The sequence below is a fragment of the Colossoma macropomum genome, unplaced genomic scaffold (genome assembly GCF_904425465.1).
Source record: "Colossoma macropomum unplaced genomic scaffold, Colossoma_macropomum, whole genome shotgun sequence".
Lineage (NCBI taxonomy): Eukaryota > Metazoa > Chordata > Actinopteri > Characiformes > Serrasalmidae > Colossoma > Colossoma macropomum.
The window spans coordinates 34,413,062-34,485,150 of record NW_023494792.1 but is presented as its reverse complement, the minus strand read 5'-3'; the positions used below and the strand labels follow the sequence as shown (position 1 = coordinate 34,485,150).

The following is a 72,089-nucleotide window of genomic DNA, read 5'->3' as shown; positions in this document are numbered from 1 at the left end:
GTGTGAGCATGAAAGCACAAACAGGTCTGGTCCAGTTTAGCTTTGTTTATATCATGTCTAATGAGGGCAGTCTGGGATTTTGAGTGCTTTCCTTAGCTGAGACTCATTACGTGTGTTGTAGCCCCTTTTTCTTATCTAGTGTGCATGTCTCCATGACAAAATAACAGAAAATTCTGTCAAAGACGGACATTCACTGCTTAACTGATTACGTATTTAACATCGGTGAATTCTATCCTACTGTATTTTGTTGCCATTTACAAAAGCAAAAATGCATTAACGTGTTATGTCTAACTGTGGCAACACCAAGCACAGCCTTGAGTATTTTAGGCCTGTTGCTTCAATGTCTTCAAAGCTTCTGAGATCAAGCTTCTACTTTACACTGCAGGCTTATTATTTCGTTATTAATCCTAAGTCTTATTTCTCGGTAAGTACTATGAATTAGTACTATACATTGTTTGGTATCTACTACAAAACTGTTATGTAGTTCCAGTATTGAGGCATTGGAGAGTGGGCCCTTAGAGTGTAAAGGGTTAATGTTTCTCTTTCACTGCTCTTAAACAAGAAGCAGTAAAAGAGGTCAGGGCACAGCAAGAAATCTATAATCAATAACAAGGGACACACAAACAAGCCCTAAAGCAGATCTTACTGTACTACTGTGAACACAGGAACAAGGAGACATTCCGTCAGAATTGCTAACATACGCAAGACTTTGCGAATGGACAATGACAAAAATGGACATATAGACACTGATGGCATGATGGCAAAACGGGATGGAGGCAGTCATGGGCTGGAGGTTAGGGAACCAGCCCTGTGACTGGAAGTTTGCCGGTACATGACTGAAGTGCCCTTGAGCAAGGCCCTTGTGGGGCTAAAAAGGGTCACTAAACTAAATAACTTTATTTAGCTTAAAGCTACGCTATGTAAGTTCTGGGGATTTGGAGACCTCTCTGGTGGAAATGTGTAATTGCATGATGAATCTGATGATCTGAGTACTCAAAAAGAACTCGGTCAAAACTTGGTGAAGGATGTGTCTTCCGACAATGTGAGTGAATGATCAACTAATGTCATCATAGCATCATATGTCATCATAACGTTACGTACATGCGTGACATTAATGCATACATGTGTATTACGTGGACTGAAAAACTGTAAAATCTGACCCGACACCTGTTTTTTAAACAGTTATTTCAGTTTTTAGAGGGTAACTTTTAAAAGCATATCTCAGGTTTATAGCACCCTGTCACCTCATCTCTCTGTCATGTCTTTTCTCAGGTAAGTAAACATATATCAAATTGTAACGGAATTTCTTTCATTATTTTGTTATTGTCAGTTATTTAAACAACTGTTGTGTTGTGTTGGGCTACTAACAACTCAAACGGCTAGGAAAACACCTACTCACACAGGGGAGTAAAGGGTTAGCTTTAAAAATGTACGGTTGGGTCTTTTTAATCAACCTTCTTCAACCTGGTCCGTAAGTTTAGACTGTTCCTTAAACGGATTAATAAAAAAGCTAGGAAGCTTCCGTGGCTTATTTAGTTTAAAGCTAGAACTGTTTATTTTTTCCTCTTATGTAACCCCATCCCCTATCCTTTCTTTTTTGCATTCTTTCATTTGTTGTAGAGGATTTGCTTTTGCTCCTGCAGTGGGATTAGCGTTTTAACAACCTTTCATCTTCATGTTGGAGTGACTGGCAGTAGGATGTAAGTGCTGAGTTGCTGCTTTATTAAGGCTTTTCCAAACTACTCTTACTCAAACAGCACTCGAACAGCACAGTGGGCAGTGATTGCACTGTTAACAAGACACAGGTGTAGGTGATAATGAGGGGGAGGTCAAGTTGGAGCAGGAGAAGACCAAGCAGGAGCTGTGGAGTGAACACATACCTATGAAATGTCTTTCTTGTCGATGTATTTTTGTTCGGAAAATCACATTTCACAAGAAATTTCTCAAATCACAAGAAGTTTCTTCTTAAGAACAGTTGGTGAATGAGGCCCAGTGTGAATCGGAAATAGGAGCGCATTTTTCTTCCTTACCATGACGTATTTCTGAGTGAAACAGGCTACTCGGGCAGGAAATAACTGTGGGCAGGATATTACTTTATTCTTCAGGATTTGACTGGATCGTGAAAAGCGGGCATTTGGTATTGAACACGGGGTCTAACAGCCAGCAGGATCTGTCTGTTTAACAGAAGGGCCAAAGGAAAATAGTGAATAAAATCAACCACATTTTGTCAAAAAATAAGAAGCACTACAATATTTCGATGTGTACGTCCTCATCCTGTAGTTTCTGAAACATGACTCATTAACTGTTGAAATCTTGATTTCAATGTGATGTAAACAAAGCAGAGAACTGGTTAGCAGGCTAGCCTGTTAGCATCTGCATTGCTCTCGCTTTTCTAACACTTTCACTAAAAAAGCACTTCAGTAAAAAGAAGTCAGGTTAAATAATCCGTGTAATTACCTTACATTTGAGCAACAGGTGGACTGTGTGTGTCTGCATACGTTGCTCCTTCATCAGCTGCCCCCCTCCCAGCCTCTCAGCCTCTCAGCCTCACAGAAAATTTAGAAAACAGTGAATACTGCCAGATATCTGAATTACCTTACTCCTGTTAACACGAACATGCGTTTTCAGTGTAAATGAGCTGAAATGACTCATAAGTGATTATTTTACTGGTCGAAACACTGAAAGTAAAAGAGTAAAGTGAGAAGAAGAAAGGAGGTCATCTTCTGACATACACATATGTGCAGCCAGGAGTGGAGATGATGATGAGTGTTTTCACTCGATGATTGGTCAGGGTGATGGGGGAGGAGGGGGAAAACATGCTAAGTTATTGTTGGTTAGTATCATTTTTCCTAACCATTGGCACATGACACAATCAACTGTCAGATGGCATTTAGAGGTGGGCAGAAATCACTATAATAGAAGTATTTGTCACATTCACTGTGTTGTACTGCAGGGCTCTGCACTGGGCCCCCTTTCAATTCACAGTATATATACTACCTTTATGTTTAATTATCACAGTGTTGTTCCTTATTTGTATACTATATATTTTGTATGCATAAAGAAATACCTTTTAAAGACCTGCAAGTTATTAAAAATGCACCAAAATCTTAACGCACACTAGAAGAAAAAGCATGTCTCTTATTATATGTTTTACATTTCTGGTTTAGAAACACGTAGAAACTGTATTTTAAATTCATGGCATGCCAAACAGCAGTGGAGAGTAAATGGATACAAGTACTCCACTTGTTCAACACACTTCAGTATACTTCTTATTCAATAAACATTTAAGTATTTGTACTTGATTTTTTGAGATTATTAATTTTTAACTTTTGTTTAACACCTTGTTACCAGTAGTTTCTTTGATGTTAACCTGGAAACACACCAGTTTGCATCAGTTTCCCTTTTGTGCTTAAATATAATTTTTTATCCTTCGTCTTTTTTCAGGCCCGGTCCATTCTGGTTCATTCATTTTTAAAAATGCTTCCACTAACAGCTTTCCAAATTCATGATTTATGGTAATAAAATAGATTTTCAGAAGGCCTATCTTAAGATGTGCAGTCCACATCCACTTTTATTTCTTTTTCATCCATCACTCTCAGAACTGGGTTACATCCACACCCTAAATACATCTGCAAGGTTAATATGGCCCGTTTTCATTTGGCAGCTGGAACTGACTCATGTTAAAGGTGTAGATTATCAAAAAAAAATAACAATAACAAAAAAGCTGATGTCGCCAACAAAGAATAGAAATTTTAAGACGGCATAATTTTTGTGTCCATAGCCTTCCTATATCCTACAGAATAATATAGAAAAGAATGTCTGAAAGAATGTTTGAAATTTGTCTTTGGTCTTTGGTCTGTCATATCTTGTATCTTTTTAATTCACTATGCTGTTTTTTCCTTCTGCTTTTTAATTTTGCAGAACTTACATCCCTACACTCCACACTCATTACTACCCAGGTCAGCAGAGGGATGGACGGATGCTGCGTCTGTTTCCATAGTAACATCACTTCTGAAGAGGAGCTGGATGCTGTGTGTTTCCCAGGTGATGATGGTTGAGACACTCACACACACACACACACACACAAACTTCACACTGGACATGAGCAGAACAACAAATCCTGAATAAAACAATAATACGACACAACCTACTGTGCAGTGGTGGAGCTATGCTCTTAGACAAGGGCGGTGGGGGGGGGCACCTCTGTAGTGGTCACTATCAGTATATCACTCCATAGTCACACTTTTTCTTCAAAATATTAGAAACTTAATCAGACAGAAATGCACATTTTGGACTTTTAACTGACTTGGGCTTTGGACTAAAATCCTTTTGCACTTTAAAAATTTTGCAATTGCCACACAGTCACACCTTACACTCCAGTGCTCTGACTACAAATCTCGGTCCTTTAAAAGAGTTTGCTCCATCTGTCACTCTAAGAATAAGAAGACCTACAAAGCACAGAACATATATATGGAAATAGCCTTGTATCTCCAAAATAATAAGTTTACAGGAGGAAGGAAAAACATTAATTTTAATTTTAATTTAACAACTTCAACTTCTAATTTAAGTCAGTGGAACCAGACTTCTTTCCAAGTAATTTTAGATCGTTTCTTTGGTCCATTCATCATAAAATTTACACACAATGTAAAGAACAACAGGCATTTTCAAATTATATCAAAAACTGAAAAATGGAGATATGAGTTTTTCTTCTGAAAGCAACTTTATAATTATTTATTTATCAATCAATATGTATTTATTAAAATCATACATAATACTATTATAAATTATATCAGCTGCATCAGGCAGATTCAAAGTGGCTTCCCCAGATTTTCTTTTAGACATGACAGACTTAAAGAGATACTGTCATGTACTAGTTTATTCTTTGATGGTTTGGCTGAATGAATACTTGATGGTTATTATTTACTGAGAGATGTGCATCCATATTGCCCAGTATGCCCAGTAGATCAATACAGACAGACAGTCAGACAGACTAAAGAGAGATGCACTGCCCAGCTAGGTTAGACAGACAGACTAGAGAGAGATACACTGCCCAGCTAGGTTAGACAGACAGACAGACAGACTAGAGAGAGATGCACTGTCCAGCTAGATTAGACAGACAGACAGACTAGAGAGAGATGCACTGTCCAGCTAGGTTAGACAGACAGACAGACTAGAGAGAGATGCACTGTCCAGCTAAGTTAGACAGACAGACAGACTAGAGAGAGATGCACTGTCCAGCTAGATTAGACAGACAGAGAGACTAGAGAGAGATGCACTGTCCAGCTAGGTTAGACAGACAGAGAGACTAGAGAGAGATGCACTGTCCAGCTAGGTTTTTCCCCTCAGCATTTCAACAGTGTAATTGTGGAGTTTTTGGGGAGAAAAAAAGTCACTCTGAGACTTCTGGAAGTTCTAGATATGTCACTGACTGTGAATATGAACTGCAGCCTAAACAGTGGTTTGCTAGAAATGTAAAACAATGACAGCTCTATGATAGAACTTACAACGGAAAGAGTCACTGAGTATGTTTACATGTGCTTAATAATCTGATCATAATCAGATTTCTGCAGTTATCTGACTATTCGAATGGTCATGTAAACAGCATACTCTAATTTCCTAGATCGAGTACAGTCTAGAAATCCGATTAAGAACTCTGATAAAGAGAGCTGGATTTTAGCTCAGTATTCAGATTTCTCAGTGCATGTAAACTCTTACTCTGATTTCTTTCAGATTTCTTAGTACCGGAAATAAGCAGCGTTGTCATGAGATGGCAGAAAGCACTTTTGGAGCGACGCTGAAACCAGGTACATAATTGACAAAACGAAGGATTTAAATATTCTTCATCTTCTAGATGATGTGTGTTCATATTTTCAGGTAAAGTGGCACGATGTTTTAAAAAAAACAAAGCCATGGCATGAAGTTTGAGTTTTACATTACATTTACGTCACGTCTTCTTCTGTGAGTTTATTGGCTGGTTGCAAAGCAGAAATCGGAATACTGTCTGACTGATAGTTTTCCTATTGTCTGATTACTCAAGTGCATTGATCGTATTACTGATAAGATCTGATTTTCTGCAGTTATCTGATTATTAAATGCATGTAAATGCACTCACTGTGAAACTGCTAAAGGTAAACTGTATGCTAACATCTGTCACAAGCTTCATGCAAAACATAGAATGACGTTTAGAAGCTTCAGATATCTGTGTTCAATCTAGAACTGCCTTTTTAAATTTTCTATCCCATCTTAAATGGTGCAGCAATAGCATTCCGGTGAAGGAATGTGCCAGAATGTAACTGCTGCACTGTATAAGATGGAACAGAATAAGAAGCTAACTGTAGCTTATCAGACAGTGTTCATGCAAATTGCCATTAGCTTAGTGCTAACAAACTATTAGAATCCTAAAAGGAACCTAGCAGAAATTAGTATTATTGCTAACATAGGTTGTTCCTCATGTTTTGACCGAGGCATGAATTTAAAGGCCCAGCTATAACAGTCCCGGTTTGTCACTAGTTACATTAACACCTACCAGAATCCAGTAAAGACTTCTGTTTTCATATATTTTATAAGTATTATTCATTTACTTTTGGTCATGTTTGTAGGTGCCCCTCAAGTGACTCTTACAAAAACATATGCCATTATCACCAAGGCTATTGCCTAATAGCTGCTTAGTGACACTGGCTAGTTCATTTCCTTTATAGTCCAATGTGTGGAAGGTAATGAGGCGTTTCCTGAAAACAGTCCATCATTTGTTGCATTTTGGAATGAGTACATTCCCTTCAGAGAGTCCGGCAAAGGGAGGGACTGCTCTGCTAGTCTGTGCTTTAAAACCGTAGGTATATAATGCTAATAATTGAGCTCTGGGATTACGAGAGTTAGTTTTAGTGCCGTCGCAAGTCCTATGTGAATAACCGTTTCAGTTCACCATTAGCGCCATAGCTGGTTATTACAATTTCCCACTCATCTATTCACACCCTTGGACATACACACACATACACAAACCCTCAACCACCACTTTTGCTCAGCTTCCGCCCAACAGGCCACCACTTGGGGTCCGTGAGTGGCGCGAAAGCTCATCCCCCACAGCGGAATTGCACTCTGGGGACCGCTGGCATTTGCCCATGACGCACATGCACAGCTGTAATCCAGAGACGGCGACACGTTGTCATTCATGGCTGAAGGATCACATGGGAGGCACTTTTCAACGGTGCAATTAGTTTCTCTCAATCAGAGCCAGCGAGACAAAAAAGCCCGACCACGGAGGCTTAAGTGCTCCTATTCAGACCACCATCGCCAAAATGAAACATAACTCTCTCTCTCTCTCTCTCTCTCCCTCTCTCTCTCTCCGAGTTCACAAAGTGACGGAGTGACTGTACAGCTCTATTTTCTGTGGCCTCGCTGACACTTGAGCTATGCTGCGTTAGTGCCTGTGCGCTGCGCTGACTAACAGTGTGACACATGAAAGAAGCGGAAACCAGGCCTCAGGTACTTCACTAATGCGCGTGTGGGCTGCTTGGTCTATAGGTTGGACGGGCAGATAAAGAGATAATTGGTGGGTTAGTGAAGTGGAGATTACTCTTGATAGCTTTTGAGTGGGGAAAATGTGAGAAATATCCACGTGTCTGCATCCTGCTGTCAAAATAGACAGGCTGCTTTCGTTTTTTGGACTTTCACATTCAGGGTAGGGCCACATGCATCATTTTTAAAGTCTTTTGGGACAGAAGACAAGATTCACTATTAATTTAAAGAAGACAACAGGAGGGATTAGCAGGCCTGGATCACCCAGTGGGTTTTATGGGTGTGTGCCCAGGGGGCCGAGCCACTAGGGGGCCCCCCCATGAGCAATGATCAGAAAATATAAACAGCTGTTTTGACTCGCAGTGGGAACGTTACTGGAAATTAGCTCATTTGTTGTTGTGTTACGGCCGATGAAAATCCAGATGCTCTCCACATCTTTCAAAAACGTCTTCATTTTCTTCTCCAATCACTGCTCAGCGACTGCTCTATGTTCCTCCGTTTCCTTGGTCAAGCTTTCAGGTTTATAGGATTGAGCTAGTGTTCCTGTGAATGTCCTTTAAATTTGAAGCTCAAGATATTCAGATAGCCTGGTGGAATTGTAAAAAAACTACTTCAAATACTTCAATAGAGTAAAGGATGCCCATTTCCAAAGCCAAATATAAAATGTGCAAACTGTCATCAGAGGTAAGATATAATTGAAAAAATACACGGCTGTGTTAGTATGCTGTAGCTAGGATGCTAGACTTTTTGGGTTTTAAGTTCCATATTTATGTATATCTCAGCTGTCCAGTTTTAATTTGTCATCTTCATTGTTAAATATGTGTTGCTTGTCAAGGGCGCCCATATGCTTTATAGAGTAATGTTGCTTTGGTTGTTGGGTTTGTGTTATTATGCGCATAATCTTGCTGTTGTCTTGCTTGGAAAAAAACACTGCGCTTATAGCAGTGATGTGCCCAACACTGCTGTTGGTATACTGCCATCATGGTGCTGCACAGCCCACATGTAACTTCTTTTACATCATCATAAAAATTCATTAAATTCATCCTAAAAATTCACTGACCGCCTAAAAAAGGTAGCCAGATAAGGGTCCATCAAACATTTGTCCCCAGGGGTCGATAACCTTAATGATCCCGGCCTGGTGATCAGTGGATGTATAGTTCAGTATTGCACACCAAATGATGTGAGTATCGTGGTGTCCACTTTGGTTCACAGTAGCAACCTTTTTATAGTCTTCTACTTTGTCTTTGCTAATGCTTGCAGCTGAAGCTAACAGCAATTTAGTGAATTCTTTGCTGTTCCAGGTGAAAAAAAGTCACCAAGAATTATTATATGATCAATAACAGAGTGCACTAAAATGTGCACAATAATAGTATGTTTACATGTTGACTGCTATTGTTATTGCTTAGTAAATAAGGTGACATTAGCTATTTATGTAGAAGGTTTTTGCTCACATTTTCACACTCGACAGAGATTATTTGATTCTACATGTGATTCTGTGTAATTGCAGTTATTGTGTGAGTCCAAGTACTGAGTGCACAGTCTGGAGGCCCACTGTGCTGCACTTTTGAATGTTTTTCCTGCTACCAACAAACCTGATTCAACTAATTAGCTTATTAACAGTCCATTATTAAGTTTAAGTGGGTGTGTTAAAGCCAGAGGTGGTAATTTCTTTGTTACTGTACTTAAGTATTTTTTAGGTGCCTGTACTTCACTTCTTAGTTTTTATTTCTGTCACTTACTTTTCACTTTTACTCACTAAATTTCAGAAGAAAAATCTGTACTTTTTACACGCCACAGTTTCAAAATAGGCTCATTACTTTAGTTTTAACAATCTATTTATTTATTTATTTTGTCTCTCTACTTGGGCGGCATGGTGGCACAGTGGGTCATTTCTGTGTGGAGTTTGCATGTTCTCCCCGTGTCTGCGTGGGTTTCCTCCGGGTTCTCTGGTTTCCTCCCACAGTCCAAAGACATGCAGTCAGGCCAATTGGACATGCTGAATTGCCCCTAGGTGTGAATGTGTGTGTCTGTCTGTCTGCCCTGTGATGGACTGGCGACCTGTCAATGACAGCTGGGATAGGCTCCAGCACCCCACTGTGACCCAGAAGGATAAGCGCTTTAGATGATGTGTGTGTCTCTCTACTTACTTATGTACTTTTTAAACAGGCAATTGTATTCAGGCACCTAGTGAAGCACATATCAGCATCCTACTGGCTGTGAAACAGGGGAGGGGGAGGTGGGGAGCGGAATGAACCTGTCATTAGCTGCTTTCATGGACTTACAGCCCCCAGCAGTGAGCACACAGGAAAATGAAGAAAAAAAACAGACAAGACAATGGAATCCACAGAAAGTGGTGGTGTTGAGGTAGTGATTGATACAGACAATGAGTCTGAAAAAAAACCTGCATCCATGGCTTCAATCCAGGAGTGGGTTATCATGAGTGTCAGGAGAATTCCTGGCGACCCGATAGAGTTTCAGGCCGGTTACTGCAAGTTAATGAATAAACTCACAGCACAAGACTGCTAAAACTGTAAATATTACATGTAAGTATATATCTTTAGTAATGTAGGCAGCCCCTGTCTCAAGTGATACAGCCCTGAAACTGTAACTGAGACTCATACAGTGGCTAGAAATTAGATGAAGCTGAAGTTTTAATGTTCTGTTCCACCTTAAATTATGTAGCGGTCACGTTCAGATGCCTGTACGGACGTTACTTTAGTCCATCGAGTCATTACAGGTAAGACATAAATAGACCACTAAACATGTTTCATGTCTGCCGTGGCAATATGCTTCAGCCTATAATGATTAGGTATAAGTGTTCAAGATTGCTGTGTTGTTTTTCCTTGTCTTTGCACATCAGCTGTTGGATTTAACTTCCATGTCGTCTTCATTTGGGTCTGCCTGCTGTGGCAGTAACCTGTGTTTTTGTCTTCAATAATTAATAGTTTTAAGTTTATACATCTTTAACTTTGTAGGTTTAACTTTGTACATGTCAGCTGTCTTAGTTTAACCTAGTTTTGCTGTCTTGTCTGGGCAGAAGTTGTGCCTGTGGAGACTTTACTAAAGAACCCTTGAAGAACCATCTTTTATAAATGTGTAGAGATGAAACATTTGACCATATAAAGAACCATATATCCATTCAAATGGTTCTTCGAGTGTTAATGGTTCTATATAGAACCATTGCCTTTACTAAAGGGCCTTTGAAGAACCATTTTTAAGAGTGTAGCTGTCTAGCTTCATAGATTTAGTTGAACTGTGGCTTCTAAAGTTTGAATCTGTCAGTGAAGCTTCTTAATGTTAAGTGTGCATTGCCTTTTCACTTTATGATGGGGGTAAAAATTATATTGACTTACATGTGTATATAAATTGGCGTGTTGCTATCTGTGTGTGTGTGTTCCCACTGTAGGGATATGTGCTTCACTCCAAACTCTTCCTCTTCTACTTTATTAAGGCACCACTGCATAATGGTACACATTGGAATTTGTAGCATATGTCATCTGTAACCTAAATTTGCAATGCATTAAGGGTCTTCAATAAGGAGCTATACAGGGAGTGAAGTTGAGATTGTGACCAGCATTATAAAACAGCTGGCATGCTATATACTGTGCACTGTTTCTGTAATAGGGAGTGATTGTGATTGCAGCACAGAAGTTAACAGGGTCAAAATCCTTTTCACAGTCATGCGAGTGTACATAGTAACATCCATCACAGCCATTTAATAGAATGCTTCAGTATTATCAGAGAAGATCCAGTGTTTGGCCACATCTAGAGCCTTTTGATAAAGAAGTGCATTCAGAAAACCACTGAACTTGAAAAAGTCCATTTGCATGTGGGGAGAACAGGATACAGTTGCAGCATGTGCTCACGTACTGTAGCCATATCACCCGACCAGCACTGAATGTGCTGAAGAAAAAAGGGTCTCAGCGTCTAAGTTGTCACAGTTAACTATGAAAAGCTGGATGATTAACCTCTCTGTTAAATCATTTCAGGCAATTCCCATGCTGATGCAAGTAAGCCTTCCAGGTATTTAACCCCTTAAAATCCCAGGTTTATTACATACTAAGGCTTATTATTCAGTAATTACAGGGACTTCAATGAAAACAGGTTGAGGTGTTTTTAGATTATAGATCTGTGTAACAAAACATTGGACCCTCCGGTTGGACCCTGGCCATGTAAGGGGTTAATCAAGTCAAGTCAAGTCAGGCTTTATTGTCATTCCAGCTATATACAAATACACAGTGAACTGAAACAACATTCCTCCAGGACCAACACAGGAACACAAGTGAAAAGCAATACAATATACAGAGTGCAGACAGTACAGTGCAATAAATAAATAAACACGAAACAGAACACAGGCAGTACTCAGTACTGAGAGTATGTGGAGCTGTGCAAAGGAGGGGGTAACATACTATGACATATTAGCAGCTTAGCAGATAGCCTAGCATATATGAGCACAGCAGTCACTGAGGTAGCAACTAGAGCAGCAATATACAGTATACAGTATATGGTATTTGGTTGATACCGTAATTCTAGCAGCTAACATTGTTAAAGTAAAGTAAAATGTGCAAAAATGCAAAGTCAGATATTGTTGTGGAAATAAAATGTGCAGAAATGCAAGTAAATGCATATCAGATGAAGTGTTTCAGTGAAATGCAGTAACTATATCTATACAGTGTTCCAGACATAATTTGGAACAGTGAGAAGTGGGGAGTGAGTTAGTTCCATACTGTTATGTTAATGTGTGTGTGTGGGTCCGTGTGGGTGTTATGTATATGTGTGTGTGGGTCTGTGTGGGTGTTATATATATATGTGTGTGGGTCCCTGTGGGTGGCCTTCAGTCCATGGGTGTTGAGGAATCTGACAGCTTGTGGAAAGAAACTGTTGCACAGTCTGGCTGTGAGGGCCCGAATGCTGCGATACTTTCTTCCAGAAGAAGAAGAAGAGAGAACAGTTTGTGTGAGGGGTGTGTGGGGTCAGTTACAATGATAGTGGCTTTTCGGATGCAGCGTGTGCTGTAAATGTCCGTGATGGAGGGGAGAGAGACCCCGATGATCTTTTCAGCTGTCCACACGATGACTTCTGTCCTGCAGATGATGCAGGTCAATGGAGCAAGAGAACATGCGTAGTTTTGTCACTCTTTCAGATTCCAGGCTCAGCACATTTGCATTTGTAATTGGCTTGAATGTGCAGCAAGCAAGTTACTGTACTGACACTGTGACTAAGAAAGTATTACAACATATTCATCAATCCCATAATAGCAGAGAGGAAGACTGGGCAACATCACTCTTCAAAAATCTGAGCATGCTTACTAGGAAGTACTTATGCATGCCAACAATATCAGTGCCATGTGAGAGGATCTTCTCTAAAGCTACGGAGGTGGGGTCAAAGAGAAGATGTAGACCGCTGCCAAACACTGTGGGCCGACTGCTATCTTTAAATCAAAAGGAATAAAGATGTCAAGAATAAACGAATGAATAAAAATGTCCAGTTACGTGCACACAAACACCCACGTACACAGAAACTTAGTCTTACTAGATTACAGTGTCAAAGTAGTCCACACACTCTTAAAAAAGATGGTTCTTCAAAGATTCTTTAGTAAAGACAACGGTTCTGTATAGAACCATGAACACTCAAGAAGCCCTTTGCATGCTTACATGGTTCTTTGCATGGTGAAGTGGTTCTTCAGACTGATGGAGAATGTGCTGTATATAGTTCTATAGCACCAAAAACAATTCTTCTATTGTTTCAAGCTTGACATCACGACAATAGCAGAACCCTTTTCAAAAAGGTTCCATATAGAACTTTTGTCTTTACTTCTTAAAAGAACCATGTCTTTTAAGAGCGTAGTTCACCCACCACAGGCTCTCATTTATTATTAATATTATTTGAAAAGAAAATACTTGTGTACCCTACATTAATTTTCCACTGTCCCAGGAGAAGATGCATATTTACATAAATAGAAAAATCACTTAAAATCCCAGGCTTATTACATCTTTAGGCTCATTATTCATTAACGGATTACAGCAGACTGCAACACTGCAACATGGATAACAATGCAAACTGACTGAGTTGTTCTTAAGTTACAGAGGTGGGTAATAAAGGTGGGGAGTCGGGCCATCAGCTGCTGCTATAATTTTCTGGCTTGTTAATTTGAAATAACAAGTTAAGTATCTTGTGATTTCAAGTTAACAACTTTGTTATCTTAAGATGACAAGATACGTAACTCGTTATCTCAAAATAACAAAGTTGTTATCTGGAGATCACAGGATAATTCATCATCACTTTATTTTTTATTTAATAATATATAATTAAATTGTTATCTTGAGATCACAGGATAATTAACTTGTTATCTCAAGATAACAACTTTGTTCACAAATCTCTCAATAAACTAACTATAATCATGCAATATAATTAAACATGACATGTGGCCTGTGCAAAATTATGGCACATTTTATATTCTAGGTTTTATTCTTTTTCCAATACATTTCCAACTTATATATACAATTTTTCTACAAAGTTTAGTGCACAGTCTCTGTTCATTTGCTGCCATGTGCAGGATGCTTCAAAACATATTGGAAAAAAATCAAACATAAAATATGGCAACATGTTAAATTCAGCAAATAAACAGTAATTATATATTAAAATGTGCAACATAGGGAGGGAGGATGTGTTAACTTCAACCAAATATGGAGGCCAGATTCAGAAAACGCCAGGTTTACTGTGACGTTAAGAGCACATAGTGGTAGCACATTTGCTCATTCATAAATTAGGATTACCGCCGGGTTTTACTGCTTGTGTGATGTGAGGCGTGGCTGTGCTTTTACTTCATTTACCTGCACCGGTAGCAATTCTTAACATGACACAATCCCACAAAAAATAACATCTGGACCTTTCTGGCTGTAATTTTCCTGGTAAGATGTTGGCATGGATTAAATTATGCTCTCTACAGTGTTTCCAGACATGTTTGCTCACACATCCAACACATCGCATTCACACACTCAGCTGATTAACTCATATGTTTGAAAGAAACATTTTGATCTGTTTGAGCTGAGCCTCACGGCAAACCTTCTAACTGCTGCTGTAGGAAGATTTCAGACGGCCACCAACTTTTGCTTTAAGAAATGTGGATTTAGGTGTTACAGAGGAAAACATTATTAACAGCTTCCTCTTCCAACAGGCATTGTACCTTAAACAGCTTCCTGCATCAAATTCCATGTTTGGCACATCCCCCAACTGTGTGTGAAAAGTAGGTTTAGCTTGTAATTTGACATGTTGAGATTCCAATTATATGTTGAAGTTAATTTACAATTGAATTAATTTATTTTTTCTTTGTCTCTTTGTTTTCATTTCTTTCATCATATCCATTTTGGCAGCCAATGGAGCTTCACTTTAATGTGCATGACCTCATTTACACATCCACACACAGGATTCATGGGAAATGCAGTCTATGTCAGCATGTGCTACAGGTTCCTGTCCTGCAGCAGATTGAGCAGCTCCACTTCTCTAATGTTTAACACTGTCAATGATGTTTAAAAGCAAGCTTAACTAAGCAGTCTATGATGATGTAAGGCACTGCCAGCTTGTATTCTTTACAGTATAAAAAGATAAGGCCTGGACGTTAATCGATTCTATAAACACAGCAAAGTGTTGGAAAATAGCCCTTTAAAGTGGAAATCCATAAAACACCTTGTAAAGCTAGTTGCCACTGCTCTTTATGAACGTGAACTCATAGATTTATTGTCTCTTTGGATGGAATTTAAAGCCTAAGTCTACTCGTTTTCATAATTTTCTTCTATTATCTATAGTTTCTGTGATGGTTTTTTAAAATGAACTGCCAGAGAAAGACTGACGTTGGTGTTTTCTGTTGAGAGATTTTTGAAATTTCTTTTTCTGCTGTTTTCTTCAGTTTGATTTGAGTTGGGGTTGGGGATGGAGTAAATTTGGCAGCTTGAAAAAATGCCATTTCACAGCTTTGTGCCTTGATCTGCAATACAGGAGCACTGCTACAGCATGTTATTCCAAAAACAAAATAGGCCTGTGTCTTAATCACATCCTGCAAGCTCTCAGGGTGCAATCTCAGCCTGCTTTTCTTTCCCGGATTAGAGCTAGGCTACTTGACCTGGTTACCTTAGCAACCTGCTGAAATGTAGTGCCGTTAGAGTCCCGTTGTTATTGGTGAGGAGGTGTTAATTGAGACGGAAGCTTAGTGGAAAGATCAGGGAGAGGGCCAGGCAGAAAGAGATGATTAGTATCAGAGAGAGAGAGAGAGAAAGAGAGAGAGAGAGAGCACTCTTCCAAAAGGGTTTAAATGACCGCCTTGAGTGCTTGCTTAAAAAAAGTCCTAATGAAGCTTCTTAGTGAATCTGCAGTGTTCAGTTGGCTCTTTGCATGATGATAATGCAAATGTATTTTTTTATTCTACAGCTCTCTGTTGCAGTAAGAAATAGAGGATGATTTAAATGTATTTTTGTCATGTACCATGGCCCCAAAGAGTACCTGGACACACTTGCCTTTATTTTAGACCATTACAAGACGTCCAAAGGCGTCTGGTGAGTTTCAGATCGTTCTCATTTGAGCAGTTTCTTTACAAAATTCTTCAGGTTTCCATCCAAAATCCATCTTTAACATCTCGCTAAGCAGCGCCATGTTCCAGCGTGCTTCAAGACAACCACCACTGTCGCCATGCCAAAGAAATCTCCAGTGTCTTGCCTCAATGACTGTCGTCCCATTGCACCCACACCCATCATCATGAAGTGCTTCGAGAAGCTCATAATGAGGCACATCAAGACCCAGCTGCCTCCTTCACTGGACCCTCTGCAGTTCACATATCACTCCAACTGCTCTACAGACAACGCCATAGCCACCACTCTTCATCTGGCCCTCACTCGTCTTGAGAAAAAGGACAGGATTAGGATGCTGTTCATAGACTTCAGTTCAGCATTCAACACCATCATCCCTCAGCATCTCATTGGAAAGCTGAGCCTGCTGAGCCTGAACACTTCCCTCTGTAACTGGATCCTGGACTTTGTTACTGAGAGACCTCAGTCAGTCCGGATCGGGAGCAGCATCTCTAACACCATCACACTGAGCGCTGGAGCCCCCCAGGGCAGTGTGTTCAGTCCACTGCTGTTCACTTTGCTGACTCATGACTGTGCAGCAGCTCACAGTTCCAACCACATCATAAAGTTTGCTTTATGCAACTGCATATGTGTACATATTTCTATAATGTGGTCTATTTACCCACAAAGTCGAGAGCCATATGTTGTATCTGTTCACTAATTCTTTGATGTGTGATTGTCAGTCAGTATTTGCATTAACCCTGTCACGCTTTACCTGCTAAAGTGACCTAAGTATAGTGTGGATATGCTTGCACTGGGTCGGTATGTCCAACAGGTCAAAAGAAAGTGCGCGCTGTGCCCTGATTGGTGTTCTTACTTTGCGCTTCTTTTGTTTTGACATGTTATGTTTTTATGCACACATAAGCCAAAAGGAATGACTGATTTTGCATCATGTAGTGGAGTAAAAAGTAAGATATTTGACTTTGAAATGTAGTGGAGTGAAAGTAAAAAGTCACCCAGAATGGAAATACTTCAGTAAAGTACAGATACACGAAAAAAGTACTTAAGTACAGTAATGAATTACATTTACTTTGTTACTGTCCACCACTGGTCCTGGAGGAATGTTGTTTTGTTTCACTGTATATTTGTAAATAGCTGAAATGACAATAAAGCCTGCCTTGACTTGACTTGACTTGACTTGACTTGAAAATGTGTTTGTACATTTCTGAATTTATTATCCCATCAATGAACACAGGCTCACCGACACCACTGTAAAAAAAAAAAAACAACCCCAGACTTTGTGGTTTCCTGCTCTGTGCTTTAGAGAACTCTTAAGTGCTCTTAAGTAATCTAAAGAACTTCATTAAAGATTACCTTTGGCTAAATTGTGAAATCTTTGAAAGGCTATGCATGCTTTATTATTGATGTGATAAATCCTTGTTAGTGTCAATCACTCAATTAATCATCAGAAATGATCATTTCATTACTAATACAATCAATAATGACAGCCTATTTAGACAAAAGAATCAGGTCAGCACATACCTAAAGTTGGCGAGAAAAATTGTTCTTGGTTCTAGAGGAAATTCTTTGGAAGTTGATTCTTGTTGTTTTTGCTTTTGTTTAAGCTGAACTGGTCTTGACTGTCTAGAGTCCAGTGTGTCCACTGCAGTTAATAAGGCCCACAGCTCTGAAAACAAACTGTTAGCATGTCAAGTCATGCATGTTTGGCTGTTGATGGTCCTGAGACTTCTACCAGGTAGAAAAGGATGGAGGAAGTGGTGTCCATGTTGTTTATGACCTGAAGTGTTGGTAGAGTACATGTAATGATGGTTCAGTAAGGTTTATGGAGAAATAATCAGACACAAGTTTTTAAAATTCTTAACTCCTCTGTGTAAAGAAAGTCTTCAAACATTATCGAGAAAGGCAACGGAATGTAAACAAGAAGAGCAAATTGATGCGTCATTTGCTACACTTAGAAATAAGAAGATTAATTAAAAGCTAGGAAAAAGTTTAGTTAGCTAGCATAGTTAGCTAGCAGGTTAGCTAATCAGCTGCTGGTCTTAAGTGCTGCAGGAAGGTTATTCTGTTCTTATTTGGCAGATTATTACAGTATAGAAAGATAAGGCCTGGACGTTAATCGATTCTATAAACACAGAAAAGTGTCAGAAATGAGCTCTTTAACTCTGTGACTCTGTAAATCTGTGAAACAACTTGTTGCCACTGCTTTTTGTGAACATGAACTCATAGATTTACTGTCTCTTTGGATGGAATTTAAAGCACAAGTCAACTCATTTTCATATTTTTTTCTATTATTTATAGTTTTTGTGACATTTTTGAAAAGAACTGGCAGAGAAAGAATGATGGTCTTTTCTGTTGAGAGATTTTCAAAATGACTTTTTCAGCTATTTCCCTCAGTTTGATTTGAGTTGGTGGTGGATTACATTTGGCACAGGTAATGTAAGAAATGCCAAAGTACCAATCGGAGTTAGTATTCCGATGGCGTCAGAATTGTGCTGCCACCATTTTGGTTGGCAACTTCAGGTTCATTCAGAAGCACTATGGCTGTTTGTAAAGAGCCAAAACCAATCCAGCAAAGGTAGTAAAACACGCTTTCTTAAACACTTTTTAAATCTGATTTTTAAAGCTTATTAACCAGTGCATTTGAAAGTTACGACTTGATATCGTCTCATTTGTTTCTTTAATGATTAGATTAGCCACTGAGATGCGTTCAACAGCTCCAATGGCCGATTCTAGCTTCGCTGTGCTGCTTGATAGCTGCTTAATAAACATCTCCATGCGAATGTTTTGGGTATTTGCATTTATTGAGGTGAATTAATGCATTTATTGAGGGAAACTGATGTTGGCTTCATATTTCGCCAACTTTTGGAATTCATTCTACATTTAAGGCACCATGTTGTGACTGCAGCACTTAAGGTGGAATGGAAAATTCAAGGAGGATGAGTAAAACTGGCGAATAAAAGCTGACGTGCACTGGATACATATGTATGAGTTCGTCATTTAAGAGTCTTGGCAGCTTTGGTAGCCACTTTTATCAGTTTTTTTTAAATATTGTGGAATGAAATGTTTTTATCCTGGTAGTGTTTTCTGGAGACTGGATCTAAAGTATATCTTTTCATCTTTTAGTGGTCATTCTGGTCTAAGTTGCTTGTTTTTTATCCACCTGCAGGGGTGTAGCTGCATTAATGGTGATGAGACAAGCTCTATCAGAACGCAGTCAGAGTTGCAGCTTACCTACCAACATGGTGACTTAGTCTCCTTAACAACTTAATCGAATACTATGAATAAGTACGTCAGCTATTCACATTCCTCTCCTTCAGATAAAGTGGATGCTATCCTGTTGCTCAGAGTCTCAGCTAAAACTCCCAGCAAGGAGGTTTTTTTTTACCATGCTTGGTATGAAGGTTTATTACATTGCTGTTTGTAGCATAGCTAGATGCTGCTTCCTTGCACTTCCGTGGGTTTTTTTCAGCGGGGTGAAATAAGCTAGTTAGGAAGCTAACACTAGTGTTATTAGCATTCATGATAGTCACTATATATCGTTTCAAGTTAGTACAACCCTGTATAGCTGACTAACAAGAAACCAGGGTCACACTAGACGTTGAACCAATATAGTAGTTGATAAAAACATGGAACATATTTTTTCCAATTAAGTATTTTCAATGCATAAATTAGGCTTGTAGCAATTATGTGGATACAGTATTTTTCATTGCCCAAAGCCGAAAAGGAGGACTTCCTTCACTTCTCTTATCTTCAGTCAGGCTATCTGGACATATTTTAACATTTACCTCTCCTAACATCCACTGTAAGCCTTACACAAGAAACAGTTCATCACAATTACCAGTCATTATGTGAAAAACAAAGCTGTGATGCATCACAAAGGCACCAATAAGAGAAAAGGAGGAAGGCTGTTAGAAGCCTCTTTAAACACTGTGTGATAGGTACAGAGCTTTTTAAAAATAGGTTAGATCTGAAATAGGAAATGGGTCATCACTCCTTGAAAATAACGTTGTAAATTGGCTGGTCCAGAGATAATGTGTTTGTTTTCTGCTTTCCAGAGTTTATAGCATCTAGATTGCATCCTGGGTGTTTGAGGTTTGACTCTATTCTCATCTCTGTTGATATTGTGTTTGTTTGAAAACAGAAGCATTACCAAGCTTTTAAATGCGTGATTTTTTTCCTGTTTTCGACTGACAAATATGCCTCTTAAAGTCTGTTTCCTGAAAGAGGAGTGCAGAAAATAGAACACCTTGTGTAATTTGATTTTGGAAATTGCTAAGAGCTCAATATCTCCAGTAGTGTATTTATTTTTTGTTAGCTTATGATGAAGTTATGCAACTTTAAGGGTAGTGTTTATGAAAGGGTTTAAATCAGAATGCAGTTTGTAATGTTTAGGTTTGGTAGGTGAATTAAATATAAAATGTACTTTAATTGAAGAATAGAATTAATGTAAAAAAATGTGTTTTTTTCATTTACGAAAAACAGACACGTGATTAAGCCTGCTGCTGACTTTGCATCTGGAAATGAAGAAGAATTACATGTTATGTAATATAGATTTTTTTTTTATTAGAAATAATACATATTTATCTTGTGCTCTGAAAACTGTACAAGTGGAAAAAAATGAAAAGAACATAGAAATGTAAAAGCAAAGAAAACAACCAGGTAGGAATTCGATCACCTGTACCATGTAAGACTGAAACAAGAGGGAAGGTTATTGGCACATAGGGTGACGGACAGAGTTCCAAAACACAGGACAATACAGAGGACCGGGCCATTAATTCGACAATCTGGGGGGATCGAGTAGAAAACCAAAGGTATTGACCCGAAACACTATAGTCTATTATTCTTTATATATATTATCTCTATTTTTGTCTCCCAAAATTAATATTGGTCACAGGACTCCAAGTCATGTGCTTTCATCCATGACATCTTTATGGAGAAAGAGTCTTTGATCATTGCTAATGCAGAGTCCTTTTACAGTGTTATCATAAATGTGTCTATATGCTCTATAAACACAGTACAAAATCCTTAAAAATAACAAAAACTTGCCAAGGATCTGACATCAGCCTCGCTTGAGCATCAAGCGTCCGTCGTCATATTGCACAGTTATCTTTCGCCCTGTTTGCACAACATGAGAGTCTGTTTGAAGTCTCTACAAGCTGGCACTGTGGAAGTTCTGATGAAGTTCAGGGGAGGGCAAGAACAGCCTCGGTTAATGTGCCGAGGTGCCTCAGGGCCCACTATTAGGGTCCATGAGGTTTTAATTTTTTTTTTGATAAGCTCGCAAGGCTGTAGAAAGAGCTGAAGTAGCAGAAATGGAGGTAACACAAAAAGTGATATAATCCAATGGGGCCTTCAGCAGAGGATGGTGTTTGATCCTCAACGTGTCCACTGCAACACAGTCACTGGCGTCCAGCCTTTGGTACCTAGATGCACTAGGGTTGCTCCAGACGCGGCTGTGATGTCATGCAAGTGGGGTATGAGTTTAAGTGTCTCTGTGAAGCCACACCTCCACTTCCTCTCCTCTGCGCTCTCTCATCGTGTTGATGATGTTTTGGGAATTCCATGATATGTTTTCATACTGGACTTAAAAACGAAACTTCCCAGATGGTAATAACAAACAAGGATAAATGAGCAACATAAATGCAACAAAAGGAAAAACTTAATCTCAAAATTTTAAATAATATCATGACAACATATTCGTAACAATATTCATACTGATAACAAGAACACATATAACATCAATGATAACTGTAAGAATAAAAATAAATGTTCAGCTCTTATAGTCCTATTCAAGCCTTGCTGAGTCCAGGAAAAGCTATGCTGAGAAACTCTTAACAGAGTTCAGTGGAAGAGTCCATAATAAGCTCTGTAGAAGCAGCTCTACACAAAGCGATAAAAACGACAACCACAGCGTAAACATTTCGCAACATGCGTCCATCCACCGCAGGGTGAAAAATACCCCAGAGGCTGCTGGGAGGTCACTCGGCGTTTGTCTTTCTCTCCTGGCTAGCAGAGAGGTGCTGGAAGAGGCCCGAAGAGGCCGAGCTCAAGCGGCTGAGTGACTGGACGGCCCTCCGGCTGGAGGCCCCGCCCCTTTCCACGCTGAAGTCGAAGGAATAACTGAAAAGGCACAGGCATGAAGACCACACCTCTCCTGGACCAGACGGAAGAGTAATGGGAGAAGCTCTCGGCGGAACAACGAGAACCTCTTTGTGCCCAGAGGAGAACCAAATCCAATCAATCCAATCTCCCTCTTCTTTTAGCATTAACATCAACGCTACTGCCTGAGAACTACCAGTGATGCTTGAGGGTACAGAGATACAGACTACATGCTTTCACCTTTCTTTCTTGCTTTCTCTCTCTCTCTCTCTCTATTCCTCTCCCTCCTTAACTCTTTGGATGTCAGGAGATGGTTTTTGGTTCTCTTCTTTCTCTCTCTCCTTCATCCTTAAACTCTTTCCTTCTTCCTCCGCTTTCCCAATTCCCTACAGATTCCGCCATATTTCTTTCTTTCCCAAACCAAAAGGAGCCAGGGTACAGGGGTTTGCAAGGCCTTCACACCTCCGTCTGCAGGTCGATGATGTCCTGGCCCACCAGAGGGATGGTGGTGCCGGCCTTCTCCCACTCCACGGTGGGCAGCTCCAGGGGGGATGCCTGCAGAGGCTCAAGGTCTTTTCGTACCCATGCTGGTGGGGACGTCTGCGACCGTGGCATGCTCTCCCACGATCGCTCTCCTGGAGCCTGCTGCTTGTCCTGATGATGGGGGGAAAAAAGAGAGTTGGACATCGATATCCAGGGCATGATGGTGCATATCCACCTCAATTCTCATCTACTCCTCATTTTTTTTCAGATCAGTACCCCAAGAAAATATCAAAACATATCAAAATATATTTTATTGAATCATTCTGTTATTGTTAAAGTGTTTTGACAGTTTTACAGTTTTATCACAGCAATTTGTGGATAAACTTAAACAAAAACTAAAATTAAAACTAACTTTTTAATATTGCTAAATCCATTAGTCTAATAGGCAAAGTGCACAGAGCACTGATGCACTCAATGGAAAAGAGGCGGATGCGTTTTTATTGTGGCACTCAGATAATTGTCATATAACAGCTACTGCTGGCACTGCAGAAAGCAGATGGCGTATTGTGGCTGTCTGGATTAAAGACACAAGGCTAATAAGAAACTTACGCTGTGGCTGGTTTTGTCGCTTCCTGCAGAAGACACGCTCCACCTCACAGACTGCGGAAGAAAAAAGAAACAAGGAAAATGATTCCAAACTGTCCAGACTGGGACATGTGTATCATTTCAACATTAAACAGTGGGGAAAGTGAGCTAAGGTTTTTCTTTGAATTGCTATTTTCTGCTTCTTCTTCTAACCCTTCTATTTTTTCCCTCTCTCTCTCTCTCTGTTCCTCCCTCTCCACAGGAGCAATTTAAGATGAAACAGAGTGAAGATGGAAATAAAGATGTGAGTGAAATGCTGGATGGCTGAACTAAAGGCTGGTCTGGCTCTGCTCTCAGCGACAAAACGAAAGCCAGGCTGTAGTGTGACAGAATTGGGTCTTCATGATAAACACTGTTTCTGATGCAGCCCCATCCTAAGAACCACGCTCTGTCAACATTCTGTCATTAAACGGCGTTTGTTGCTATTCTAAGTGCTTTTAATTGGATCTTGTCTGGATATTTGTGTCTCACCTTGCTGTCGGAAGCAGGTGACTCTCTGTCCTTCTCAGCATGATGTAATTTCCTGTTGAGGTCTTGGAACATGTTCTGATGGCGCTTCCGTGTATGCATGATCTTCTGCAAGGAACAGAGAAAAGGAAATGTTTGGTTCTATTAGAAACCATCTCAACATTCATCACATCCCTCACTGAGCTAACGTGGATTACTGAATAACCCATCTCGTCTAATTTGCTTTTCAAATCCGAATTAATGTTGTGACTTAATAGAGCCATTTGATGTTCTGTTTTAATGAATGCAGAAAAAGACTGAAATTTCTCTCAACTTTTTCTCTTACTAAGCACACATTTTAACTCAGGTTAATAATGTTAATGATGGGAACTTCTCAAAACTAAGGTAATGGACTAATTATGCACTAATGCATCTCGAAATGTTACAGCTGTGTAGGTGAGTTATGAAAGCATAATTACCTCAAAGTCTAGCTCAGCATAACGAGATTTCTGCCTCTGCGAATGAGGGAATTGAAGGCGGCGCAGGAGAAGGAAAAGAGAAAAACAAAGAATGAATATTAGCCAAGCTATTTCATGGTCTCAGACATTGATTTTTATAAGCCAAGTGGTACAAAATGTGCCTTTCTGTTTTTAATCCAGAAGTTTTTTCATGTTAAACCACAAAATTTAAAGAATATGTAACCTAATGCTGTTGATAGTGATGACTAAAAGCTGGTGCAGGCCAGGCCACATTACCAAGCCTCCACTAGCTTGTCTTCTTCCATTTTAATTTCTACCTTGTCTCTTTCTTTTAAACAGCCAAGTTGGGTAAAATGCTGGTTATATGTACATAACCAGGTCTCGTGACTGTAGATGTTTTGCAGCATTGATGTTTACCGAAAAAGTAAAGTCGCTTACCCCCTCACTAACTTCCAGTGAGCTCATGGACAGTGTGGAGATGGTCTCGCTCTTAGACATCATGGAGTTCATAGAGTCGAAGGTGTCTCCCAGGCTGCTGGTTACGTGGCTCTCGCTGGAGATGTTGTGCAGGTTCTGGACGGGTGAGTCACGCTCCTCCGAGTACGAAACACTAAGGCGGTCAGCCGGGAGAGTCCTGCTAGCATAAGCGGCCTGCGGCTCGGCAAAGCCACCGCTGATGTGCATGAGGCGGGCCTGGGGCAGTTGCTCCACGCTGATGTTGTACTTGGTGGTGGAGGACGGCTCCTCTTTGGGCTTGGAGCGCAGAGTCGACGTGGTGTTGGGCATTAGCACGTAGCCGCCGGCGTCCACGCCATTGCCCTCTGCCTGGCTTCGTGCTAGGTCCACATCCATCTGCTTGAAGATGTCGCTGTCGCACACGTAGACGGGCTTTCCGCAGGTCGGGTCAACGCCACGGCCCTTCTCCCTCCGCAGGGTCAGCGTGTGGCTTGAATACTCGGGCATGGCCTGCATGTGTGCTTTAGCACTGGGGTTGGAGGGAAGGGTGTGGAAGTTAGGACCCATGGGCAGCGGCAGCTGGGGAGGAGGCATCTTCTCCTCTGAAGAGCTCTTCATGCCACCTGATGAAAGGAGAGGAGATTAACATGTGATGAGATACATATTTAAGCATACTTGATACACCAGGCAGTGGTCACTAACCCTCATCTTTGGTCTCTACTTTCCTGTGAGTCTCACTTCCAACCCCAAATCTCTCACACATCTCTCAGCTAATCCAAAACTTCTGAAAACACCAATTAGTTGGACCAGATGTGGTAGATTGGGGTCAGATCGAAACTCCAGAAGATCTTCAAAAGCAGGATTAGTGACCACTGCTGCACCATAAAATCTATTGCAAGAGTAAAAGTGTGAAAATTCACAAAAAAGAGGTGCTAATCTTACCTGGTCTGTTGGAGTCAGCATCTTTTTCGAAGTCACCCTGTGAGAGAGAGAGAACGAGGGAGGAGGAAAACGAGAGAAATAATTAAAATCAACAGCTATTTGTGATTGTTGTGGGTCATCATGTAAAATGCATGAGAATGCTAATGCGGCTCAGAGAGTTAGCACTGAATGTGTGTGTATATGTGTGCTCACCAAGCGCTGCGTGTGGCCGTTCTGTAGCGAGCTCCCAGAGTCTCCATTCCCATCGTCCTTGCGGTCGACTACACGACACTTCACAGCTTCCTGAACCTACAACCCAGACATGCGATGTAAGCATTAGCGCACATTTTCTTTGCTGAAAAGTCTTTTCTGAAAGAGTTGTGTGTTTGCTGGTGGGTGTTTGTGTGTTGGCTCACCTCTCTGCGCAGGATGCAATGAACCATGACGATGATGAAGCCCTCAAGCGAGTCGAAGACGGCAAAAAGGATCTGGAAGAGAGCCGAACGCCGGTCTGTGATGGCCAGCACTGCTGACATCCATGTCAGGGCCAGCAGGGGGAGCACTACGCATGAACTCCACAGAGACGCACTGCAGGATGACGGAGGAACAACATCCGGATTAACCAAAAGCTACGTATGACTTTGTATGTAATGGTACGTTCAGGTGGTCCTCGTAAACTCATAAGCTTATGAAGACGTATTGTTCACTCAACAAACTTCTAAAGTTTTGATTTGGTTATTTTCCATATGATAAATTTGGGGTAACAGAACTAATTCTGTTTGATAGCGAGGATGTGGAGCTCTTACCCTGCTCTCTCCTTCAGCTTCACATCTGTGATCCCATCCTTAGACACCAGCTTGTTAAAGACCAGAATACCAATCACCATGTTCACCTGAAACACACACAAACATACAATGAGGTCTACAGCAATTTCAAGGCACGCTAGTATGCCTATGCTTATACATCCTATCCTGGCAGGTGAAGGTCTACTATGTAAATATACGTGATCTATGTACTTACCAGGACAACAGCAGCTGCAGGGCCAACAAACGAGTAGAGAAGTCCTCCTTCAAGAGATAGCCAGCAGCTAGAGGAGAGGAAGGATTGATTTAGTCACTCAAGGAAAAAGCGATGAAGTGCAGAGATAGACTGAGAGATACAGAGACAGACAGCGAGAGAGATAAATGCAGCACTCACTAGTTGACTGTGCCGTATCCCTTGGCTTTAGTGAATCCTACAGAAACAGCCACCACCAGGGCAGGCAGCCCCCAGCCCAGGCACAGGAAGCGCTTGCGGATAATCCGGTTACGCAGGCGGCCTGTGACAGCCATGTAGGATTGCCATGCCTCTGTCAGAACCCAGCAGAAGGAGGACAGGAAGAAGAAATGCAGGAAGGCTGCCACCAGGGTGCACATCACCTGAGAGAAAAGAGGGTGGAGGGTTAGCCTGCTAATGAAACTAAATAAATACATTACCCAATTAAGGTCTAGGCTTATTATTCAGGCTTTTTATTCCATCACTACTATAATTTATTCAGCATTTACTATAAAACAATATGCATTTATAAGAGTCAGGAACTGCAATGTGGCCATTAGAAACCAAGCAGTTAAGTACAGATAAGAATATCCTTGAATTCTGGGCCGATGTCTTACCTTGTTGCGAGCCTGCGTCTGACCAATCAGAATGAGCGCATTGGAGCAGATGATTGACAAGCAGAAGTTGATGAGGATGACCGAGCGCTCTGAACGGATGTACCTGAAGGAAATTAAAGGCCAATCAGTGGATCGGTCAGCGACTATTAGCCATGCATGTAACATATTATGTTTTCATCTGATCATATTTATGGCTTTTATGTGGCACCAATGTGATTACGGTGTAGGCGTAAAGCATGTGTGTGTTCTTACTTCCAAACAGAGACATAGATGATAATGAGCAGCAGCAGAGTGAGGGATGACACTCCGCATCCCACTATCATTGTAACCGACGGCAACAGGTTCTTATCCATGTTCTAGAGAGGAGACAAGAGACATGCACTTGAGTAATCACTCACATAGACATCGCACACTTGCACAAGATCATACACACACACACACACACACGTGCTCACACACACACACATACTGTTGTCCCCTCAGGCAGCATGAATGGCAGAAGTAGGGCAGCACTGAGGGAAGGAGAAATGAAGGTGAGAGAACGAGACAGAGAACGCGGGACAGAGAGTGTGTGTGTGTGTCCTGCAGGGGCCAGGTGGGCTATTCTCACCTCAGCATTAATCAGTGGTGTTGTGTGGTGGAAGCTAAAAGCCCATTGTGAGCCAGTGGGCACCACACACACACACACACACACACACACACAGTCCGAGAGAGTGAGTGGGCCACTTATAAACCACTGAATGGCCAATAGAATTGCCAACAGCTAAACACCAACTCATTTCACAGTAAACTGGAATATACTGGAGGAGTGGTATACTACTATAACACTCTACTGTTTTGTATAGGACTGTCTGTCCAGTATTGTGCTGCCCTGCTCTGTAATGCACTGTGTGTTCACTTACAGTGTCCAGTACCGCACTATGTGCATCCTTACACTGTCAAGTGTAGTACTATGGCTGTGTTTCAAACCACATACTGCTGTACGTTGTGCCATTGTAGATGTTCAGTAGCTCACCCTGTATACCACCTTATACTGCCCAGTATTGAACTGCTTGTACTGCTTTACATTGTCCAGTATTGCACACTGTGTGCTGCCTTACATTGTTCATCACTGTCCTGCACTTATATTGCCATCATGTTGCATGTTGCAATGGAACTGGTCGGTTCAATGGAGGAAAGTACAGCCTGCCCTGCTTTTATCCCACATAAACTGTTAAGACACCAATACATAGACATAGAGCGATCAATCTAGCTGGTGTGACCCAAATAGACGTCTGACTGGCTTTGCCCTTGAAAGATGGAATGTTTGTGTCTCTCTCTGTCCAAAAAAACAAAAAAAAACATGGAAAGCAGGACAAGGAGGCCGTGGGGAATAGTGCATGCTTCTGAACGGAGCTGATCGTCCTGTTCCAGTGACTCTAATGATGTGGACTGGTTGGGGACATTTACGAGACAGAAGAGAGAGGGATCGCTCTTAAAAAATGAAGATTAGTCGCATTTGCTTGGAGAGGCAGACCATACCGAACAAAAGAATAATAGAAAAATGTCATATTGCTGTGTCGGGTCTACATTCACCCTCTCTCGTTTTTCCTTTCTCTCCATCTTTCTCCTCTGTGGTGATTATATAGCTTGGAGGGAAGAAGTAGTGAAAATGTCTCCTGTGCGAAAAAATTCGGGGGGGGCTTTGCTTCATCTCTGATTGGCTAGCTGTTTGGCATTAGCTGTGTGGGATGAGTTTTAGCTGCAATCGCCCTAGTGATGGTGTGTGTGTGTGTGTGTGTGTGTGCGTGTGTGTGTGTGATGAGAGATAATGTGAAAGAGTAGAATATAGGCTGACCCTATAGAAATACTTGGCGCAGGAGAAGGACATAAAGGAGGTCAGGATTCACAGACGGCCTTTCTGTCTAAATAACAGGTCAACTTGTCAACAACAGGTCCTACAGACATAGCTAAATCTAGTTATCTATAGTAAATCTATAGTATTGTACAGTAAATCTATATGTATGTGTACACACATGCTACAGTGGTCAGTCTATAGAATAAGTAGTATTTTTTAAGGAAGGGGAGGGGTCGTTTTTCTTTGCCATCTCTCCATTTTCTATATCACACATAGACACACACATATACACACTCAGCGCTGCGGATGCCGTTGCCAAGGCAACTGGAGAACAAAATGGTAGAGAGGCAGAGAGGTAGAGGCAAAGCCTCTAATCACATACAGAGCAGCTAATGTGCACGAGTGAAACGTGCAAAAAACAGCAGCAAGGCTGCAGGTCTTTCTTTTTAAGGCTAAAATGGTCAAATTGAACATGAATTCTTGTTTTTTTTAATCAAGTGCAATGTGTTATGGCTCTTGATCAGAAAAAAAAATATTCAAGACAAAAACACAATACAGTCTGATGAATTTAGATCAAATATGTAGATCAAAATGAGAATTTCACATGGAGCCATGAATTAATCTTCATTCTGTGCATGCTGTCAGTCGTGAATGTCCCTCTCAAATATTTCCAATTTATCAATAGTTAGTAAAAAAATAACCCTCTGTATTAATAGAACACATGTAAGCAAATGCTGCACATAAGACACAGACGTCAACTTACAAAACTAACTGTCGCAAAGGCAATCAAAGGCAATTAAGGCTGTAAATAAAGCCACACTGCATCCTCCTGCCTTCATTCATGCGCCCACGGTTTCCTGCTCCGCTTTAACGGACAATAAACCACACTCACATACGCTCATACACAAACACACACACCAATTCACATGAACTGGACTCACCGAGTCGGGGTTCGGCCGCGCTAAAATGGCGAAGGTGGAGAGAGAGTCACAGACACATTTGGTTTTGGAGTCGAGCGCGAGCGCTCTGCAGCCGCGCGCGGACCACGAGCCCAGCAGAGAAGCACTGCACGAGGAGAGAGGGGAGGGGGAGAAGAGAGAGAGAGAGAGAGAGAGAGAGAGAGAGATGCGCACAGAGAGAGAGGGAGAGAGAGGGAGAGAAGAAAAATCTCAGTGAAAAACAATGAACCTTTCTCCAACCCTTGGGAATTCTGCATTTAAGGTTCCTCTCAATGTGTGCCAGAGGCAAGGAGGAGAGGAAAAAGAGAGAATGATGAACAGAGCGGTCAAGCAGGAGTGCTACTCACTGACTGTAGTAATCCTCAATGCGTCTCAGGCTTATATTCACCTTTCTATTTAAATATTGCAGCAATAGTGTTTCTGCATTGTCCTCATTGCTGGTATACATTGTTAGAGGGTGGCCACAGGTTTACCGTTTAAATAGACGAATGAATGAAGGACTAAGCCTAGAGCTTGTAAATGTCAAGTCCAGTTACTTGGCGAAGGTTAACATGATTGTTAGTTCTTAACCAAACAATGGGTCATAGGTTCTAGATCCACATTATAGTCATTTGCATATGCATAACGTTGGCTGAGTGCTGCAAGCAGGCCGAATGCCATATCTCTTTCTCTCTCTCTCTTTCTCACTCTCTCTCTACGACATGATGTGGTTGCCATGGTGCTGTTGGCAGTGGAGACAGTTTGTGGCTGGGGGTGGGGGGGGGGTTGTTGGATGTCAGGTCACATGACCTAGGCTAGAAAAAGACAGAACCCATGGAACTGGACAAGGGTCAACAAAAGGGTGGAGGGGCCAGAGAAAAGGAAGAAATGTGCTGGTGGGAGATGAGTGGCTGCAGTGGTCGGCAAGCGTCCCTCTGGCCACTCCAGTGACATTTAGCTATACCATTTTCTTCCTGCCCTGGTGACCATCGCCAGCTCTCACTGTGTGTGTGTGTGTGTGTCCTCCAGGCCAGTGTATGGAGGATGAAAGCATTTCAGTGTTTATATCAACTGAAGGGTTCAAGTGTGTGAATCTATCTAAATGCAAATGGCCCACCTGCGTTTTCTGGGGGTCTATCTGTGTGTGTTTGTGAGCTGCCATGCTACAGCAGTTTCTCCTGGCACACTAATGTGTGTGTATCTTCACAGACGCCGGAGAAGGTTGTTTAGTTTTCTTCTGCTTGTTCAAACAAACGATGCAGAAGGAAAAGGTTTGTGAGGATGACTTGGACATTGCTGTGGTGACACATGGCATTTGGGGGCAGTAGGGTGCGAGTGGCCTTTTCTGCTGTGAAAGTCTCAGGGCCAACTGGCCTGCTAACTTTGGAGCACACTCACTCACTCATACGCACACAGTTCAGAATCACAAGCTACAGAGTTAACACTTACGTTTCACTCTCATCCCAGGCAATGCATGTCTCATTGATGGTGCCCTGCAGAGAGAACGACTGAGTGTCATTACAGTTTTAGTACTAGTACATTCATTATATTGCTTTACATTCAGGGTCATTTCTGAACGTTTGGAGACCCTAAGCTACTTTCTATTTGTGGTGCCCACCCAATCATTTTATTTTGTATGTTAAAATGGGAAAGAATGAATATTTTATTAACTTGGATCAGGAAAATTGTTGGATAAACACAATAAAACAATACTCAACTGTATGCAGAGGAAACATAAACCTTATAATAGTTAGGACTAGAAATATAAATATACAATTATATGTTTGGTCAAATTACAATTACTGTTTGTTTGCTGAATTTAGAACATTGAAAAAAACAAATTTGGCCTATGAAAAAGTTATGGCACATTTTATACCTTAGGTTAAACTCAGCTAATAAATGGGAATTGTGCTTTAAGATTGGCAGCAAATGCAAAAAATGCCATTTGTACATTTGTTCCCTGCAGAGGATGTGTTGACTAATTTTGACATAGAAAATTAACAAAACATGTACAGGGGTGTTCAAGCTTTTCCATATGACTGCAAACAATAAAAAATGTATAATAAATACAAATACAACAAATAACATGTGGAGTGGTGGATGCTTAATTTCTTTCTTTTCTAGATCAGTAATTTCTTCATATCTTCTGATGTCTAAATAAAATATCCCTCTAGTGGCTCATGGCCGCAAATATAATTCCACAACATTTATTATAATTCTACAACATCTGTTGTGATTCAGTGAGTGGTTGTAGGTTCCTGCACCATGATTAATGTGTATGTGTGGTTTACTCACATTGTTCAAGTGAGGGAACTCAATCTCTACAGGTGCAGAGAGGAAACCAGGGTTGGGCTTCACAGTTACTGTCACAATCTTAGAGTTCAATAAGGTGCTGTTGCTGGGAGGATGAAAGTTCACAAGTTAGCATCATTGATAAAGTGAGAAAGGTATGTGTAATTTGCAGTAATGCTGCACTATGTGTGGTATTTTGCTACGTTGGGTCCAGCCACTCTCCAAGGTGGTGCAGAGGACAAGATAGAGACTGTGCAAGGACACTTTGTAGAGTGCATGTACGTAATGTGTACCTCTGTAGAGACAGGATAGGGCCCAGGTTTCTGTACAAAACAATGCCAGTCACAAAGCCTGTGCTGTCTTCAGCGCCTAGAAACAGATCCAGTAAGAATTTACATAAGTATCAATGGAACAAGTTTGGATATGCTATATATTTAAGTTTGTGTGCACATGTATGTACCTGGAACATCCAAGCTCAGGGCATTGCGGGACACTACGATTTTCTCTTCGGAATTGCGCACCCATTCCATCATGCCTCTCCACCCCTTCATCGGAAAGGTCACATCTGAAGTCATAGTTTTGGGGCGCTTCTGGATGCTCAGCTCTGACGAGACAAGAGGAAAATAAGAGTCATACAGAGAAACAAATTTACCTGTAACTAAAAGTCTCACATGGAGCTGCATGAGTGCCTTTGTGGCCAGCAAACTGCAAACTCACCAAGGTTCTCAGTCACTTCATAAATGTCTTGGAAATCTCTCATCTGCTTGCCGATCATGTCAATGAAGTCTTCAATCAGACTGAAGAATTCCTTGATGCTTCCCCCCATCTGAGAGAGAGAGAGATAATCAATAACCAGTACACACTCATATACACTCTGTTCCATGCAGGACAATAAAGCAACACAACAAGTCCAAGACATGAGTACTTCAAGTGCTTCCTTGGCTCCTTAAATGGAGTAGCGGCTGATTCATGCGTACGTGCCGAGAGTGTGTGTGAGGGATTTCGTACGTCTCTCTGACGCAGATATGCGTGTGAGTGTAGGCGCGAGGTGTTTGCATTCGTGCCCTTCATTTTTTCTCTGCCTATACAACTCCTGTTCCCTCACGGGCTGCCATGACAACACACAGATTGCTGTGTAGGCGGAGTGACTCTCACTTTCTTTCATTTTTTTCCATTTAAACTCGTTCACCATGTTTTTCTGCATGTGTTAATTCTAGTGACCCTAAACTTTGAGATCAAGAAAAAACAAGACTGCTCTCGTGATCTAACCCCCCCCCAAGCCCAAACTTTGAAGGGGTTAGGAGTTGGAGCTCAAGAAAGTTTGAAAAGGCTTCTTTTCTTGGGGGAACATATAAAATCTGTTCCTACTTGATATACATATACATACAGTTATAAATAACCATCTTCTCTCCTCTGAAGATTTTCTATGCTAATACAAACCCTAATAGCATTTGGGACAAGCACACTGACGCATGCGAGTCCTGTTGCCCATCATATGTGAGCATGAGACTCTAATTCAGTAGGAGTATGTTTTTTTTATTTTTGGACAGGCGCAATCTGAGTGGGCCACGTGAATCAGTTTCATATGGGAGACCCGTATGGGAGGATAATGAATCACCCTGTGCTCTTAGGTATAACTCATCCAGAACGGCATCTTAATGTTGACTAATGGTGCTCGGTGCCAGAGCGGGATAGCTGTGAACTCATGCGCCGCACCTTTCCAGGCCCACACTACAAGGCTATTCTGCCTTCCACTCTAATGAGTCAGTTTCTATATTCACCAGCCAGGCACTGGGGAAATGGGCTCTGGGCGATAATGAGAAAGTCGAAAGTGTTAAGGGAGACACACACACTCACCAGCTGTGCCTCTTCCCATTTGCCATGGTGTTCCTCCTTCAGTAAATTGCTGATTGTCTGGGCATAGTTCTAATTGGAAAGAGAAACAACAGTTCTCAATTGTAAAGTTGACTCAGGCTAAGCGTTGCTATTGGTACAACACAGGACAAGAGTCAAGAAAAGGTGTTGTTTGTTTTAAGGTAAATGTGTTGTATGAATCATGATGCTGGATAATCTGTTCAATTGTTTAAAGCTATGTTTACCTCTACATCAGCATTACTGAGGCTGTAACCAGATCCTCTGAAGATTTCCGTAGTGTTCCTCAGCACCTCCATGACAGCCAGCAGGTCGCCACTGTATTTTGTCCCATCATCTGAAGTCATCCTCAGTCTGGACAGCATCTCAGACACACCATCCACTAACAAACCTTTCTGTGACTTAGAGAAGTGTTCACGAGCCTAAGCACAGAAGAAACACCAATGTTGGATACTGTATTCAGCTTTCATTCAGTGTTTGCAGTGTTTTTAATCTTGAAAATATATGAATATCTTCCATTTATATGTGAAATGTTATAGATTGTGCTGGCAAACTACTCATACCAGTGCCTGGATGTCCTGGTACTCCTTAGAGATGCATTTGATGTAGGTGGGGTTCTCCCAGAAGGCCAAGCCTACAGCATCCAGGGTGCAACGGCGAATGACCATGCCTATGGCAGAGCAAATTAGAAGGTTCACATATGCCGGTGGGACAAAGGGATGGATAATGTAGGCCAGCGAGAAAGTTAGCAAGCTCCTCTAAAATCAGGCTATCCCTTATTTTGGATCATCTTGTACTGACCCACAAACAAAACCCATACCGGTGGCTACAGGGAATTTTCACACTCAATGCACTGCCTTGCTCATAAACTAAAACAGAATCGGATATTCTGCACTTCACTATGAAGAATGCTAATTCCTGTGTGTATACATTTATGTTTCTATCTCAAAGTTTTGCTCTGTACCTGTGGCATCAGAGGGGCAGGGAATAGCAGCAGTGTCTCCCGCTGGAGTTCTCTTCCACACCACACTGCCATAGTTTTCTTCAACACAGATCTCATGGGGTTCTGCAGGGTACAATATTTGGCCCGCTTTAGTTTTGCTGTCAAAACTGTCAGACTGAATAATTTGCTACCATGATACAAATGTTTGAAATATTTGAACTCAATCTTTTTTCTTACCAGGGCATCTCTTCTCATTGCAGCGTCTAAGTTCAGATTTGTCACCGACACAAGGTTCTCCGCCAAAGAATGGACCTTCACACACTCTTTGCCTCTGTTGGCTGCCTCCTCCACATGTCTTGCTGCAGCTGCCCCAAGAGCTCCAGGAGAGCCATCTCCCGTCCACTAGAGGGCAGCAACATACAAATTAGAACAGCTCACCCCACGCATCCATCTCAATACTACCTTCTAAATACTTCCACACTAAAATATAAAACTAAAATATTTTTGGACCAGAGTTTGATTAACAATGCAACACTGAAGTGACAGGCAGAGGCATACCTGGGCAGTCTCTGAGAAAGCAGTTGTTAATCTCGCGCCAATCTCCCCTGCACTCCGAGCCACCATAGGATGGGCCATTACACTCTCGTGTGCGCTGCCTTGTCCCATTGGAGCAAGAGGCAGAGCAAGCACTCCAAGCTGACCATTCGTTCCAGGAACCATCGACTGTGGAGAAAGGAAAAAGACAATAAACCTCACAATCTAATGCAACCAGTTTTTTATTTACCAACTTCAACAAAACCAAACAGCTTTTGAACCACTTTTTTGGGCAGGGGGGCTGTGAGAAAACATGTCCTCCCTAAGGCTCTCCTGTCAGATTTTGTTTTTTACTCCTAACAGTGTGAGTCTCAGAGGTCAAAAGGAAGGTTTATACTAATGAGGACACTCAGGTGTGTAAGCGTGTGTGTGATACAACCCAATAGACTTACTAATGGACACACACAAGGCTAATTAGGAGTCTCAGGAGGACATAAATTTCTCCCTGAGCACCCCCTCATTAGATAGGCTCTTCAGTGCAGAGGTCTGTAAGGAGCCTTTATTTTCCCACTACAATTTACTGCCTTTTAGGACACAAAGGAGTGTAACACTTCACTCTCAAGGGCTCTTCCCTCTGTCTTCTGGCCTTTTTTGTGGTGGGAAAAGTCAGGAATTGCCAAAAACACTAGACAAGCTTGTGTTTCCTCTGAATACTGTGTTAAGCATTTCGTATAAGAATGTGCAGATGGTGCTTATCAAAACTCAGTCCATATGCTGCCATTTTACATAGTACAAGGGAACAGCAGATGGTGGACTACGGCGCCACCTGGTGTTCAAACTGGAAATTACACTTGGCCTGGTATAACACAGCTGACACTAGGATTTAGATTAATATTTAGAATTGTCACTCAGGTAAGCACTGAGATCTCCATCTAGAACACTACTTTCTTTTACATTGATTTTTTGACAAATGCTCCTCTAAAAACCCCAGATCTCCTACTATTCCTCTCTCTTTTGGGCTGTGTTTTTTAGGGATACTGACCGGGACACACAGCGATGTTGCAGAACTTGGTTTGTTTGGTGGGGCCCCTGCAGGGTTCTCCTCCGTTATTGGGTGGCTTGCAGACGCGGACACGATCACGGTAGCCACGTCCGCAGGTAGACGAACACAAACTCCAAGGTGCCCACTCATCCCAGGCTCCGTTCACTAGAGAGACAAAGACAGTGAGAATTAGGCTGTGTCAATATGCACAGACAGTGTTAGGTGCACTCAGGTCTACATGTGTTTGTATCTACACATGTGCATGAGTGCTTACCTGGGCACGCAATGGAGTTGTTGCAGGGTCTGTTCTCCCTTAAGGGTCCGGTACATAGAGTGCTATGCGCAGAAGTCATGCAGTTACGTGTTCTACTCTGCCAGCCCTCTCCACAGGTTACCGAACAGGCACTCCATGAAGACCACTGATCCTGATTTGCATCTAAAGAAGGAGAGAGAAAAAGAGAGGGACAGATGTTATGGAAGATGATTCAGTTTGTTGGCAAACTAATATCATTAGTATGTCTACTAATAGGAGCTTTTGTTGATAAGTCTTACCTGGTTGAGGTGCCTGCAGAAGGCTGGTCTCCTCTCCATTGTCTCTCCTCTGGCCAATGATGGAACGTAGAGCCTGGCTACGCTGACGCACTTTACCTGCTCAGGTGAAGACAGGGTCTGTTAGCTATCACTCCTTCAACATTTACTCTTCAATCATGTTTCAGACAAATTTCATGGACAGTTGCTCTCACCAATGCAGGGCTGGGGGTTACAGGACCGTCCTTCCTCGACCACACCCTCGCAGATGCCATTCTCGGGTTGACATGCCCTGCTGCGGACCTGGATTCCACCCCCGCACTCGCTGCTGCACTCAGACCAGCGGCCCCAACTAGACCAGCCCTCTGCAGGAGAACAGCAGGAATATACAGTAAGTATTCAAATCACAGTGCTTCCTTTTGCAACAAATGAAAGTTATAGGAATACTAAAGTTTGTTTTCTGCTGAAAAAGCTGTATAAAGGGTTTCTGCCAAGTATTAAGAAGTGACTTTTATGAGTGGCCAAGACTGACACCTGGTGGAGAACATGACTAACTGCATCCATCTGGAGTTCTCTGAGTCTTTTACATTAGACGCTACAGGGGCTTCAGCTCTTTCAGCAGTTTATGTGGCATTTGTCTAACAGACGTACAGACTTATCACGAATTTGGTTCAAAAGTCAATACACCTGAACAACACTGTCAACACAGCAGGGGAGTGTGGAAACTTGAAAACATTTAAGAAGTGCACAAAAAAAACACCATGTTATTTAGTTGTTTTGTACCGAAAGGCAGCATTGAATATAAAATGCCAACACGCTGCATGATAAAACAGCTTGAAAAGAGGCTTTAATGCCCGCAGTGCTGTGTGTGTGTGTGGTTTCTGTGCATACGGGCTGGTTACTATGGCAACCACAAGTGCAGCACATCGATTGCCTGCTCTCCCCGGCTGTGGAGACATTGTGCGACTGTGCTGGTGGAATATTGCCTCCTGCCTCGCTTCGCAAACACTTCAATCTTGCTGAGAACACACTCGCTTCTGCTCTGCGGCTGGGCTAAGCGAGCGGCAGCTCTTGCCGCACTTCAATGTCAGTTTTTTTTTAACAAACCCGGTAGAGAAGAAGGGAGGTGTGCAACTGTGCCTTTATTTCACCAGCTGGAACTAAATCAGCTGTTTATGGCTCTGGAGCACAGCAGGGCATGATCTGCAACCTAGATCTCTGGGTCCCGACATGGCCGGGTGATTTGCAGAGGTTGGGAACATTCAAGCTTAAATTGGGGGAAAAGTAACAAAGAACACATTCTCCAAATCACAGACTTTCGTGAATAAGCTAAACCAAAACAGTGGTCACCAACCCATCTTCCTGCCAAGTGCAGCTCCAATCCAAAACAATAAAACCCAAAAAACAGCTCATCTGTCTGGTGAAGGCCAATTAGGGTTGGAACACAAATTTTGAGGGACCTTCATCTGGTAGGTTGGTGAGCACTGGACTAAAAAAACAAGCACATACACACAAACTTACTCATGATCTCGGCATCCCTGTTGCTGTCTCTGATGGTTGGTGTGCACTTGTCCATGTAGACTCCGCCCCTGTAACAGCCACCTGGCCTCCTCTTGGGTGGTTCCCAGCACTGGCAAGGAGTTGCCATGATACCGCAGGGATTGCCATGGGTACTAGTTGCAAGACAGTCTTCCAGCCACTTGCAGAGCATCTCACAGGCGGGTACGCTAGGGTTCCTCTTGCCAACAACCAAGAACTCTGCACTGAACTGTCTTCCTTCATCATCTGTACCTTCCTCTTCCACCATCATCTCTGTGCCAATGCGGGGAACCACCTTCCTAACCTGCAGGAACTGCTTGCTGGACTCCAGGTAGGCCACAGAGGAGGAGGCATCACACAGCCGCACTACCTCATCAAAGCTCTCCATGCCCAGGTAGGTGCGTGAGGTCTCCAGGAAGGAGTCAAACTGGAAGGTCTTGATCTGGCGTGGGATGCAGGACTCAGTGGGCTTGGTGATCTTCATGTAGACAGTGTAGCGGCGGGGATCTGGGTTCTGCAGGGTCCAGGAGCAGGGGGCCGATGGAAGGGCGGTTTTAGAGGAGAACAATCCGAAGAAGCGACTCTGTTCCAGGGTGGCACAGGTGGCTGAGGCAGGTCCGGAAGGCGTAGCGTAGGTCAGGCCGAGAAAAACGCACACACACAGGGCCAGAGAGAGGCCGGTGAACGAGAGGGGTCTCCACTCCATCTTCTCACTTTTTGAGGATGGATGGATGAACAGAGTTGATCTAGACCTCTTCTGCTCTCTTGACTGTTTGAAGGATTGTTCTTGCTTAAGGTTTTATCTTGTAGGTTTTCTTGGTTCGGTTGTTTGTTACTGTGCACTAAGTTGGTTTGGATGGAGGGTTGAAGACTTCACTAGAATAATTGGGTCATATCTGTCTGTAGCAGATCTGTACAAAACAACACAAACACAGATAACAACAACTGACATTAGAAAGAGTCAAGCAGGTGCCAAAGCATTCAAAACAATTTTCATTACTCAGGATTCATTCATGGCTGGAGATCTGTATGGGGTTAAGATAGGTAGCAAGGCACTGACAGGATATCAAACAGAGCCTGCTGTTAGCTGTTGCAATCTCGGTGCCTCTGCTGTTGCAATAATCATATCACCTGCTGAGGAGTTGACAGGCCCTTGATTAGCATTAGTTTGTTCGCGCATGCACCCATTATCAGCACGGACGTATTCGAGCTGGCGCAGCTAAAACACAGAGAAATTGCACTCAGACTATAATTACAGTGCACTTCGCACAACGCTCTGCCTCAGTTCCATCTCTTGGTTTTCGCTCGCTCCTCTGCCCACGCGTTAACACGTGGCCAGGCCGATTGCGTCAAACTGACGTCCATGAAGATTCCACAAACGCCCACGAGAGGCTGGTGTCGCCTGGAGACTCCGATTTTGGTCCTTGCAGTTTTGAGAAGCCCAGCGGGAACTCTCGCTTTCTGTCTCTTCAACAAAAAAAAAAGTTGACAACAAGGCAGACAAACTCATGCTTGCAGTTTGCAGGGGCAATAAGTTGCAGGGGCGAAGTGACTGTGGAGTCATAGCAGGACCAACAGACTGCTGTCTGGGCGAGATAAAGAATGTTACACAGAATAAAATTTATGCAACTTAAGTAACTACTGCACGTGAGTCCTCACAATTGTAATGAAAAAACAGGCAAAGGTTCCTGGAACTTTCTTGGTGACACCTTGTAGAGGCATGTATTTCTTCAGCTGGCGTCATAGAGACTGATAATTAAGCAATGAAACAGAAGAATACAGCTTCTTCTAAAGGTCAGCTGTCTTCTCACCCTCTTTTTCTAGGCTTTTAAAACTATTACTCCCTCAGACCGAAGGAGGAGATGAGCGTGAGAGAAGAGGGGAGAATCATAGAGCTTCTCTCAGTAGCCGGAAGGTTTCTTGCACTCTCTCTCTCTCCTTCTCTTGCTGGCATGCAAAGTAGCAAGCAGATGAAGGGATACATTCAGGCCCAGCTGAGCGAGGAGAGAGGAATGGAGGGACTGACTGACAAAAAGGGGATGTGAGAGCAGCTGTGATCTCTTCTTCTTGCTGTGATGGAGTCGGTGGGTCCAGGACAGCTTGAGCCTTCTCAGATCTACAGAGCACCCTTGATCGGGAGTAGTCTGTTAGAAAAGTCAGTTTCATCATCATTATCATTTGCATGTTGCTGCAGACGCTGAATGCCCTGAGTATGGTTGATATCATCATGCCACCCAACTTTTTTCTGTGTGAAACTATGTGCACCGTGCGACTGCATTATGCAGTGAAAGCTATAAGGTGACTCGATCCTCTTTTCTTTGTAATCTAAAAGCTCTATCACTTCTAATGGGTTTGTCTCCCACTTCCACCCCAGCCCTCGCTATTGAATCTCACACACCGGAAGCCATTAAAAGCAAAATGAGTGCCCTGAAAGTCTCTCCTTTTCTCTTCTCCCCCCTCCCTCCCTCCCTCCCTCCTTTCCTCCCTCCCTTCCTCTCTTCCTCTCCCCACTCAATCCTTCTCCCGCTCTACCTCCATCTCTGTCTCCCTCTCCTGAAAGGCAGACTGAAATTAGACATTTCATCGGTAGTTATGGAAACAGCTGATGGTTTATTTTTTTGGGGGAGTTGAAGTGGAGAGAGAGAAAGAAGTAGAACGAGGGAGAGGAACGGACAGAGAGAAAGACAGAAGGCAGGCACTGGATGCCGGGAGATAATTTATGCAGATTTACTCCTGTTTTGAGTGCCACTTATGCAGCTTGAGCTTGAGTATTTACCTCAGGTGTGTCTGGCCCCCATCATCACCACCTGAACTCCATACCCCAGACTAATTAACGTGTCTCTAACATCTACATAATGTCTCCTAACACCTACCTAACATCTCCAAACATCTATTTAATGTCTCCTAAGACTTACCTAACACCTCCTGACATCTACCTAATGTTTCTAAACACATACCTAACACCTCCAATTATCTACCTAATGTTTTCTACCTATATCTACCTAGTATCTCTGTCTACCTACCATATCTACCAGACATCCCTAACATGTTCCTAACAACCTAACAATCATCCTAACTTCTCTACATCTCCTAATATCTACCAACCACTTCCTTACATCTACTTACATCACCTACAATCCGCCCAACTTCTCCCTCTCCCTTAAGCCTGTCTTTCACCAACTCGGTGCAGCTGCAGCATTGTGCTGGGCGTGAGAGACTGCGAAGCCATCGACTTTCGTCTGACTCACACGGAGAAGAAGAAAAAGCGATTCAAGCGTTACCATGGAAACTATGCCACTCTCTGCCATGCGAGCAGCCAGACCTCGTGTTACATTTTAATAACCACAGTCGCACTTTTAGTGTCGGATGGACGGGTTTAAGCACGGGTCATTTGCAACAAGTGCTTTAGGAATTAATTATAAATTGCAGCTCATAGTGTCTATGATTATATGACTGGGTTTCATTGCTTAACGATGAATCACGCAAGCCCTTTTTAGGTTGTTCTCATGCCGCGTGAGTCAGAGATCTGTTACTGATCTGAGGTCTCTGTGTGTGTGCAGAGAAGCAGCCCACTCACTGCTGACCCTAAAAGCAGCTGTGTGGTTAACACCATCTGATCAGGCAGTTAGTGGACGCTGCTCGCTCTAAGGCAGCGATGCTGTTGTTCAGCACTTTTCTAAAGGTTTTTTTTTCTCTCTTTCTGCTGACGGAGTTGGCTTGCTCTTTCCGTCGGCTGTTTGTTGCCACCGGTGTTAGAAAAACAACACGCACACTAAACTAAACTAGGCGTGCCATGTGACTGCCCACACACGTTTGTGTGGGAACAGGCACTCGCACAAAAACAAGCGTTTTGTTAGACTCTATTTGAACATCAATAGAAATCAGAAATGTCATTTGTTCCAAGACAAGCATTCAAAAGCATGACTCAGACAAACAATCAGTGTTGTTTAAGTGTGTCAGTGTGTGTGTGTGTGAGTGTGTGTGTGGAGGGGTACTGACTTAACAGTGCCCTCATACTTATGAATTCCAGTTGAAGACATTCACATGTGCACAAACACTTCAGCAGCTGTGGACACTACCTGCAGCAGCTCTGGACACTGTCAACTCAGCAAGGACACACATATACAAACAGAAAGGTGTGTGAGAGGGGTTTCGAGTGACCGCAGAGTGTGTGTATGACCTCCTTAGAGGCATCTAGAGTGAGAATCTGATCTTTTTTGTCACCTCTTTCTATTCACTAATGTGTTCCAGTGCATTAAATATGCAATATGATGTGGTTTCTGGAGAAACCCTATTAAACTGTGAACACCCAAATAAACAAATAAACAAAGTCACTTTTAGCAAAATAGTCTTTGTAGTGAGCACTGAAGTTATTGCTTTCCAGATCAGCAGATATCAAACGTTTCTAAAAGGATAAAAAGGCAGCAGCCCCAACACACTGGCGCGCGCGCAACAAACTAAAGCTGGACTTTTCCAAAATAATGCGCTGCCCGCGTTTCTCTTTATGTTTCCTGCGCGTTAAAAACAACTCACGACTCATATTAACAGCCTTCAATTGCGTTTCAGAGGAAAGCGCGCGCTCGGTTAAAGAGTTAGTGAAGAGAGCGCGCATGCAGAGTTTGTAATGTAAGTTTCAGTTTTGCGTCTGGGGTTTTGTCTCAGGTGTATTCCGCGCGCATTCGCCTGGTTGACAAGAATAACATTAGTTTGGAGGGAAGTTTCCTTTCCAGTCGTTGCTCCAATCAGTTGCGCACCCCGTGTTCCTCCAATCGATTGCGCAGTTCAACAATTAAATGTGCGTCACTTTTTATTCTAGTCAAAATAAGCACTACTTTCTTCTCTGCAGTTAAACTTGCATTGATTTTTTTGCTTAAATCTAATGTGCATTACCTTTTTTGCTTAAGTCCAATGTGCATTACTTTTTTTGCTTGAATCTAATGTGCATTGAGTTTATACTTAAATCTGATGTGCATTACTTTTTCCTTCAAATCCAATGTGCATTACTTTTTCCTTCACCTTTTCCTTTTCCTTTGCTCCTCCAATCCAAATGCATTGCATTTCATTAATTCCCAAACGCATTGAAAGCGTATTTGATGTGGCGCCACTACCAACGTGCTTCTTCCGCGCGTAAAACCAAACCAGAGGCGCGGTTTTACGCGCGCAAAACGCTGCGCTCCCGCTGTGGAACATTCAGCCCTATTAACAAAATCCATAAGAAAAACAACGAAACTAACATGTTAGTCAGTAAAAGTCAGTACAAAAAGCTCCTGCTGAGAAGTCTCGCGCTAAGCGCTCTCCGTTTCAGCACCACGGACAGCGCAGCGCGCGCACGTGGAAACGGAGGCGCGGCGCTTGCAAACTTTCTTTGCGCGTTCAGAGCAGTTTTGTTCCTCCTGGAGCTGCTGTTGCATCTAAACTCATCTGTTATACAGACTTAACAGCTGAGAAGCTCGCGCAACAGCAGCTTTTCCAGAAATGCACGGTTTCAGACAAAGTGAACCAACAAGACCAAGACCAGGACCAAGACCAGGACCAAGACAAGAGACAAGAAACGAGAAGCAACAGCGCGAGCGCGCACGTTTGAGTTACCTTTAAAACTGTTCGCTTCTTTCAAAAGTTCTCTCCATCCGTGTGCTCGTCTCGTGCGTGCCGGAAGCCTTCCCCTCGCCTCCTTCTCCTGCTCGCTCGGTGCGGAGCTGAAGAGCAGCGCGTGGAGAACCGGAGAAGACGGGGCTCGCGACGAGAGTCCAAAAGCGGGGCTGGTAAAAGTTCAGACTGACCTCCAGGTCTCAGTGCAGTCCGTGTTCCACAAGCGGAGCTGAATAGCGACTCTGACCAAACTCCAGAGAGTTTACTACCAACTTCTCTCGCTGCTACTCCCTCCGCTCGAGCGGGCTGAGCGGACAGCAGCAAAGCGACGGAGCTCCAGCAGAAGCAGCCAAACCGAGACGTTTCTCTGTTCTGTCTTTCTCTTTCTCTCTCTCTCTCTCTCTCTCTATGTTGTCCGATTCTCTCTCGGTCTTTCTTTCGTCTTCTGCTCCTATCTGTGTTGGTACTTTTACTCCCGGCTTCGGAGTCCTCCTGCTTGTGGTTTCTGCACTGCACGCGGGCTGTTTCAGTCTCGCTGTGCCTCGTGGCCACCCGGCTACTCTCTTATATCCCACCCCGCCCCCCCTCGAGAGAGAGAGAGCGAGAGTGAGAGAGGGAGGGAGGGAGGGAGGCTTTGCGTGGAGAGTGAATGAGACAGCGCGAGGACGGAGAGAGGGAGGGAGGGAGGGAGGGAGCGAGCGCGTGGGGGAGCTGTTCTGTGTGTGTGTGTGTGTGTGTATGGAAGTGTGGAAGGCGATGTAAGCGCTCGACTACGCACAGACGAGCGAAGCGCAGGAACCGGAAAGAGGACATAGGAGCGCGCGCCGCCGCAGCAGAAAGGAGCGCAAAGATTCAGTGTGTGCGCGCGCACTGTTGTGTACGCGGTTACATCATCGTGGTGGACACGATGGACGCGGCGGGGGGTCTTTTAACACGCGCAATCACAACATGTTTTGACATGGAAGTAATGTGAATACATTGTGAATACATGGTGATTGCATGCATGAGCAATACGAGCGCTGTGTACGAGCACACACGAGTTTGAGAGCTGTGCTGATGGGCATACAGCTGTGTGGACGTCAGCATGTGCGGAAATACATACGGGTATGCGAGCGTGCAGGTGTGTGAGAATACATATGGGCACGTGAGTGACCAGACATGCAGAAGTGTCAATATACAGATGTGGGAACGTACAGATGTGGCAGCATACCGGTCAATGACCGGCGAGTCACGTGGTTCCACGGACACACGTGTGAAACAAGCGCAGACTTACGTCAGTCTGGCGCAAAAAACGCCAGATCAGCGCTCGAGAAGCGCAACTAGTGCAGTAGTTTACTTTTCCATACATCTGGGAGTATGAAAGCACGAGCTCAGACAGGGTGGAGGTGATGGGTGGGGGGTGGGAATCAAGACTCTCACGGGATACACGCACACACGCGCGCGCACGCTCCCTCGAGCGCTTCTGCGCGCTCCACTGGAGCCCTGGGGGAAGAGGAGGCGCGGGGGTGGCGCGAGGAGGCGGCTGGGGAGAGCCTGAGCAGCGCGTAGAGTCGCATTACATAAAGATCGTGTGTTTTACACTCGCTGACTGCGCGCGTGTACCTCTGTTTACAAACGCCGCGCGCGCACGAACCAGCCCCCCCGCCGAAGCTCGTCATTAGGGGGGTAGTAAAGGGGGTGGGAGGGGTAGTAAAGGTGGTGGTGGGGGGGTTGTGAGAGAGAGAGTGAGGGGGTCTCCGACAGATGGAGGTGATGAAAAACTTCCTCTAAGAACACAGAAACACACAGCAGTGATTAATCCGGTTAGTCATCAGCGGAGGAAAGACTGAGAGCGGCAGAGCAGGTAGAGCCTCACTCACTCACACAGGAGGACTCTCTCTCTCTCTCTCTCTCTCTCTCTCTCTCTCTGTATATATATTTCTCTGTGTTTCTCTGTGTCTCTATTTTCTTTTCCTCTTTCTTTCTTCTTTCACTAAGTCATTAATTCATGCCTTTCTTTCTTTCTTTCTTTCTTTCTTTCTTTCTTTCTTTCTTTCTTTCTTTCACTAAGTCATTAATTCATGCCTTTCTTTCTTTCTTTCTTTCTTTCGTTCTTTCTTTTTTCTTTCACTAAGTCATTAATTCATGCCTTTCTTTCTTTCTTTCTTTCTTTCTTTCTTTCTTTCTTTCTTTCTTTCTTTCTTTCTTTCACTAATTCATTAATTCATGCCTTTCTTTCTTTCTTTCTTTCTTTCTTTCACTAATTCATTAATTCATGCCTTTATTCTTTCTTTCTTTCTTTCTTTCTTTCTTTCTTTCTTTCTTTCTTTCTTTCACTAAGTCATTAAATTCATGTCTTTCTTTCTTTCTTTCTTTCTTTCTTTCTTTCTTCTTTCACTAATTCATTCATTCATGCCTTTATTCTTTCTTTCGTTCTTTCTTTCTTTCTTTCTTTCTTTCTTTCTTTCTTTCTTTCACTATTTTTTCTTTCTTTCTCTCTTTCTTTCTTTTACTTTCCCTAATTCTTTCTTTCTTTCTTTCTTTCTTTCTTTCTTTCTTTCTTTCTTTCTTTCTTTCTTTCTTTTACTGGATTGCTTTCTCATCAGTTCTCTCTTTCCTTTCTCTCTCTCTTCCTCTTTCTTTCTTTCTTTCTTTTTTCTTTCTTCTTTCTTCTTTCTTTCTTTCTTTCTTTCTTTCTTTCTTTCTTTCTTTCTTTCTATGTGTCTATCTGTCTGTCTCTCTCTCTGTTCAGTTTTTCAACTCTCCCTCTGTCTGTGTCTCTCTTCAGTTCAACTCTCTCCCTCTCTCTCTCTCTGTCTATCTCTCCCTCTCTCTGTCTGTCTCTCTCTCTCCCTTCCTCTCTCTCTCTCCCTTTATCTCTGTGTCTCACTCTGTCTTTCTCTCTCTCTGTCTGTCTCTCTATCTCCCTCTCTCTGTTTCTCTCTTCAGTTGTTCAGCACTCTCTCTGTCTGTCTCTCTCTCTCCCTCTCTCTTCAGTTCTTCAGCGCTTCAGTCTTGCTTTGTCTGTCTTTATCTCTCCTTCTCTGTCTCTCTTAATTCTTTCAGCACTCTCTCTCTCACTGTCTGTCTCTCTCTGTCTATCTCTCCCTCTTTTTTGTCTGTCTCTCTCTCTGTCTCTCTCTCCCTTCCTCTCTGTCTGTCTCTTTCTGTCTGTCTCTCTCTCCCTCTCTCTGTCTCTCTTAATTTCTTCAGCCCCCCCTCTCTCTCTTTCTCTCTCTCTCTCTCTCTCTCTCTCTCTCTCTCTCTCTCTCTGTCTCAGATATGATTCACTAAATGACAGGGGGAAGATTCAGAGCCCTGTAGTGTTTCATACGCACATCATAGCATCAAAGGCACAATTGAAAATATCCTCTCTCTGTCGCTCCCTCCCTTCATCAGCCTTCAGTCGATTAATAAACAAGTATGTCAATAACAACAAGTGATGTCATGGCACACTGACAGCCCACTAAATTGGATGAGATTGCAAGACCAGTATTAGCTCCTGTGATCTGATGTATCTGATGACCTCAGAGCCTCACCTGTTTCTAAAAGGAAGGAGTTAGTCACCGTAATCAGCCTCCGGTGCAGCGTCCTGGGGCAGGCCCAGCGGGGGCAGGTCGGGGGCCGCCGCTAATAAAGCCTGACTCTGCAGAGAAAAGAGAGAGGCCCAGAACGGGGTGGGAGAGGCCCAGGGAAACCAGATTGAGTTATTAATTAGTATAATTACAGCATCTGCATCATCGCCGAGCTAAATAAAACCCTTTTTGTTTCTCTTTTTCTCACTCTCTCTCACACGCTTACGCCCATACAAGCCCACATTGCCTGGAGACAAAAGACTTAAAGGAAAAATAGCTAAACTGGGCTATTTCTATCAGCACCAGAGTAATGTGATGTAATTCACTGACCTCTAAAAGTAACACTTTTCAGCTATTTTGGCTATTTGTTTAGACTGGACATACAGTGTAGAATAGCATCAACACCAGCAGTAGATATAAGTAGTTATAATGTATGTATGTATATTGTATATATGTATATAGTCTTCTAACCACAATTAGAGTTACAAGCTTATATCTACATATTCCATACATATTCTATGTTTGCACTTATATATGAGAAAACTAATATATTGTCATTCATAAATGCATAATTTGCACTTTAACAGTGTTATCTGATGACATTTGACAAAGAATGTACCATGTGGTATTTAGTATTATTTAGTATTTAGTATATGGAAGTATTTTATAGTATTTAATGTTTAATCTAGATAATATTGGGTCTAATATACATTCTTGATCATATTTACACATAAGTGAGGAATTCAGATGTAAATGTATGAAGAGCTGCATTGCAAAATTCTGTATATCCATATGCACCAATTTTACATATACATAGTCTTTTTGAAAGAATAACATATGTCTTATAATGTACTTTGTCAAAAAGTGCATTTTTATTTCTGTAATAACGGTGGTATTAATCATAATAAAGCAGGGTATTTCTGACACGTGTCCTCCTCAAGATCATAAAATCATAAAAAAAGATGAAAAGACATAAGCATTTAGTGCATTTTAATGGAACCCCTAATATATGACATATACAGTACTGTGCAAAAGTTTAAGGGCATGTAAGCCAAATGTTTAAAACCACGTATCTGGGTAATAAGCATGTTTTTACTTGTTAAAACACCATATCACTTTACAGGAGATGGAAAAACCTACTTTACTTATAATGTAAGTCAATGGAACCCGACTTTTTTCCAAGTCATTTTGGGCTGTTTCTTTTGGTCCATTCATCATGAAATTTACACACAATGTAAAGGGCAACAGACATTTTCATAATATGTCAAAAACTGAAAAATACAAGGTTTTGTTCTGACAGCAGTGATATAATGTTAGAATAAATAGAAATGACAGTAGTTGAGATGTGCTGAGCTGGTTAGAAGAACAAAGAGACGTAGCCTACAGTGTTTGCACAGTACTGTCTATTTACACGAGGGAGAACTAGCCATATTTCATTGATATATTTTGCTCTTTACACAAATATAATTATAAAAACACCTATATTTTACTATTTTATCTCAATCAGAAATCATAGCATGTTTTGTACATATTCAACACCCAACATACACTTATTCGGATGCTTTAGCTTGTTGAAACATCAGTGATGTATTAGCTAAAGGATCACTAGAACAGCTGCTGGCACTTTCTGCTCTCTCTCTTTCTCTCTCTCTCTCTTTCTCTCTCTCTTTTCTTCTATATCAACAAACAAACACAGACGCACTCTCTCTTGCTGTCCACAGCGTCAGCTCAGTGGATCAGTAGCACACCCACACCACTCCACTGTCTATTCACCACACATCACATCATAGACGTAAGCGCATCAACAGCGCACAACAATGCACAATCACCTCATCAGCATCTCAAAGCCTGGATAGCGTACGCACATCCAACACAAACACTCACAAGCATGCTACCAACAGCTAGTGTTATAGACCTTAAGAGTATTAACCATTAACGCTCTGTACATGTTTTACATGTACCGTGTCATTTGCAGGCAACCCAGACTGTGTTTATTCAGACATAGGTCAGTTATACAGGATTCAACAACATCAACTGGACCTCTTGGGGCCAAAATTCTATCACACTCTTCTATAATGTCATAATAACTCAGCTAGTTTGCATTAAAGTCCATGAAGTTGAATAATAAGCTTTAGGTTGTAGTCTGAGATTTTAAGGGATTCACTGAGATTTTAAGGGATTCACTGAGATTTTAAGGCCTCACATTTCCATTCAAAGTAGAGTCAGCATTTACAGACTTTGTTAGCTCAGTTGCAGTTAATGTTAATATACTATCATTTCCCTTTGGTTCATTCCTGGCACAACAAAACTGCAGCAGCACATGAGAAAGAGTTAACATGCTAAGCATAACTATATCACATTTCCAAGCCACTAAAGATGAATATCTAGTCATTTTAAATGAGTGGAAGTTTATATGGGCAAAATGAGGCTGAGAGCTCCAGTCATGTTTCAGCAGCGAGTGGTCATGACAAGAAGTGTCCTCTAGAGGGGGCTCTTATTGCCAGATAATGGGAAGAAGCAAATCCTGCACTTTCATCACAGCTGAAACCCTCATAGACTGACTCTTCAAGGCCTTAAAGCCTTGAACGTGTGGGATTTTTGTTTTTTTTACTAAAAGATTTGGCCAATTTGCTTCTTTTCAGGTAAAATGGTATTTAAAAAACATGTAAATGGAAACGGCTCTGGCATCAAATGAATGACTGAAATGAAAAGGTGTGATTAGTGTTTTCTTTTTTGTGCTAGATGAAGTGTTCGTTTGTGCTCTTTCTTTCTCAGGCGCTTATGCCATGTGAAGACTACTTCAGAACGCAGGATTTTATGAGATGGCTGCACAGTACATTGTTAACCGCCTTGCAGGAGGCTGCAATATGCAAATGAGCCTGCTAACCGATAACAATGGGCCTCATTAACAAGATTCTGATATTCACCAATGTTTTCTGGGGTTTGTTCTTAGGTAAGAACAGAATCTACACACACTCAAGAAGAAGATATTGGTGAATGAGGCTCATTGTTTTCTATTGTTTTCTGTGAGCATCTCAACCAATCACAGTTCCAGATGAGTCAAGTCAAGTCAAGGTTTAGTTATATAGAACTTTTTACAGCAGCTGTTTTTTTTTTTACAAAGCAGCTATACAGAAAAATCCAGGTCTGAGCCCCCATTAGTGGCAAGGAAAAACTCCCTAAGTGCAAGAGGAAGAAACCTGGAGAGGAACCAAGACTCAAAAGGGGAACCCATCCTCCTCTGGTCGACCCCGGATAGCAAACAATAAAAAATAACAATAATGAAAAAAAGAAGAGCAAAATGAACAGAGAATAAGGTTTTAACATTAGTATAAAATATTAAAATGCAGAAAAGGAGAAAAATAGGTGAAGGACTGGCTCTGATTAAATAGTTCAGGACTCAGACACAGTGTTTCTTGAGTGTTATTATCAAGAAAAGTATTCATGTAATCCAACAAAAGTCAATGATTTTGGTCAGTATGAAGCACAAACCATTACATATTATTGATTCTCCAATGTGTTCTCAATAGGTATAGGAAAATCTGAAAAAGTCTTTGAAAATTTATGTGAAATAATTTTCAAATAGTAAAAAAATGTGCAGCAAAACAATTCACTGCTGTCAGAACAAAACCTCATATCTCCAAAATGAGAACTTTACAGGAGAAGGAAAAAACTACTTTACTTTCAATGTAAGTAAATGAAACCAGACGATACGAGGTTTTGTTCTAACAGCAGCGAACTGCAATTTGGTACTTTGTACACATGGTGGATCCCTAGACAGCATGCTGATCAAGTTAACAATGATACTTGATGAACTTCTACCTTAATTCCACCTCTGAACAAAACTGTACTACTATAGCTAGAGTGGTACGATAGTGTTCAAAAGTTTGAAATCCCATTGCTACCCATGCCCTACTGAATGCTTCCAATAATATAACACCACCACGACTTCAGATGAATGTGTAAAATCATTCTAATGTACTATTCCTGGGCAACTCTACAAGTTTATATATTACAGATACTTAGTAAACAAATACATAAAGAGCTGTAGATGATTGTTTGTAGGAGATATTTCTGCTGAGATATGAGGAGAGGAGAAAGTGGGACTCATAATAGCTGTGCAAGACCGAATAGACCTGAATGAAAGCTGTAATAAAAGCAAAAAGTGGACACACTAAATACTGACAAAAGGATATAATACTTAGCTGTTGAAACTCCTGTGTAATTTTGGGTTAAAAATGTTTCCTGCTGTTTTCCAGACACTGAGAAATAAATAACTTGTACTTCAAGATCATTTTACCTGAAAACCAAATAATTAAAGGGTGGTCTGTGTGGATTTTTGCACAGAATTGTATATAAAATGGCACAAATAATTCATATGAAAAGTAGTTCAGAACTTTCTGAGGTCCTATTGATACATCTTTCACTGCTTTTGTGATTTTCCCCAATAGGCCTCATTTTGCAAGCTGGTTTTGAAGGATATGTGTGCACACATGTATGTGTGTGTGTGGAGGCAGTTGAATCGATCTACGGATGTGGCACAGCTGCAGATCTGGGGCAGAGTCCAAAGCAAAAGCGGGTCAGCCTGCCTGCCCGCTTGACACACTCCAACAATTTACACACAAATCACACACACCTGCGGATCTCAGCGGTCACACGGCACGTGACACACTCTCCTCAGGCTGGAGAACGCATAGCCGACGGATCAGGGAGGGCAGAAGAAGGGGTCACAATCTGAGCAGTACACACACCACTGCATGTGTCCACTCATGTAACACAGTGGGACAAAGCCAGCGTCTGGAGGTCAGGCTGGGGTCAGAGAAGCATTTCAGCCTGGAGAGGGTTTACTGACCAACTAGAGCCTTTGGTTATAGAGCTGCAAAAGCAGGACAAGGTCCAAAATGAAGGCTGTGTTTACTGTACAGCAGGCTTATCATTCAGGCTTATTACACAGTAACTACAATGAACTTTTTGGTGGCTACTATGGAACTAATATGTAATGTAATTACATGTAATGTAATATTTTATTGAGGAGCTGAAGTGTGTCTTATTTATAGACACTTAGAGTTTAAGAGGTCATAAAAGGATACACAGTGCTGTGAATAAGCATTTATCCCCTTCCTGATTTTCTCAGTTACTGAATATTTGTCAGAGTGAATGCTTTTTATATAAATAATATTAGACAGAGAATCTTATCAGACACAAAGCACATTTTAAAATGATTATTTAATTTATTTAATGAGACTTATCCAACAAGCAAATCAGCTCCTTAGTTTTTCAAGCAAAAAATTAACCAAATTTAATGGATAATAACTTTCGGCTGATTGAATGCAGCCAGTGCCCTCACACTGAAGTTTACTGTCAGAGTGATTGTCACTACAAACTTTTTACAAGCACACTAAGCGCAAATAACAAAAGACCAACATAGATGAGGAAATAGATGTTGAAATATATCAGTTGGAAAAGTTGCTGAGTTTCTAGGATGTCGCTGGACAACAGCGAGAGCCATTGTCTACAAGCTGGTTGAATTGTGAACTGTTTGAATGGTTGAAACTGGTTGCAAAATCATCAAGAAAGTCATCAAAAGTTCCAGGAGAACATCCAAGAAAGTGCAGGTCTCTCTCAAACCTCAGCTAAACCTCAGCTACTCCACAGTAAGAAAGGGACTGGACCAAAGTGGCATTTGTGAAAGAGCAGCAAGACAGAAAACATGCCGAACCAAAATAAACATTCAATCTCATCTCACATTTGCCAAAAAAAAAAAGCACTGAGCAATACCTACGCCTTTTGGGATAACATTATATGGACAAAACCAATCAATTTAAAGTGTCCATTATGTCTCCCATAAAGCATGTTCTGCATTTCACATAGAAGCATCACACCAAAATGGCGATCACAATGGGAAGATGTGGGGACATTTGCTACCTCAGGACCTGGACAACTTGCTGTTACTGAAGCATTCTTTTTACTGTATTGGATCATTCTCAAAGAGAGTGTCTGTTCATCTGCCCATGAGCTGAAGCTGAAACATAATTGGGTTGTTTGAATTCAGATCTGAAGACACAAAATGAAAGTTTCGGAGTGGTTTTTTCAACGTCTGGCAGAGATGTTATGGCAGGGCCTAGAATGAGTAGTCGACCCTGAAAAACCAATCAATATATCTGAATTAAAGAAGAGCACAACAAAGCGCAAGGCTAATGTCACATTACAAGAAACATCAGTAGCATTATTGTATGTTTTAACAAGGGAGGTATGTGAGTACATTGTGAATTCATGTGTTAGCATGCATGAGAACCAATATGAGCGCTGTGTACAAATACATTCGGGTTTGCGAGATGTGCTAAAGGACGTACAGGTGTGTGGAAGTAAGCAAGGTCGTTTATAACAATCATCATAATAATAGCAGTTATTTTTAAAATGCGCTTTTAAAAGAGGTTTTGACTCGAATATTACATTTTATTCCAATACCTAAAAGCACTGACTGTCAAAATCAGCAAAGTAGAAAAAATCAGGAAGGGGTAAATACTTATTCACAGCAATGTGTACAGAAAAAAAGGCTGATAGACATGGGGTAAAGTACCTGTACAGCTGCAAAAGTAGGACATTGTTTGAAACGAGGTCAATATTTATTATAAAGAAAAGAAACGTTAAGTTGAAAAGACATATATGAGCAGAGAAGTGCTGTAAGACAGAGAGAGAGAGAGAGAGAGAGATGAAGAGAAGAGGACATGCTTAGCGTGGGATCAGGTCTGGTTGTGGTGACTCAGCCAGTCGAGATGTAGAGAGGAGTTTGAAGAGAGAGAAGGAGGGAGAGAGAGAGAGAGAGAGAGAGATAGAGAGAGACAGAGAGATGGAGAGATCGGTGAGTAGAGGACTACCTATGGAGTTCCGTAGAGTACCCACCCGGCCCACTGTCCAGCCCACGGAGCGCTGAGAGCTCTGGGAGAGCCCTGTTGCCCTGAAGGCCCTACGTGAAGGTAGCATAACGCTAACATGCTAACAAGAACACTACAGCCGGTAACGCTGTGATCGTGATCACTGAAGCTGAGGCCGACTATAAATACTTCCCCAGCTGAACTGGATGCAGTAGGCAGGCCTGTGTGGGCACGCTCACACTCCGCCGCCCCGCTACAACACAGCTAGCATTTCCCAACAACAAGCCAACAAGTGCAAACTCCAGGCTAGTTTGATTGCTAGGTGGTGATGATTTACATTAATAACTTTGAACTCATACATTACAGTTTTATACACTATTAACATACAATGATGTTTACATAATTACTTTTATAGTTACATAATTCAATGTATTTTATTTTAATGTACAATGTTGAAACATTGGAGTCTGCACTTCCAGGTTTTTCCATGTTTTCCTTTAGTTTTAATATCAGTGATAAAACCACGGCAGAAATGTAAACAATGTTTTTTTTCCTTTCCACAAAACTAGACTGCACACGACATTATCATTTCATCAAGTTCAAATCATAACCATATATCTTCTCTTCTACTTACAAATGCGAATGTAGTGTGGATTGAAAGTTTAGAATCTGAACCTTCCAAATGTTTCAGTGATTGACACGTGAGAACTTTTCAACCCCTCAAAATCTCAGGCTTAGTGCATACGAATGCTTATTATTCAGTAACTACAGGGTCTTCAATGTAAACTGGTTGAGCTATTCTTAGGTTATAGAAGCATGTAATAGAACTTTGGGCCCACTAAAGTTACACCAAACAAAATTACACCAAGCTTTTGTCATTACTGACAATAGCTGCAATTTTGTAAGGATTAAAACACATTTGCATTGAAATAAAAGAGAAAATCTTGGCTAGAGCTGTACTTCTGTTCTCGAAGGACACAGACTCACTCAACTTTCTCCTTCCAACTCTTATTCTGGCTCGAGCTTTTCCACTGGGCAGAGCGGTACACTCCTGGCACTTTTTAAGAGATTTGTTGAGTCGTCACAGTTCTATATATATACAGTAGGGTCCAAAGGTCTGAGGCCACTAGTGAAAATGCTAATATTTTGCATTGTTTGTAATTTAATACAAATGTAAATAAATAAAAATCTGCATAAATATTTTCAGAATTGTTTTGTATTTGGTACTCACTTTAAAAAGGTGGCTCTTCAAGCGTTCTTTAGTAAAGAAAATGGTTCTATATAGAACCATGAACACTCAAAGAATCCTTTGCGTGATTAAATGGTTCTTTGCATGGTGAAATGGCTCTTCAGATTGATGGCAATATGGTTCTATAAAGAACTGTTTTAAAAATGCTTCTGTATATCATCTAAAATGGTTCTGCTATTGTTACAAGCTTGACAATAGCAGAACCATTTTTGGTGCTATATAGAATATACGGTTCCATATAGAACCATATACAGCACATTCTCCATCAATCTGAAGAACCATTTAATCATTCAAAGAGTTCCTTGAATGGTCATAGTTCCATATAAAGTCATGTTCTTTACTAAAGAACCATTAAAGAACCATCTTTTCCCTCATGTGTTCCCCTCAAAGACATGCTGCATAATTAAATGGTTCTTTGCATGGTGAAATGGTTCTTCAGACTGATGGAGAATGTGTTGTATTTGACTCTTTATAGAACTTGTTTGAAAATGGCTGTGTATAGCACCAAAAAGGGTTCTGCTATTGTTACAAGCTTGACATCATCACGGTAGTAGAACCCTTTTTGTAAATATTCTATATATAGAACCATATACAGCACATTGTCCATCAATCTGAAAGACCTTTTAATCATGCAAAGTATTCTTTGAGGGTTCATGGTTCTATATAGAACCATTTTCTCTACTAAAGAACCCTTGAAAACCATTTTTCTTAAGAGTCTATGTTCTCCTTAAAGACGTTTGGCACGATTAAATGGTTCCTTGCATGGTGAAATGGTTATTCAGATCGATGGAGAATGTGCTATACATGGTTCTATATAGTACGTTTTGGAAAATGGTTCTGTGTAGCACCAAAAAGGGTTCTGCTATTATTACAAGCTTGACATCTTCACAATAGCAGAGCCCTTTTGGTGCTATGTAGAAGCCTTTTCAAAAAGTTTCTAGATAGAACCATATACAGCACGTTCTCCATCAATCTGAAGAACAATTTAATCATTCAAAGTATTCTTTGAGGGTTCATGGTTCCATATAGAACAATTTTCTTTACTGAAGAACCCTTGAAAACCATCTTTCTTAAAAGTGTATGTTCCCTTCAAAGACATTTTGCATAATTAAACGGTTCTTTGCATGGTGAAATGGTTCTTCAGATTGATGGAGAATGTGTTGTATTTGACTCTATATAGAACTTGTTTGAAAACGGTTCTCTATAGCATCAAAAAGGGTTATGCTATTGTTACAAGCTTGACATCATCACAGTAGTAGAACCTTTTTTATAAAAATTCTATATATAGAACCATATACAGCACATTCTCCATCAATCTGAAAGACCTTTTAATCATTCAAAGGTTCAGTCCAGCGGCCACAGCTGCCCAGCAAAACACCAAAAATAACCGTTCTGTGGTTTCATTTCTGCTTTGCGTTTACTGGGAATAAATGCCGTTTGGTGATTTTGGTTTTTTTACATTTTATAGACGTGTTTGCTCCTGTCAGTGCAAAGAAAAGTCAGTGGAACCAGAAGAATCCTCTGAAATAGAACCAAACCTTAATCCAACCTTATTCTAAAGAAAGCGTGGCCTGACGCAGAGGGTTGGCGTAAGAGAAGCTGCCAGAAACAAGGCGCTCTTGATTGCAATTATTGTGCTTAAAGCTCATCTACACATTACTGAGACGAGGTGGTGAAGAAGAATAGCAAAAACGCCGGAAATGAAAACATACGGGTAAACAGCATTTACACAGCGTGCACTATTTCTGTGATGGGCTTCAAGGAGTAATGTGGACTCTGTTTTTGTTTTTTTGTTTTCCTTTTTCTCTGCTGTCTTAATAATCACAGAAAAAAAAGGCAGCCTTCATCCGCTATTAATACACACAGCGTGCATAAGTAGACACCCGCGAAAGAAGTGCAGCGTCAGCTAACCGTGTGCTGAGGACAAAAGAGGAGGACGAAAGAAAGAGGAAAATAAGGAGAGGCCCTCTTTTTGTCCACCACTACTCTCTCCTCCTCCACAATCAAATGGACAGTAATAGCTCCTTAGACTCTCTTCAAAAACATCTCATACATCATAGACCTTTGCTTTAAATAACCTCTACCTCTCTCTCTCTATCTCTCTCTACCTCTCTCTCTCACTTTCTCATACCCTTCAGAGAGTATTGACCCTCCTCCATGCCCTTGTAGGTTTGTGGGTCTCTTCAATCTGAAATGACCCTTCACGTGGTCAGCACTCTGACACTCAGACCCCTTGAGGATTTTGTTTAGGCTTTGGAGTGAGAACATGTCTTACCAGTGAAACAAAGACCATGTCGGGAGGATCTACACTGGAAGTGCTGAGTGTCCCGGATTCAAATTTCAAATACGTATATTATTTTTGTTTTTTCATGAATTTCATTTTTGGTGTATCTGTACGATTAAGCTCACATCTGGTAGGAGTGTGTGTAAATTCATGCATAATAGTTTAATGACCTAAAAAAATGCATGATTTGCAGTCAACTAACCAAAACTATTATTAATATCATCTACAATCAGTATCATTTAAGAACTAACAGTAATACTAACTGATACGTGTCGGTGCCTTTTCTCTCCCCTCTTGGCTGCTCTTCTCTTGCTCTTTGGCTGTCTCTATTCTTCATGGGGTGCTTGGGGTGTCAATTACCATCACTTCCTGAATGTCATTTGGTCAATCAGCTTGCAGAGTTGAGCCCAAGGAGGAGGAGGAGCTTGGACTTTAAAAGCAGTGTACCAGAGTTTGTCATGTCAAAGTCAAGTGAAGTCAAAGTTTGTTTATATAGTGTTTTTTTAAAACAGATGTCGTCACAAAGCAGCTTTACAGAAAAATCCAGGTCTGAGCCCCAGTGAGCGTCGCCAATGGCGACAGTGGCAAGGAAAAACTCAGTAAGAGCAAGAAACTTTGGGAGGAACCAAAACTCAAAAGGGGAACTCATCCTCCTCTGGTTGACACCGGATAGCAAACAGCGTTAGTATGAAATATTAAAATATCAAAATACAGAAACGTCATCAGCCCTGGCGCATCATGTGACCTGTTTCTCAGCTCTCGGCTCATTTGTTTGGTTGCTGGCTTTCTGTGGTTTTAGCTCTCTTAGCCTTTGCTTCCTAGCTTTAGCCATTGCTTGATAGCTTTAGCCTTTCTTTGCTAGCTTCAGTCCTTGCTAACTTGCTAAAGCCATTGCTTACTAGCTTTAGCCTTTTCTTGCTAGCTTCAGTCCTTGCTAGCTTGCTTTAGCCTTTGCTTGCAAGCTTTAGCTTTGTGCTTTTGCATTAAGTACAAAATTAAATGTTTTTATTTTACTTGCACATTGGTATAAACCAATGCTGCAGCTGTTCTACATTCCACTGAAAGTCATATTACACTGTGTTTTTGTTTTATTCTACTGACACCACCCAAAAAATAAACCTTACAAAACACAGCTAGCACAAATATCATAAGTAAACAATACTTAATAAAAAACAAACTATAGGAAAAGTTGTAGGATATGGGCTGTTTAAATGTAGCAAATATGTAAAACCCCATCATTTAGCACTAGGAAAACTGTATTACTTAATCATCACACTTGCCTCAAACAATGTGAAGTTGTTATGCAATCTTCAATTGACTTATGTGGTTTCTGGCACTGTATGACATAATGTTATAGTAACACTTTATTTGGATGGCCCACTGTAGATGCTTTGCAGATGTTCAGTCTACTTTTAAATAACATTTAACTAAATGTTTATTAAATGCAACTGAACTTGAAGATTTTATTAAATCTATTCCCAGCCCTAAACCTAACACTGACCTTAACATCAAGGCAAAACCTAGACCTATTCCTAAACATAACCCTAACATTAATGTTGTTGATGATCAACTATCACTAAAATATTTATTAACAATACGGGTGTCTGTAGATCATCTATAGGGGACCATCCAAATAAAGTGTGACCACTGTTATCTGTAAGAATATTGGCTGAGAATGGTTCACCACTAAAAGATATTCAGCCAAGTGCTGTGTCTAAATCTGTGGTCCAAATCTGACCATTGATGAAGGGTTAGATGGTGGATAACACCAACTGTGCATCAACAGATGGGCTACAGTGTCTAACTGTACACTAGCAAGGGAGGGGTTTCTAATAAAACAGCCTGTGGACACAATTTGCAAATAGACCAATATCATTAAAAATAAAAATCACAATTTAGAAATTTACTTGCAAGAAATGGCAATAACACTTTCTTTTACAGTCCCTTAAGTTCTAGGTATTAACCAGGTATGTATGAAGTACAAACTCCAAAGTAGTAGATAATGATTTCAGGCAAAATGATTTAAAAATGATTAAAATGAAGTTTCAAGACAGTTTAAATAAATTACACTAAAATGAAAATAACAGGTTCTAGATAATAACTGGGCATGTATGTGGGACAAATGCAATTGTGCTGTTGTGTATAAAAAGTATAAAAGTACTGGATGGTTATATAGATTAAAAGCTTGTACACAAAAAAGTACAAAGAGTCTCATGTAATACCTGTTTATTATCTAGAACCAACTGAATCTGGGCAGTAAAAGAAAGCAATGATTCTTACTGTAACTTTACTGAGACTTTAATATTTACTCCAGAAAACTGTCTTTGTATCTATGCCATCATTTATGCCATTTAACTACCTGGCAACCGGTGTTTCTAATTTCTTTTCCTGCTTAGGTGACATATGTTCGAACTTATCACCCTGATAACTTATTATTATCAGTTTATTAGCCAGAACATGTCTGTATAATTTAGTTAGGTTGTCTCAGAACTTGCCATCATTTTACCCAAAATGACTATCTACTACTTTAGAGTTTGTACCTCACACTTACCTGGTAAATAGCTAGAACTAGACACTGTATAATAGCTAGTGAATAGCTACTTGGTGAAAAGCTAGAACTTAGGAGGCTGTAAAAGAGTTTTAGACTTTAGAATTTTAGGTGTACCTGACAAGTTTTTCACTTTATCTTAGAGTCTCAATTACACTTTATTAGACATACTGCAGCACGTTAGACACGCAGATTATTGTTTATGTGGATGGAAATGTTTTACTGTTAATGTTACAGAGAGACTGACACTGTATAGACCTTTAGCAATAATCTTAAAAGCTTTCTGGTAGACTGTCTGTGATATAAAACCATCTATGAGATACAGAGAGAGAGAGAGAGAGAGAAGAGAGAGAAAGAAGAGAGAATTTTCGTTGTGTGATGTCTGCCAATAAACAAGTTCTTCTAAATCTTTCCGAATCCTCTCCAACTGTTCCACCCAAACAATCAGCAAGCGTCTTACATAACCATCTCAAGACTACACTCGTGCTTCACCTACTGTCTGAACACAAACTTTAACCTTTCACTCTTGAAAAACTGACTTTAGATCAGTTTCTGTCAACATGACACGCCTACAACCTTCAAACCTGACCTCTATTTCTGTCTTTGCAAGCAAGTAAAGTTTATTTATGTAGCGCATTTTACAACAGGTGTTGTCACAAACCAGCTTTACAGAAAAATCTGGGTCCGAGCCCCCATGAGCGTCACCAGCTGCAACAGTGGCAAGGAAAAACTCCCTAACAGCAGGAGGAAGAAACCTTGATAGGAACCAAGACTCAGAAGGGGAACCCATCCTCTTCTGGTCGACACCGGATAGCAGATAGTGTTAGTATAAAGTATTATAGTACAAAACAGGGAAAACAGGCGGAGCAATGGTTAATTAGATTAGTTTAGTTTATGCAGCAGCAGCAGCATCATCGGGAGGGTCAGTTCATGAGGGTGAGGTTTGCACAACATTGTACAGTGTGTTGCAAAGCTCCATGGTGGTCAAGCCGGTCCAGAAGAAGCAACAGCATCAGACGCACAGGATGGGCAGCTGCTCAACTCAGCAAAGAGAGGAAAACGCACAGAGAGTTAATTCTGTAATGAGTGACTGATCACAGATTATAGGATTAACAGAGCAGCAGAGACTCCGGCAGGTCTAGTTATTACAGCCCTTTACTAAAAGGGAGAAACCAGAAGGTAACAGAGACATGAGGGCTGCCCTGAGATGTCAGCGCCCCTCCGCTCCACCGTCAGCAAACTTGCGTGAACGTGTGAGAGCAGCGGGACGACAGCACCAACACTCCCAGTTTACCATAATACTCTATGTCCATGAACCCCCAGACCTGCACCTTTTATATGACAGGAAAAAATAATTACCAAAGGGCTTGACTAAACAAGTGGGTTTTTAGCCTAGACTTAAAGACTGAGACTGTGTCCAAGCCCTGAACATTAACAGGAAGATTATTCCAAAACTGGGGGGCTTTGTATGAGAAGGCTCTGCCCCCTGATGTAACTTTAGAAATTCTAGGTACTAATAGTAAGCCAGCACCTTGTGATCTAAGTCTTTTGTTTCCAATTAAACTGGTATTTGGTATTTATTGTTTGGTCTTTTGCAGGTTATTTTGTGTTGTTAGCAGTGGGGAACCCTCAGGGTCTTCAGAGAAGGCAATGATTTCTTTTAAATAGGACAACACGCAAGTAATTTTTAGTTCATGTTTATGTAATAAAACTGTCATGCTTACTGTATTTAAACTCTGAAAGTACTGCATTAAGACGCTTTACTGTTCATGTTTTGATTGGAAACAAAAGACTTACATTCTTCAAGCACCCACTGGAATGTCTTTTAGAAGTTTCAAATGTCCATGTTTACTCTAGAATGGCCAATTAGCTTAGAGCTAACATACTACTAGAATTTCATAGGGGTGCCAGAAGAAATAAGGGCTTGCCATTGAGGTGCTTTTTCCTCATTTTTGATCAAGTTTTTAAAAAATGGTCTTTCTTTCTTCAAGGGTCCTTTGGTACAGTTCTGTATAGAACCATGTCATGATTAAATGGTTCTTCAGATTGCTGGAGAATGTCTTGTATATGGTTATATAGAGAACCTTTCTGAAAAGGGTTCCATATAGCACCAAGAGTCTTTCTATTGTCAGAATGTCAAGCGTGGAACAGTAACAGTGCTATACGTATGGTTCTTTAAGGGTCCTTTGGTAAAGTTCTATATAGAACCATGCCATGCTTTAAGAGTTCTTTGCATGGTGAAATGGTTCTTCAGATTGCTGGAGAATATGTTGTATATGGTTCTGTATAGAACTTTTTTGTAAAGGGTTCCTTATAGCACCAAGGGTTCTTGTATTGTCATAATGTCAAGCTTATAACAGTAGCAGAACCTTTTTTGGTGCTATATAGATAGTTCTTCAAGGGTCCTTTGGTATAGGCCTATATAGAAACATGCCATGCCTTTAAGGGTTCTTTGCCTGGTGAAATGGTTCTTCAGATTGATGGGGACTGTGTTGTATATCGTTCTACAGATAATCTTTTTGAAAAGGTTCTATATAGCACCAAGGGTCCTTCTATTCTCAGAATGTCAAGCTTGTAACAGTAGGAGAACCCTTTTGGTGCTAGATAGATGGTTCTTCAGGGTCTTTTGGTAGAGTTCTCTATAGAACCTTGCCCTGATTAAATAGTTCTTTGAATAATTAAATGGTTCTTCAGACTGACAGAGAATGTGTTGTATAATGGTTCTATGGAGACTCTATTGCAGAACCCTTTTTGGTGTTATATAGAACCATTTTCAAAAAGGTTCTTTATAGAACCACACACAGTACATTCTCCATCAGTCTGAAGAACGATTTTACCATGCAAAGAACTATATAAGCGTGACATAGTTCTATATAGAACCTCTGAAGAACCGTCTTTTTGAGAGTATAGCTCTAATAGACAAGGTTCCGTCACATACAGAAGAGAAATGAGTGGTAGGTTTGAAAGTGAACTAGCATATCAAATGCTGAGAGTTTTCTGATTGGCTCTCGCCTCTGTCCCACACACCACACACACACACACACACAGGCATGCTTTCTGCCAGTGTGCATGTTTCCGGTGTGAGTAGCCTTTGGTGTCCGTGTTATCGTGCATCTGGCGCAGAGCGTGATGATAATGTGATTTATAATTGAACAGCTCGCTCATCTGATCTTAATTAACTCATCTATTATCAGCCTGGAACATTAGATAGGAAAATAGTCAGGTTTCCAGTCCCAACACCTCTCTGTCAGGGCAGTAAAAGGTGTATTGTCCACACACGTCCACACACACTTTTCTATGACGCTCCCTGACGGGAACGTTTCCTCAAAACACTGGATAAACATAGATATGAACATTTTGATTTTACCTGACGTCAGCCCCCAGAGAAAACCTGATTTTTAGTGTTCTTTTTAAAGCTCCAGTCCATTTCTCACGCATAACTGAAATCTGTCAAAGCAATACAAATGGTTTAAAACATTATGTGGTGTGAAACTTGCACAGCCTCTAGAGAAATGTTATTTTAAAACTCAAAGTGGTTCCTCACGTCACTGAACTGTCTAATAGGAATATGATGATTTTCTAACATCATGTGATGTAAATAGTAATGAAAATATGATTCATATCCTTTCCGTTTTTCTAAATCAACACAGCCATAACAATTTATGTAAAAATACCAGATGTTTAAAATATCACAAGTGGTCAGTGTAGCGTTCTTCTTTAGCAGCTGTAGCCAGTCAGCAGCCTGTCCATGTTGTCCACCCTCACACACGCACACGTATACAAACAGAGTGAAGGGACACAGCACCTCCACACTCCCCGCGGGTTCACCCAACACCACATGTGTAATATAAATGTGTGGGGGGTGAACAGAATGAAGGCACTGAAAATGTGTTATTTTATATATTCTTCACAGAAAATGAGCAAAGGCCAAGAAATCTGAGGTTGTAATAATAATAAATTACATAATTTTTTCTTTTGGTAAACTTTGAAAATGGGTCCCACGGACCACAACACCACACAAGGGTAAATAGTAGATAAAAGTTCAGCTCTGAAATAGGTTCATAGGACTGTAATTATGTACCAAAAGAAAAATAACACTATTTTGTCTTGTAGCCAGTAAAAATTGCTAACTCAAATGGGCATCATTCAGTCATTTTCTGAGTCACTGACTGACATACAGTGCTGTAAAAGTCAGAGACCTATCTTTCATTAATTTTATTTTTCAGTCAAAACAGCCATTAAGGACCACTTATTCAATTTTCAGCATCAGAAAACAGGCAGAAAACATATTTAACAGAAAATTAAACCCCACAACTTTCATATTCAGTATTTAGTGTGTCCACTCTCGGCCTTTATTTCAGCTTCCATTCTTTCCCGGAGACTCATTTTCAGTTCAAAGAAATCTGCAGCGATATTTTTCCACACCTCCAAAGTTCAGTCTTACAAGTTGGTTGCATTTTCTGCTTCTTATGATGCAAGTAAGCCTAAACACATTCAGTGATGTTGAGGTCTGGACTCTGGGGTGGTCAGTCCATTGTTCAGCTCCTTTGTTTGATGTGTCTGTCTCCTTTTCTCAGTGAGGGCAATTTTTTAGATCTACTGCCTTTGAAAATATCTCCTGAAAATGAATAACTTTATGAATAGCTGGAGATTAAGTAGAGGAAGTGTGGTCTTTGCACAGTACTGTACATATACATGTACTATATATCCCACAGTATCCGGAACCCACTATTAATTAGTGACTTCAGCTACTTTAATGTGCACCCGTTGACACAGGTGTCCAACTGTGCCATAGAAAAGTAATGACCAATAGAATGGGATGCTGTGAGTCAGCTGCACATGAACCTATACTCACCATGATTAATGGCAGGTGTTGTCTAGAGGGGTCTACAGCCCCCCAGCTTTGGAGCTGTGTTTTCTGGAGTGTTGGAGCTCCATTCAGCACCTTTGGGATGAGTTGGAGTGACCCAGAACTGATCATCCAACATCAGTCCCTGACCTCACTAATGCTCTTGTGGCTGAATGCAATCAAATCCTCAGAGCAATGTTCCAACGTCTAGTGTAAAGACATTACGGAAGAGTAGAGGCTGTTACTGCAGCAAAGGAGGAGAAAACTGCCTATGAATACCCTTGATTTAGAAGAAACGCAGGATAGTACTATATATGTATGTATGTATGTATAGTGAATATACACTGTATTTATGTGTGTAAGTGTTCATGTTGTTCATGCACCAAAAATAAACGTTCACTGAGGCAAACATGTAGATGAGCTGTATGAGTGTAAAGATGATTCAGTATAGATTCATCCCACTGCAGCCGGATCCCCTGATCCGCTCCCTCCTGCCCCAAAAACAGCCACCAGAGCAAAATAGAGGGAAGAAGTGGGAGAGTAACTGCAGGAGAGTAAAATTAGACTCTTTCTTTATCTTCCTCAGTTCCGCCACTCAGCCTGAAAACCTGCATCGCTTTTACACTGCGTTCTAACCATCACACACACACACACATGCACGCACATGCATAGAGAGAGAAACAGAGAGAACAAAAGACTGAGAGAGAGAAAAAAGAGAAATAGAAAGAGAGCAATAGAGTAAGAGAGCAAGAGTCAGTGAGAGAGAGGGAAAAATGGTGAGAGATAAAAAAAAGAAAGAGAGAGAGGACAAAAAGAAGGGGAGAAATGAAAGAGAGAAAAAGAGAAAGAGGCTGAGAGAAGAAAAAAGAGGAAGAGAGTGAGACAGAGAGAGAGAGAGAGAGAGAGAGAGAGAGAGAGAGAGAAGAGACAGCAAGAGAAAGAAAAAACAGAAACAAAGAGAAAGAAAAGGAGGGAAAGAAATAGACAGAGGGGGAGAAAAAGGGAAAGAAAAAGAGAAAACACAGAGTGATGGAACGAGAGAGCGAAAGAGAAAGAGAGAAAGAGACAGAGAAAGAAATACAGAGAGGAGAGAGAAAGAAAGAGAATGAGATATAACTAGAGAAGGAGAGTGCATGAGAGAGAGAGAGAGAGCAATAGAGAGACAAGAGGGAGACAGAAAGAGAGCAAGAGAGTAAGAGAGACAGACAGAAGGGAAAGAGTGAGTGAGAGAGAGGGAAAAATGGAGACAGAAAAGAGAAAGAGAGAGAGGAAAAAAGAAAGAAATGAGAGAGAGAGAAAGAGAAAGAGTCTGAGAGAAAAAAGAGAAAGAGAGTGAGACAGAGAGAGAGAGAAAGAGAGAGACAGCAAGAGAAAGAAAAAATAGAGAAAGAAAATAAGCAAACGAAATAAAGAGAGGGGAGAAAAGGGGAAAGAAAAAGAGAGAACATAGAGTGATGGAAAGAGAGAGGGAAAGAGAAATAGAGAGAGGAGAGAGAAAGAAACAGATTAAAAGAGAAGAGAGTGAGATATAACTAGGGAAAGAGAGAGACTGAAAGAGAGAGAAAGAAAGTGCACAAGAGAGTGGGATAGAGGGAGAGAGAGAGAGAGGGAGAGAGGGAGAGGGAAAAAGAGAGAGAGAGGGAGAGAGAGAGAGAGGGAGAGAGAGAGAGACGGAGAGAGGGAGAGAGAGAGAGGGAGAGACGGAGAGAGAGAGAGAGAAAGAGAGAGAGAGAGGGAGAGACGGAGAGAGGGAGAGAGAGAGAGGAGAGAGAGAGAGAGAGAGAGAGGGAGAGAGGGAGAGATATTGTGTATTCTGCTTGTAGGATTCTTGTTGCTGAGGCGCTGGAGAAAAATGGACTTCCTGACAGTCCAAATATGGTCAAGCAGTGATGAGGTGTGCAAAGATGAGTCAGCGCAGCGCTCTCCCCCTCACACACACACACACACACACAGACACTCACCTTACAGCTGTCTTAGAGTGTGTGTGCAGCCTCAGAGAGAGAGAGAGAGAGAGAGAGAGAGAGAGAAAGGTAAAGAGAGAAGTGAAAGAGAAGCGAAAGAGAGGCAGTGATTAATAGTGCATAGCTGAGAAATGCTAGAACACTGTTGAAATGCTCGCACGCTGCCGTCAAACTGCTAAAGCAACAGGTGTGTACGGTCAATGTCAATGTGCAGGTCGCACACGCGCATGCATGAATTAATGCGTGCACACAAACTGAGATAAGAATCAGTCTCGGAGGCGGTGCACAGCGGTGCTGCTGTGAGTGTATCGGTGCACTGCAGCACATCCACAAAATCATTAGTGCAGATGTACAGTGTAGTAGTGCATCATCAGTACAGCATGCAGAGAACACATATATGGTATTTTTCTTCAAATTTTAGTGCACAATTTATATTTATTTGCTGAGTTTAGCATATTTAAGCTAATGAGACATGAAATATAAAATGTGCCATTTCTACTGCACACGCCAATGTTTTATTGTTTCCAACATGTTCGATTCAGCAAATAAACAGTAATCATGCATTAAATTGTGCAGAAGTGTCTCTGTGGAGGATGTATAACTCCTCACATGTTCAACGCCCAAAGTTTCATTACACACTTCTATAACCTGAGAATAGCTCAACCAGTTTACACTGAAGTCCCTGTAGTTACTGAATAATAAGCCTTTAATAAGTAATAATACTGGGATTTTAAGAGGTTAGCATATTTTTACTTAGAAAATCAACAAAATGTACACACAACTGATAAAACTTTGATAGTAAATAGCAAAATGATATGATGAATACATGGACTGCTGACCCGTCCAGGGTGCTTCCTGCCTTCCACTTAATGAGCGCTGGGATAGGCTCCAGCACTCTCAATGAACCAGGAGGATAAGTGGCTTAGAAAATGTGTGTGTGTGTTTGTGTGTGTATAATTAATACTACAATGATGTGATCAACAAATCAAACTTTAAAAACTATAATAAACCATAATAATCTTAGCGCAGAGGCATTTCTGCCTGTGGACAAAACGAATGGCGTTTTATAAACATCTCCTCTACCGCTCCCTCTGGCTACCCCGTGTCCAAAGCCATATGTTTTGTCTTATGTATGTTTTCCCCCAAATTTCACAAATATCTTTTGGGTTTTTTGATCATTGTAACCTCTGAGGTTGCATCATCATTTTGTAGTTCACCCTTAGCATTACTAACATACTGTCCTTGGTAGTAACATCCTTCATCTCAATAACGAAAACTGGTACTGAAGCAAAAAACCACTCGTTAACTTTAAAACCAAATCAAAATTGTAATGCCCACTGCAAAACAAACAGAAGTAGGATGGTCTAAAACTGGATTCCTTCTATGTCAAACCTTAAATACCCAGGAGATGTTAATGTCTTTGAGTAATGTAATGTCATTCTGATTGTAGCAAACACACAATTCCTTTATAAAAAAACAAAAAACCAAACTAACAGTGCTTTCACACCTACCTTGTTGTTGACCCCGACCTTAAATGAGCCGCAGGTAGAGGAGGAGATGAAATATTTAACTGTAATTTGGTCCAATGAAAAGTCAAAAGTCAATTTGAAAAAATGCATAAAAATGCTGAAACTTATATCGTATTTTCTGAGAGGATGAAAGGAGATATTAATTTTTCTCCATTCAAACGGAAAAGGCTACTCACTGAATTGACAACACGCCGACCTCAGATGCTCCTATACAAACCAATTAGTGTCAAGTATAGGGAGAAGCAGCCCATGCAGGTGATGATGGCAGGACGTAGGTGTGTCATGTAAAGTTCTTTAGTGCACTAATTAAATTGCAATATGAAACCAAAGTAACCAAATCAAATGCATATAGTGTAACAAAAACATGAATCTTAGTTCGAATTTTTGTCTGGACTTTCCTGGACAACCTAAAACTAAAACCACTAATGCACTTTTAAACTGAAACTAAAGTGGAATTTAAAACCAAATGGAAAAAAATAAATAAATAAACACAAAATTAATTGAAGTGACGTCACACTGTTAAATTCCAACAGTATGATATAAAAACACAAGCTACTCAAACTGTGGCATAAAACTGCCAAATCAGTTAAACAGTTAAACTCAAAAGGCCAGTATTTGGGTTCAATTTCTTGCTTTTATCACTACATAACTTACATATTAGCTTGACAGTAGTTACCAAATAAGTTTTACGAGTTAGAAAGCAAAATTTCAAGACCACTAGCCGAATAAAAGCCTGCAGTTTAACCCCATAAATGGCCAGGGCCCAAAAGGCCCAAAGTTTTATTACACACTTCTCTAACCTAAGAATAGCTCAGCCAGTCTGCATTGAAGTCCCTGTTGTTACTAAATATTAAATAAGCCTTAGTATGTAATACGCCTGGGATTTTAGGGGTTAAGGGGTGTTTTAGTGGTGTTGCACATCTTATGATGTCAGCTCACAGTGCAGCAGTGTCAGCTTGCATGTAGCAGCATTTGTAATTGTACGTCTTTACGGACTTTGTAGCTCAGAGAATCTAGCAATGCTGAGGGGACAATGTTGAATAGCAGAACGTATTGGCTTTGGAACTTTTTTTTTAACCACACAGTTATTTTTTGTTTAAAGTGTCATTTTTGTTTAAAGTGTCCATAGAGGTGTCTGCTTAGACCCCGAGCTTCCAAAATGGGACACCAACTACAGAACGACATCACGACTTCAGAGGTCTAGGAACCATCCAAATATCTGTAAGATGCACTGTTGTGTCATGTTGCTATTCCCATAATTGTCATGACAGATATTATAATATTTGACGTCATGATGGCTAACTAGCGTACACATCAAAAATTTGCATGTGACATAAGCTGTCATGGCATCAAACATTAACAGTAATAGTAACATGACACTGTTATATTACTGAACATAATCTGTTATGACAACTCACAACATACGGCATCTACCACGACATGTTTAAGGCATGGTTATGTCAGTGTCATGTAGCAGGGCTCAAGGAAAGTGTTATCAGTAGCTGTATAACCGCAGTGTTTTGGCCGTATTGCACTAGTGCAGAATTAAGCTAAGCCGACTCTAGTTCAGCTCTAATGCGCTCACCTACATTATGAATGCAGATCATGCTGCAGTTTGAGCGCAGATGTCTGGTCAGAGTTAATGGGCTGTTTCTTTGTGTTTATGTCTGCAGTGCGTGTGTATGTGTGTATATCTTCAGCAGCGGAAGTAAATCCAACAAGACTCACTATGTGTGTGTGTGTGAGTGTGTTTGTGTGTGAGTGTGTGTGTGTGTGCGCTACCAGTGCTTTCATCTGTGTTAAGGACACACAGTCTAGACATTCTCCGATTTACTGTGTATGTGTGAGAAAGGTAATGAAAGAGAACTGGGTACTTTATCAGTCATTAACTTATCAGACATCGTTAGTTTTAAATATTTTAGTTTTGCAATAGAGTTATTATTATTATGTGACCCTTATTAGTCCCACAACAGGGAAATTTCACCTCCGCATTTTAACCCATCCGTGCAGTGAACCACCACATACACACTAGTGAACACACACACTAGGGGAGCAGTTAGGACACTTGCTCAGAGCAGTGGGCAGCCCTATTCACAGCACCCAGGGAGCAGTTGGGGGTTAGGTGCCTTGCTCAAGGGCACTTCAGTCACGTACTGACAGCTCAGGGGATCGAACCAGTGACCTTCCAGTCACAGGGCTGGTTCCCTAACCTCCAGCCCATGACGAGGCTACTGTAAACTATTCAATGTAAACAGATTTTAAATCCTAACATAAATGTTCAAGCTAGACAATTATGTTCTTAAACAAATGATTCTGCAAAAATCAAACTTCTACTAAAATCACTTCTTCATTTACCTCAAATCTTCGATTCTTTAGTTTTCACTGTAGCTAACGAGTAATGGAAAGTTGTACTGCACCAACTGGCATTATTTAAGCTGCATGCCTATATCATCAAATACTTGCCTCAAACTGCATCGAGTTTTCAAGTAATGACACTGTATTCCTTTTTTACAAAATGCATTTTTATAGATAACAATGTCAGAAACCACATAAGTAGGTCTATTTGAGATCACTTAACAACTCAATGTGGTTTTGGGAAACTGTGTGGCTTAGGTATGCTGTTTGCACAATGCTAGTCATGCTAATAATGCTAAGTTTCCATCACTTGTTCACTACCACTGCTAGTAAAAATGACATAGGACAGTATGGCTGGTCACCAGCAAAACCAACATATGTTGTGTTTTGAATGTTGGTATGCCAGTCAACCAGTAATGGGAGGTAATATGCTGGTCACCAGCAAAAACAGCCTATCGCTGCTGTCGGAAGAAAACCTCGTATCTCCATTTTTGA

General features: G+C 41.3%; 1 protein-coding gene across 1 annotated transcript; it reads right to left on the bottom strand.

The window, feature by feature from the left end:
• Nucleotides 1-21,365: 21,365 nt before the first annotated feature.
• Nucleotides 21,366-44,917, bottom strand: LOC118812178 (adhesion G protein-coupled receptor B1-like). Its single transcript, XM_036576957.1, has 31 exons — nt 44,391-44,917; nt 38,784-39,712; nt 37,478-37,627; nt 37,287-37,382; nt 37,009-37,170; nt 36,735-36,899; nt 35,717-35,881; nt 35,396-35,560; nt 35,180-35,281; nt 34,779-34,885; nt 34,443-34,637; nt 34,201-34,269; nt 33,061-33,169; nt 32,804-32,947; nt 32,637-32,712; nt 32,347-32,449; nt 31,501-31,544; nt 30,055-30,178; nt 27,529-27,632; nt 27,277-27,379; nt 26,822-27,042; nt 26,645-26,711; nt 26,431-26,516; nt 26,041-26,212; nt 25,838-25,933; nt 25,646-25,682; nt 24,686-25,326; nt 24,248-24,283; nt 23,793-23,897; nt 23,286-23,336; nt 21,366-22,847 (listed from the first exon to the last, which is right to left on the bottom strand). Exons 2-31 carry the CDS (start codon nt 39,505-39,507, stop codon nt 22,650-22,652), a joined length of 4,617 nt encoding a protein of 1,538 aa, XP_036432850.1. The 5' UTR covers nt 39,508-39,712; nt 44,391-44,917; the 3' UTR covers nt 21,366-22,649.
• Between the last annotated feature and the right edge of the window lie 27,172 nt (nt 44,918-72,089).

What these genes read in the sequence shown, in the direction of transcription:
- LOC118812178 (XM_036576957.1), bottom strand. Translation starts at nt 39,507, where the DNA reads ATGGAGTGGAGACCCCTCTCGTTCACCGGCCTCTCTCTGGCCCTGTGT. An exon ending in CTGCCCCTCTGATGCCACAG is followed by an intron (nt 34,886 to 35,179) that starts GTACAGAGCAAA and finishes GCTCTGCCATAG; the next exon opens with GCATGGTCATTCGCCGTTGC. An exon ending in TCAGTAATGCTGATGTAGAG is followed by an intron (nt 34,270 to 34,442) that starts GTAAACATAGCT and finishes CTTTCCAATTAG; the next exon opens with AACTATGCCCAGACAATCAG.